We start from the raw sequence: 72089 nt of genomic DNA on the forward strand, positions 1-72089 counted from the left end.
GTTTCCGGGTGGAATCCTGTATAATTCAACCAGTCCGATGATGACTTCAAAACTCCTAAAGTGTTTCCACTTTTGTATGCATATGCATCAGACATTCAGCCAACGGTCCGTGGGCATGACGTCTGAGGCTGAGACTAATTTTTACCCTTCATAGGATGCACCATTATTAAATACAAATAAAAAAGATTAAAATGAAAACATTGGCTTGCTGGTATTGGCCAGAATTATAATATCAGTCATAGTATTCAATGACATTTTATATTACCATTAACATACCATGCTATATGAATCTGGTAATCAAACAGGGGAAAAAATAATAATCTGATTCCATTACTGAATCATGGTGTCGCCACAGTACTTTTATTTAAGGGGCTGGAGCAATATTTGAATATCTGCATATATTTTCTGAGACTTCAGGTCAATGTGGCATTTGATTGTGAAGCCTTTTGAGTTAGTGGTTTTCATTTGAGGACTGAAGTCATTTGACATTTCTGTCAGGAGGGTTTTTCTTTCTCACCCTCAGATCGTCTCATATGGCTCTCTGAGAACACTCAACCAGGCCACTAATGAACTGCTCCCTGGCCTCTCTCACTTTCTCTTTCTTCTTCTCCCGAGTTCTTCACTTTTCCTCCTCTTGCTTCTCCTCCTTACCATTTATAACACTCAATCCCCACCATGTCTATTGTTTGTCTCTATTTCTCATTTCCTTCTCTTACCTGCAGACTTTTATTTATTTATTTAGGTCAGCTGTATGATAGATTGTAGCTACAGTGAGTGCAGAGACTTTGTGTTTTCTAAATATGTGTACAGCTTTTTTTGAAGGGTTAATGCTACTTTATTTTACACAATGAACTGTTTGAGCTCATACAATCTCTCATAATCTTAAATTATGTCATTAGATGCAACATTTTAGGCATTCAAACTGTCAGTTTGCAATGTGTCAGCTGCATAAATGTTACTCTTCAAATGTTAAGAGTCTTTCTGATGCCTCTTATCCTACTAATTAGAAAGACATTAATTTATTTGTAATTCTCTGTCTTGGCAGCTCTGTTTTATATTTGACTGAAGAAAAGAAGTATCAGCTATTGAGATGAAAATAAAACAATTAGAGGCTCCAGAATCAGGTGGGCAAAAGTTTTGGTTTTCTTTCCTACACACTTTGGGAAAATTAAACTATTAAGCGCTGTTAGTTGAGAAGCAGTCAGATAACAGCTTTGCAAAACCAATCATCACCATTCAATATCATCATTTCCCAGGCGCATGAAGGCCCAATTAGGACAGTATATGCAAAAGGCCAGACACTGAAGACTGAAGCTGAATGTCAGAGCCTGTAAGTCAGGTGAAGTTCACTCCATCACAGATCTGTTCATCTGTGATGAACCTATTAAAGATTTAGCCAATTTTGCATTTACTTCAATTTTAATTAACCTGGACAAAAGAATATTATCTTGCTCACCAAAGCATTTTGAAACTCTGATGATAATTAAATTAAAATGTGACATAGTGTTCGCATCTATCGTTTCTTGTCTTGATTCAGATTTCATGTTGATTCATCCAGCATTGGGAAAAGGCTGTCACTTGACTCTTAAAGTTATAGTTTGCTAAAAAATGACAATTTTGTCATCATCGCTCTCATGTTGTTCAAAATATTTTATTTTGTGTTCTACAGAAGAAAGACGTTTGTGTGATATGATGTGATAGCAAACATGCTGGATCTCTGTGGTGAGGCGATTATGTACACTTAATGTTGCATTCCACAAAACAAAACAAAATTTATATTTATTTTTCAGCACGGTTTTGAGACAAGACAGTGACCGTTTCTGAAAATTACTTATTTTGAACAAGTAGTGACTTAGTAACCATTTAAAAAGTATGTTCTGTATATGACTTTATGTAGTAAGAATACAATTCGGATGCACTATGTTCGTCATGTTGTCATTGTCATGTGACCTATCAGCATCCAGCGATGTGTTGTTTCACTGCCATTCACAAATCCTCTCCTGTGGCCTCATGGGATAGTAAAGTGTCCATCTGATGTGCACTTAAGAATCTCACCAGAACTAGCAGGTAATCTAGGGATTTTTTGGGCATACTGTTTTATGAATACTGAATTTGGACACACTACTCTCTTCACCTACTGTTAGAGAAGTATGCAATTTCGGATGCAGCCAAATTTTGCTACAAATCCTTTCACCGCATAAAAGCTACATGTTGCTTTATTGGTTGCGAATAAAACTGCCTCTGATTTGTTAATGACACTTCAAAACAGGTTTGAAAAGATAAATGCATGACAAATAGCAAGACTCTTGTCCCACTGGAATGAACTGGGAACTATTCCTTGGTTACCACTGTACCATGTGAATGCCTATAGTTTGTGTCCTACCTAGAGGAGATCATGCTTGGTCAATTGCAACACACAGCCTCCTACTGGAGTCCCACAAGGGTGGATATTCATTCCTTTGTCATTTTTCATTTGATCTCAATTTTTTTAACTCAGTTATGAAATGACAAGTGTTGTCTGACCAGAATAATGTCAAGAATACATCCTCCCACTGTATGATACCTGAACAGATCAGCACCTGATCTAATCTAACTTTTTTCCCCACCAGGGTCATCATAGTAAACTAAAAATGGTCACACTTTATATTAAGTGGCCTTAAATCAAAAAAATAAGTACAATGTACTTATTGTGTTCATACTGTATTGCAAAACACTTCTGCTGCTATTGAGGTGGGATACGGGTAAGGTTAGGGACAGGTTTGGTGGTATGGGTAGGTTTAAGGGTGGGTTAAGGTGTAAGGGATGGGTTAACAGTGTAATTATAAATGTAGTTACAGAAATGAATTACAGATGTAATTACATAAAGTTATTATTAACAATATAAGTACAATGTAAGAATGTGTATGTACACAATAAGTGCATTGTATCAAATTATTAATTTAAATGTAAGTGCATAGTAGTTAAGGCCACTTAATATAAAGTGGGACCCTAAAAATAAATTAAGTAAATATACAAAAAGTGTAACTAATTCAAAATATTAATAAAAAACAAATAGTATCAATAATATAAATTAAGAGCATCTTGCACAAATCACAAATCTGATCATTTTCTGATGAATACAAACAATATGCTAAAATGTCTTTAAATTTCACTCTTCAAATAGTGACAGCATAGTCACCACAAACATAGACAAAGACAGCACTTCATGTTCCATTTCACCTCCTTTGTGTCTATCTCTATTTCTTTCTCTCTCTCTCACACACACACACATCTCAGGTTACTTGAGTTTAATGATGATTAATGTTTATGTAGTGTTTTCACTGCAAACAGATTGATATTTTGGATCTTGAAGAAACACAAGGTCAGACCATTTTTCCCCTTGACATTTTTGGGATTGACAGTCACAGCTGGAGGGGTGCTGGGTGGCATAACTGAGTGACTGATGGAAATAAAGAATGAAGGGAGAACGTCATGAAATGGTCACCAGGACTCTACCTGAGGGGAGAGAAAGAAACTGGATACAGCAAATGAAGACAGACTTCAGTACAGTGTTTATGAGAATGACTAATAGTTTAATAGTTTATTTTTCCCCAAGTACATTTCTTCTGTTTGTTTTCATTTTGTCTATGCTCTAAATCATCTATATACTGGTTTGTAAGCAGATATAGTTCTAGAAGATGAAGAAAAAGTTGGCAGTTGCAGGTTACAGTACATCATTACTTCAGTAGGTGGCGACAAGTGACTGTCTTTATAAAGTCGCTTTTCCACCGAAATTACCTGGAACAATTTGTCCCAGGAACTTTTTTTCCCCCCAGACCTGTTGCTGTCTGCATTTCCATCGCGGTCTAAAGTACCGAGAAGAATAGGCAAATAGTATGGTGATTTAGGTCTGCGGGGGTTTCTCAATACAAAGTACGCAAATTTCAGATTTGCGTCCTCGGTAGTTCGGACTTCGCAAGGTCGACTCGGGAGTGTGAACTCCTGCGGATGGGACGTCGCAAGTCCGGTAATTCTGCAAACAGCAGCGTACCTGATAACATCAGTCAGCTCACCTTGGCTACTGCAATTTTCCTTACTGTATTTACAATAAGATGAAATATGATGTCAAACACCACTGCCTCTTTTTGGTTTCATTTAAACACATTAATGGCCGCAGAAATGTAGTTCAAGGAACGTACATACATTACAACCCAGACAACAAGCAGTGTCGGCCCAGATCTGGCCTACATCTGGCCCGCATGGATTTCACACGGGCCAGATGTGGGATGGATCTGGGCCAAAACTATGTTGCTGTCTGGGAATGAAACGAAATATTATATCAAACAGTATTGCCTCTTTTAATTTTCATTTTAACATATGAATAGATTAATAGAATAAAAGATCAAAGATTACCTGTTAGATTTACCCAAAACGAATTACATCTTGTGAGTTTGAGCTCCGTCAATTCTTTATCGTAAATTTTCTATCTTAAAATCAATTTTATACACCATAATTTTTGTTTCTATAACGTGTGAATATATCCCCTATCGCATTCTACAACAAAAACAATCAGAGCGCATTGTTATCACTAGTTTTATTTTAATTTCCTGAGTCTGCTATTAGCTTATAGCCTGTTAGCATCGCCAGAGTGGTTGCCGCTAATCTCGCTTACACCGCTAATACTCCATTCACACACATTACCATTGTTTCACTGTTACTTGCTTTAATGGCGGATATGTGTCTACCTTTGAGTGCAGGCGAGGATGCGTTCGAGCTGCATTCGGTGCAGGCCGTGGAGAAGCAGATCCGTGACCTGGTGGAGAAGCAGGCCCAGCTGAGAGAGCGGCGAGCCGCGCTGGAAACATCCCAGGCTGATGCTCACAAGTCCGGGGTAAGTATACAGCGCGCTGCTAACACTCCCACCACCTCTACTCCGTGTGTTTCTCTGCGCAAGCCCCGTGCACCCAGGACGCGATCCTCCCAGATGTCCTTCACTCCGGCGCCAGGACACGACGGACCCTGGGTGCAGGAGCAGCGGAAGATGCGAGCCAAGCCCGGGGATGACGACCTCTCCCCCTCCAGCCTTCGAGATCTCCACCTGGAACCGCTTCGCTCCCCTCCGCGAGACAGAACGCGATGCTGTGATCGTCAGAGACTCCATTGTCCGGCACGTCCGTGCTACGTTAGCTGAAGGTAAAGTGCACACTCACTTTTTCCCTGGTGCTCGTGTTCTCGATGTTTCTGTGCAGATACCCGCGATCCTAAAGGGTGACGAAAGCATCGCGCTGTCGTGCTGCACGCGGGAGCTAATGACACCAATGTAGAACCTGGTCGAAAAGAACACACACATATAATCTTAACTCAGAACATTCCAAGGAATCTTACTCTCCATCGCAGCGTCGTAAAATTTTACAAATGACCAACACAACGCCCAAAGTATCTGACTAGCTTCCTGCCTGTTCTCCTTATCATCTCATGAGACCCATGAAGCTGGGAGAAGAACATCTGGCCACCCTTTGAAGTTGTTCCTGACAATGTTGTTCCTGACCGGTTTACCATAAATAAAGTCGAATAAACAGACAGTACAAAGCAAGTGGGATCTGGACATGCTCCAGCACAGACCCTCCCTGAATCCCCTGACTGCTTTCGACCGTAAGTCAATGATGGTATCAACAAGAAAAGACAGATATATGTTGACCAGACCTCAACAAACCTACACCACAGGCATCCTCATGACCTCATAACAACTCCCTTTTCTTCGCTGCATTCCAAGAGAATGTGCGCCACTTTTCTGTTACAACAAAAGAGGCACCCAAACTTTTATGGACTTTGCCAAAAGGACAATCAAGAAAAGACTGCTGCTATTAAAGCAATATACTCAAGAGACAATATATATATGAATGTGGTATTTTATGTTTTGTTTATCTTGCTGTGGTTATTAGAACTTAGGATATTTTAATCTATGACTTAACCCGTGTGGTAGGAAAAATTATAGGTATTCGATATGACAAATACCTCATGTTTGATGTCTTATATATATCTATATATATATGCTTGGTGTTTTATGTTATGCGTGGTGTGTTTTAGTTTGATCTTTGCCTTATAACTGCCTTTTTGAATAGATAGGCGTGTGTAGTATTGGGTTAAAGCTTATCTCAAATGCCGGAAGTTGAAAGGAATTATATGTCGATTTTCAGTCTCGTATGAATGATGAAGCGCGAAAGTCCGGGATTTCCCTCAAGCAACCATCCAGAGAGAAGAACAGCCTTCAACTCAAAGCAAGTAAACAAACAAACAATCTCTATTTGCTGAGCTGATTTGAATGAATCTTTAAAAGATAACAATAGTCGAGTCTTCTGTTTGTGATCGTCTTGATTCTCAGGAAAGAATAGCCTTAAACTTTCTTCAAACTGCTTTCATCTTGCCATAACGTGTGTATGTGTTTTGTTAGTATTGTATCATATAATAGTAAATAAACTCTCGTTTCATTTTTAATGGATGGTCTGGTGCCGTGATTTTCAAATCTGAAATTATTTGCCAAAGATTTTGTTACCTGTGCTCTTTGATTTACCCAACCAATTCTGTATTATTATCGTGGCCACGACAATAAGCCGAATTGCTAAAATATACTGTATTAATACTCGCTGGTCGAGTCGTTAATAAGGTATAAATTATACATTTTTGATTAATATCAATTAATCAGATCAAAATCGAATTTCTACGATTTGATTCCCTAAAGCTAAAATTACAAATAAAGGCTAAATTCCTTACACCAAGCTGCGGCAGATGGAGACATTGAATAGGAACTTCAGGAGCCTGATCGAGACGGTACGCAGCACATCGCCCGCGACGACAATCATGGTCAGACCCGCTTCCCACATATCGACGAGGGCATGAAAGGTTCAGTAGACTTTTTGCTTTAAACAAATGGTTATTGTCATGGTGTAAAGAACAGAAATTGCTCTTTGTTAATAATTGGAATATTTTCTGGGAGCGTCCTAGGCTTTTCCGTGTTGATGGCCTGCACCCCAGCAGAGTCGGAGCGGAACTCCTGTCGGACAACATCTCCAGGACGCTATGCTCCATATGACTAGCAAGCAAATTTTCAAATATCTGCTATGATGACTTTTGTTCTACCCACTTAAATGATAGAAGTACTTGCGTTGTCTAATCTATAAAGACTGTGTATGTTCCCCGAATACTGAGGTCAAAATATAAATTTAATGCAGGATCTAGAAAAAATCTGATAGTGATTAAACCAGAAAAATGCTAATTGAATGAACAAAAACAATTTGTAAAGCTTGGGCTCCTAAACATTAGGTCACTCGCACCCAAAGCAGTTATTGTAAATTAAATGATCACAGATAATAGTTTTGATGTACTCTGTTTGACTGAAACCTGGCCAAAACCAAATGATTATATTGGTCTAAATGAGTCTAACTCCACCAAGCAACAAGCTGAGCCCTGTCAGACTGGTCGTGGCGGCGGTGTTGCAAAAATATATAGTGATATTCCCAATGTTACCCAGAAAACAGGATACAAGTTTGACTCATTCGAAATACTTCTACTCAGTGTTACACTGTCAGATAAGCAAAATAAATATATTTTATCTCTTGCTCTGGCTACTGTGTATAGACCACCAGGGCTATATACAGATTTTCTAAAAGAATTTTCAGATTTCCTCTCAGACCTATTGGTTAATGTTGATAAAGTGCTAATTGTCTGAGATTTTAACATTCATGTTGATAATACAAATTATGTGTTAGGACTTTTTTACTGGATGTAAAAAAGGACGTTTACTGACCTAATAAACTCCTTTGGAATCAAGCAAAACGTCACCGGGCCCACTCATCATTTTAATCATACGCTAGATTTAATTATATCACATGGAATTGATCTTACTGATAAAGATATCGTACCTTAAAGTGATGATGTTACTGACCATTTCCTTGTATCGTGCATGCTGCATATTACTGATATTAACTATATGGCTCCGCATTATCGTCCAGGCAGAACTATTGTTCCAGCCACTAAAGACAGATTCACAAATAACCTGCCTGATTTATCTCAACTGCCCATAAATACACATGAACTAGACGAAATGACTAGCAACATGGGAACCGTCTTCTCTAACACATTAGAAGCTGTTGCCCCCATCAAATTGAAAAAGGTTAGAGAAAAACGTACTGTGCCATGGTACAACAGTTATACCCAGTCTCTCAAAAAATAAACTCATAATCTTGAGCGCAAATGGAGAAAAAACTAACTTGGAAGTTTTTAGAACTGCATGGAAAAACAGTATGTCCAGCTATAGACAGGCTTTAAAAGCTGCCAGGGCAGAGAATATCCGCAAACTCATAGAAAATAGCCAAAACAATCCACGGTTTTTTTTTAGCACAGTGGCTAGATTAACGAATAACCAGACGCCACCCGATCTAAATATTCCCTCACAGTTTAATAGTAATGACTTTATGAATTTCTTCACTGATAAAATAGATAACATCAGAAACACAATAACAAATGTAGATTCTAAGGCGTCTAGTACTTCAGGTTCATTCATCGCACCCAACGAAAAACTGCAGTGCTTTACAACTATAGGACAGGAAGAGCTAAATAAACTTATCAGTGCATCTAAACCAACAACATGTTTATTAGATCCTGTACCCACTAAATTACTGAAAGAGTTGTTGCCTGTAGCAGAAGAATCGTTATCTTTAGGTCACGTCCCAAAACCATTCAAGCTGGCGGTTATTAAGCCTCTTATTAAAGGGGTCATATAATGCCCATTTTCCATAAGTTGAACCACAAGATGGACACCACAAGTTGATATTATTCTTTAGGGTCTTAATGAAAAGTCTGTAACATAGTTTGGTTAAAATGTTTCATTGGTAGTGTAAAAAACACCTTTTATACCCTGTCAAAAACAGCTCTTGTCAGAGCAGGCCGTATTGTGTCATTCTCCTTTAAATGTTGCTGAGCTCTTCTGATCCCGCCCCTCTCTTCCAAGCTGCTCTCTGAGGGACTGTTTACTTTAGCCGCATTCATCGTGAAACTTGCTAATTAGCACATTATTAGGAAAGGCGATTTGCAAAGATTCATTTAAAAAACCTTGTACTCAATTCTTCTGTAGGTGAAGCTGGATCAGAATGATTCGTGCGAAAATAGACACATTTAGGTAGATCGAGGGTGCATTCCCTTCAGAACAAAACCTAATCCTCTTCAGTGGCTCAGATGACAGAATTAAATGACTACTGCTATGTTTATTATTACATCCAACAACAAAACACCTCAGTCGCTTAGGAGTCATTCTTGTCTACATCTGCTCCGGCGGTGAAACAACTGATGACAGCTCACTCAGGGCAGAACTGTAGTGATGGGTCGTTCTTGAACGATTCGTTCATTTTGAACAAATTTTTTATGTGACTCGGGAAGAACGAGTTGTCTCGGGGAATGGTTTGTTCAGTCACGCATGCTCAACATTCTATAGGTTCTGCACTGAATTAGTTCACCTGTTTCGAGTCTTCGTGTTTTTCAAGTCATTCGTTCATCACGTGACAGCCCCATACGCGTAACCTATGCAGTCTGAGCTGGAAAGAGAATCGATTCGTTCATCTCTTGAATCTTCGGGTTTGTGTAGCATATTTGCTCTAAGTGAGATGGACATAATTAATCATAACGGGTTGTTATCAATTATATATCCATCTTCAGGAATTAGCTGTAGCATTAATGGTACAATAAAATGATTATTTCTTCCGCAGTACGGACCATCTATTGACTCTAAGGAAAATTATTTCTCTGGCCACGACAAATAATTTCCTTACTGGAACATTGCTCCCCGAGCATGTAACAAGACCGGACGTTAAAGTGACCTCGTTCTGAGAGCAGCAGACACAGACAACCAAGTGTGAATACATATGGATGTTTATTAAACTACACTACAGGGGAACATGCAACATCGAACTAGACACAGACATACACACATTAAACATACATGCCAACGCAAGGAAGGCATGGAGAGAGAGAGAGAGAGAGAGAGATGGAGTGCTTGCGCGCAAGAGAGAGTGTAATGGCAAGATTTAGACATCAGCTAACTACAACCTGTTAAGAACCATCAGATAATCACATCACCTTAATTAAAAGGGGTCAAAGCCTAGAATCGCATCTAAATAGTTAACAAGCAGTTACTTGCATGGGTTTTGTGGGTGCTGAGTAAAGCATCCTGGTGCATGTATAATGCGTAGATTCCTGGTGAATTCCTTTAGGAGTGAAAGCTTCGTCATTCCAGCCATGGGTTGATTAGTCCGAAGTGAATCGACAAAGTTACTGAACTTAAAACTGACAGAAGCTTGGACTCCCCCTGGAAGGGGAGTCGCGAGGTTTCCAAGGTGATATTTGTGTTTACAGGGCCCCGAAAGTAAAGAGAAAGAGATGCCTTTTTGGTGTGGGAGAAGTTTTATCTGGTTTCCCCGTAACACCCATTTTGGTTAGTTTGACCGATAACAAGGCACATAGTTTCAGCGGGAAAGTGTTTCTTTGTCCCACTTGACACCTTATTTGCATGTGTTACGACTGATCTGGAGACTGGTGTAATTTTTCCAACAGTACAGTAAAAATAGTATGATGCATTTCACGATCACATAGTGTACATCATTGTGTGAGGAATAAAGAGCAGATCATTTTGATTTCAAGAAAGAGACATCTAAAAGGTATTAAACCAGAGATACATTCATACACCTGAATATGAGTGTTTAGATCTTACTAATACGAATAACGAGTGCTAACTAGGCTAATATAATAAGGAAACATACAAACAACACATGCATATACCAGATACATTTGTAACTGATTAATTATGGTCTAAATAAAGAAAATGCCTCTATGTGTGTGTTATGTATCTTGTAATCTAGTTGTATCTAGTTCTTAGGTTAGTGCCAGGGCTGCGAGGTGGGTATCCTGGAGGTGAAAGTTGGTCTCATTCTGGTTACAGCTGCCATGTCATGGGTGGGTGGGTCTTGGTTGAGGCCATAGCTCACCATGCAATACACTTGTGATTGTTGTTGCATGCCTGGGACGGGTGTTGGTGCTTGACTGGCTTCTTGTTCATTGTGGCAAACTCATCTTCCTCCTAGCCAAGGAGTTGGCGTGTGAAGCTGAGCTTGGCATAATTTGAGTCTGTGTAACTGAGGAGTTCTTTGATGCAGTTCTTGTGAACCGATGCGATTTAAATGGTGATCAGGATGGCTGTCACTTGTACTGTGATGATTGGGAGTCCAGCTTGAAGTGTTGCTGTGGGAGAGATTTGCTGTTATCCCACAAAACACCAACTCTGGACACACCGTGCCTCAACATTGCATCCTTAAAAGGTCATTGACCATGTGGCTTTGGGTGTGTTGGTCCTCTGTATGGATGCTTTGGCTGTTGAGGGCCATTACAGGTTGGCGGCACGTGTCTGTGATCACTTTCCATGTTCCATTGCGACTGGAGAATAGCTGGATGTCGATCTTTTGTCATCTGAGTAGTTAGTGCTCCGGTGGGAGCAGTGTTCTGCTGAAGTAACTGGGCAACCCCCCTTTAGTTCTGGCCATGTTGTTGGTGTAGACCAGGACTAAGGTTGTAGTTGGTGAATCCAGCTGTAAGATGAAACTCCTTGGGATGAGAGTAAATCAGGCATGGTGTAGAGTGCAGATGCCATTTGAGTTTGATGATGTAATGTGGTCTTGAGTGAGTCCACATAGTTGACATTAGCTCTGCATCGTTGCCTCTTGTGAAGAGCAGCTTTGGCACTGGCAGTTGTGGGCAGGTGCAGGACGTCTCTTAGAAAAGGGGGTGTGGTTCAGGGTGGGGACAGGTTCCCTCCATTCCCTTGAAGGTGTGTGCTTGAGGGTTTGGCCACGCTATCTGTGTGTCACACTGTCGCTGTCCGTCACCTTTCGCCGTAACCTATGCTCTCTCTCTCCCTCTTGCTTTTCCTCAATGGTTTCATCTACACTTCCTTCACCCTCCCAGTTTTCAGCATTGGACACAAACAGTGCTACTGACACTCTTTGCTCCACTCTAACATATTTCCTAGACAACTTTTGCCTCCTTTCATCCAGACCAGCACGCACTACCCCCTCTGCCCCCTGGCTGTCTGATGTTCTCCGTGAACATCGCGCTAAACTAAGGGCTGCAGAGAGGAAGTGGCACAAATCTAAAAACTCTACTGACCTTAGTGCTTATCAGTCACTCCTCTCTTCCTTCTCTGCAAATATCTCCATTGCTAAAACAACATACTACCACAACAAAATCAACAACTGTTCAGACTCTCGCACACTTTTCAAAACTTTCTCTTCTCTTATCTGTCCTCCTCCCCCTCCTCCTTCATCAACTCTTACAGCTGATGACTTTGCAATCTTCTTTACAAATAAAACAAGAACCATCAGTGACCAATTCCTCCCACCACAAACTGATAACTTCTTACCGACAAATACACACTCTCTCACCTCCTTCTCTCCTCTCTCGGAGGCGGAGGTCTCCAAACTCATCCTTTCCAATCATCCCACTACCTGTCCGCTAGATCCTATCCCCACTCACCTCCTTCAGGCCATTTTTTCTTCAGTCATACCTGCGCTTACTCACATTATCAACACCTCTCTTCACTCTGGTACATTTCCCACAGCATTTAAGCAGGCTCGGATAACCCCACTGCTTAAAAAACCCTCTATAAATCCAGCACTTTTAGAACACTACAGACCGGTATTCCTTCTTCCATTCATTGCAAAGACACTTGAGCGAGTTGTGTTCAACCAACTCTCTTTGTTTCTTGCACAGAACAATCTTCTGGACGACAACCAATCTGGCTTCAGAAGTGGCCACTCTACTGAGACTGCCCTACTCTCGGTTACAGAAGCCCTGAGACTGGCAAGAGCGGCTTCCAAATCCTCTGTACTCATCTTATTGGACCTGTCTGCTGCTTTTGACACAGTTAACCATCAGATCCTCCTGTCCACTCTCAGAAAGATGGGCATTTCAGGAACCGTGCTCCTGTGGTTCGAGTCTTACCTCTCAGATAGGTCCTTCAGGGTGTCTTGGAGGGGTGAGGTTTCAAAGTCACGACTTCTGGCTACTGGGGTTTCTGAAGGCTCAGTGCTTGGACCACTTCTTTTCTCCATCTACATGTCGTCATTAGGATCGGTCATTCAGAAGCATGGCTTTTCTTATCACTGCTATGCTGATGACACTCAACTCTACCTCTCATTCCTACCAGATGATCCGACGGTAGCTGCTCGCATTGCAGCTTGTCTGATTGACATCTCTAGCTGGATGAAAGACCATCACCTTCAGCTCAACCTTGCCAAGACAGAACTGCTCGTGGTTTTAGCCAACCCATCACTCCACCACAACTTCTCTATACAGCTGCGTTCGTCAACCATAACTCCTTCCAGGACAGCCAGGAACCTTGGAGTTGTGATAGATGATCAGTGAAGCGTCACAGACCATATTGCTACAACAGCCCGGTCCTGCAGATTTGCCTTATACAACATTAGGAAGATTAGACCCTTCCTGTCTGAGCAAGCTGCACAACTCCTTGTCCAAGCTCTTGTTCTGTCCAGACTGGACTATTGTAATGCGCTCTTGGCAGGCCTTGCCGCAAATATTATCAAGCCTCTACAACTGATCCAGAATGCAGCAGCCAGAGTGGTCTTTAATGAACCGAGGAAGGCTCACGTTACCCCTCTCTTCATCAGGTTGCACTGGCTACCAATAGCCGCTCGCATCAAATTCAAGGTACTGATGTTTGCCTACAAGACGACAACTAGCACTGCACCAATATATCTAAACTCACTAGTTCAAACTTATGCACCCTCCAGAAGCTTGGGTTCTGCAAGTGAACGATGCCTTGTGGTGCCATCACAAAGAGGTACCAAATCTCTCTCACGGACCTTTTCCTGGACTGTGCCCATCTGGTGGAATGACCTCCTGATCTCAATTCGTAAAGCTGAGTCTTTAGCCATTTTCAAAAATCATCTAAAGACACATCTTTTTCGCCAGCACCTGACCAACTAATACTAACACTTACTTATTATGTCTGTCTGTCTTAAAAAAAAAAAAAAAAACTAGCTACGTCTACTGTGCTGGACTAACTGAGACTTGTCATGGCACTTGTATACTGCTGCACTCTCGATGGTCTGATTGCTTCTATTGTTCTCATTTGTACGTCTCTTTGGATAAAAGTGTCTGCTAAATGATTAAATGTAAATGTAAATTATTAAATGTTACCCTTTTGCATATGCTGGTACTGCAGTCTCATATTTTTACCAGTGTAAACGTCTGGCCAGACGTTCTTGCACTTTACAGGGCTTCTCCAGGGGGTTGCAAGGTATCATAGGGAAGCTTGTGCACTTGCTTGCGAAGGCAGGTCTGGTGTGTGCTCGGTGAGTGCTTTGAAGCGTGTGAGGCTTCAGGCCATGTCCTCATGGCTGGCTGTGAGATTTTCCCGTGACCTCTGTGACCTGACAGTCTGTCTGGGTGACTTGTCTGGCTGGAGTGGCAGGGGTTCGCACACTAACATCGCTCGCTATCTTCTTCATGCTAAAGGAGGGTTTCTTCGCTCAGTTTAGGGCGGTTAAAATAGCATTAAGACACACTATAAAAGGTTTCGGCGTTTTATAGGGTCAAATTTATAAATTACAGTTAACTTAAGCCATCTTCTTCGCGCTAAAAGAGGGTTTCTTCGCTCAATTTAGGGCGGTTAAAATAGCATTAAGACACACTATAAAAGGTTTCGTCGTTTTATAGGGTCAAATTTATAAACTACAGTTAACTTAAGCCATTAACAGCGGCTGGTTTCTCAGCGAGAAACTTGAGAACTGTTAAGGCACGGAAAGTGGGCGTGTAGCCTACATTCATTCACAAAAAGACGTAGTTGGATAGTTTGAATAAACACACATAAGAAACACACCTCTGTTACTGAGTCTGCTCACAGAACTAGGTTTAAAACGTTGCTCTAAATTCTCCACCAACTGTAGCATATTTGCTCTAAGTGAGATGGACATAATTAATCATAACGGGTTGTTATCAATTATATATCCATCTTCAGGAATTAGCTGTAGCATTAATAGTACAATAAAATGATTAGTTCGTCCGCAGTATGGACCGTCTATTGACTCTAAGGAAAATGATTTCTCTGGCCACGACAAATAATTTCCTTACTGGAACATTGCTCCCCGAGCATGTAACAAGACCGGACGTTAAAGTGACCTCGTTCTGAGAGCAGCAGACACAGACAACCAAGTGTGAATACATATGGATGTTTATTAAACTACACTACAGGGGAACATGCAACATCAAACTAGACACAGACATACACACATTAAACATAGATGCCAACGCAAGGAAGGCATGGAGAGAGAGAGAGAGAGAGATGGAGTGCTTGCGCGCAAGAGAGAGTGTAATGGCAAGATTTAGACATCAGCTAACTACAACCTGTTAAGAACCATCAGATAATCACATCACCTTAATTAAAAGGCTAGAAGCGCATCTAAATACTTAACAAGCGGTTACTTGCATGGGTTTTGTGGGTGCTGAGTAAAGCATCCTGGTGCATGTATAATGCGTAGATTCCTGGTGAATTCCTTTAGGAGTGTAAGCTTCGTCATTCCAGCCATGGGTTGATTAGTCTGAAGTGAATTGACAAAGTTACTGAACTTAAAACTGCCAGAAGCTCGGACTCCCCCCGGAAGGGGAGTCGTGAGGTTTCCAAGGTGATATGTGTGTTTACAGGGCCCCGAAAGTAAAGAGAAAGAGATGCCTTTTCGGTGTGGGAGAAGTTTTATCTGGTTTCCCCGTAACACCCATTTTGGTTAGTTTGACCGATAACAAGGCACATAGTTTCAGCGGGAAAGTGTTTCTTTGTCCCACTTGACACCTCATTTGCATGTTTTACGACTGATCTGGAGACTGGTGTAATTTTTCCCACAGTACAGTAAAAATAGTATGATGCATTTCACGATCACATAGTGTACATCATTGTGTGAGGAATAAAGAGCAGGTCATTTTGATGTCAAGAAAGAGACATCTAAAAGGTATTAAACCAGAGATACATTCATACACCTGAATATGAGTGTTTAGATCTTACTAAAATGAATAACGAGTGGTAACTAGGCTAATATAATAAGGAAACATACAAACAACACATGCATATACCAGATACATTTGTAACTGATTAATTATGGTCTAAATAAAGAAAATGCCTCTATGTGCGTATTATGTATCTTGTAATCGTGGGGGTAGTCCACTGGTCAGCCAGGCCTGGTACCGAGGGTCATTTAGTTCTCTTGGAATGTGTTTGAAGTCCGATGGAGAGACAAGATAGTCGATCTGTTTAGCATCTTTTTGACAGTGGGGGGGACAACCCTTGGCAATTAGAACCCATATAACAGTAGAATGCGGGGCCAGGCTGTGAATTATATGCAAATGTCAAGAGGCTAAAAGGGTCTCTTAAGACATAAAGTCCCAACGACCATCAATGATCATAAGCAGATGTTATATTTGAGTCGTTCGTTCATCACGTGACAGCCTCATAAGCTAAACCTATGCAGTCAGAGCCGGAAAGAGAATTGATTAGTTCATCTCTTGAGACTTCGGGTTTGAGTCGTTCGTTCATCACGTGACAGCCTCATAAACTAAACCTATGATGCCATGCGAAAATAATCGGAACTTCCCATCACTACGGGACTGAGGTAAAACACCAGTGCAGTCTGTGCTAAACTGTCAATGTTACTGTCAATAAAACTATCGTGGGAGCGGCCTTCGTCAGACAGGCGGCTTGATTTGAGAAAGGGGGAAAGATTTTAGTAGATAAAAAAAAACAAAAAAAAAAACACTGGATACACATTTCAGTTCAAACAACTTGTAAAAGTGCATGTAGCATTATATGACCCCTTTAAGAAACCACAACTAGATCCTAGCGAACTGGCAAATTACAGACCCATTTCAAATCTTCCATTTATGTCTAAAATTTTAGAAAAAGTTGCCTGCTCAATTGTGCTCCTTCTTGCAAAAAAAATTATCTCTGTGAAGAATTTCAGTCAGGTTTCAGGCCCCATCATAGCACAGAAACTGCACTTGTTAAAATTACAAATGACTTGCTTCTTGCGTCAGACCAAGGCTGCATCTCATTGCTAGTTTTACTTGATCGTAGTGCTGCGTTTAACACTATATATCATGACATACTCATAGATCGATTACAAAATGGGTATTCACATATATACAGTGTATATATATATATATATATATTAGTGTTGTCAATCGATTAAAAAATTGTATCGCGTTAATCACAGTCATGGACTAGTCATGATTAATCACACATTTTAAGTACTAGGATTTACCTGTAAATGTGTTGAAATAAAGAAATGCATGACAAACTAGTTTAAGGAAACAGAACCTTTCACACTTCCGCCAGGTATGAGAAATAATTCTTAGTATTCTTTTATCATTATTATTTTGTTTTTATTCAGCTATTATCAGCCTTTATACTGGCAATAAAAAGTTTACCAAGCCACATTGCTTCAATCCCAGTATACATTTACCCAACTATTATCAAAAGTCTTTCTAAATAAATACAACAAAACATTTTCTTGCGACCTTACATGAAGTATTATGACAAAATGCATTATGAAGAAGAATTGGACCTGTTCTGCAGGTGCATTAGAGCTAATATTAGCATCATGCTTCATAAGACAATTTATGAGATGAATAGTGCACTTTTACTCATAACTCACTTCAAACCACCATCTAGTGTTTGTAATAACTTCCTTTTACGATCACATGTGGAATTTGGTCGTTTACTGTTGTTAAAATATGCTATTTATAGCCTTTTATATCGCTGCACAAATTGGCATAGATGTACACATTTAACTCAAGAAAAGCACATACAAATATCCTATCGTAATCGTGTGTTTATTATCTTATATAATCTATAGTGGCTGTTGTCATGTTTATTTCTGCTGTGTAAAAGCCTTAACATGTATGATCTGGCTGAAATACATTCCAATATATAATACACATTAGTACATTCCATAGTATAATACACATTAGTAAAAGGACCTATTTTAATATATATTTGTCTATATACACTTTGGGCGGCCGCAGTACATTATAAAAGTAGCCCAAAAAAATGCAACCCATGGCTCTGTAATTTCTTCCCGCGTCTGTATTTTCAAAATAGCCCACTTGTGCCGCTACCCTGGCAACACTGGTTCGCTGTACCCTTGTCACACAATGATAGATAACCTTCCGCGCTGCGATGACGGCAAGAGGTTTGGATCAAACCTTATCAAATGATTAATTTGTGTTAAAAAAACGCATGCGAATAATCTAAAAATGTTAACGCGTTAACATTTTTTTTACGCAAATTAATCATTTGATAAGGTTTGACCGCGTTAACGTTGACATCCATAATATATATTGTGGCGGGGGTGAAGAATCACACGCAACAAGAGGAGTTGAAAGTCAAGAAAAAAACCCCGGAGGGTGGATTTTATTAGTGTAATAGTGCGGGTGCTCAGTGCGGTGCTCCGTGCGGTGCCTGCGGTTAATCCTCTCGTGTCCTCGATGCTGTGGGTCGGTGTCGTGCTCTTCGTGCTTGGGTAGACCGGTCACACACTGCTATCTGTGAGGAGGAGAGAGAGCAAAGCATTAGTCACGGTAGCTTCTTCAGAGCTCTCCCCCTAAAGCGTGTATCGCGGCTTTTTAAAGTGAGGTGGCTGATGAGTCTCAGGTGTGGCCGGTCTGCTGGTAATGCGAGGTGCAGGTGTCCGTCGTGTGTTGCCAGGACGACGCTGATGAGAGCTCGGGACACGTGTCACAATATTAATATATATATATATATATTTGGGTATTCAAGGGCAGGCTTTAAGATGGTTTAGATCCTACCTGTCAGATTGCTACCACTTTGTTTATTTAAACGGGAAGTCATCTCAATTATCACCAGTAAAGAATGGAGTACCACAAGGATCTGTCCTAGGTCCTCTGCTATTTTCAATATACATGTTGCCCCTTGGTAATATTATTAGAAAATGCGGGATTAGTTTCCATTGTTATGCTGATGATACTCAACTATATATCTCAACAAGACCAGATGAAACTTCTAAATTATCTAAGCTAACAGAGTGTGTTAAAAATGTAAAAGATTGGATGACCAATAATGTTCTCCTATTAAATTCAGCTAAGACAGAGATATTACTTATTCGACCAAAAAAAACAGTACACAGAATCTCTTGGATTACAATTTGCAACTAGACAGATGTAATGTTACTTCCTCTGCAGTCAAAAATCTGGGTGTTATATGAGACAGCAACTTGTCTTTTGAAAATCATATTTCCAATGTTACAAAAACAGCATTCTTCCATCTTAGAAACATTGCCAAGCTACGAAACACGTTACCTGTTTCCGATGCAGAAAAGCTAATTCATGCATTTATGACCTCTAGACTGGACTATTGTAATGCACTGTTAGCTGGTTGTCTTGCATCTTCAATAAACAAGCTACAGGTAGTCCAAAAAGCAGCGGCTAGAGTCCTTACCAAGTCAAGAAAATATGATCATATTACCCCAATTTGACAGTCTGTGCACTGGCTACCTATTAAGTCCCGTATCAGTTACAAAATATTATTACTTGCCTATAAGGCCCTAAATGGTTTAGCTCCTGCATACCTAACTAGTCTTCTACCACGCTACAATCCAACCCGCTCCCTAAAGTCGCAAAACTGTGGACTTTTGGTAGTACCTAGGACAGCAAAGTCCACTAAAGGAGGTAGAGCTTTTTCACATTTGGCTCCCAAACTCTGGAATAGCCTTCCTGATAATGTTCGGGGTTCAAACACACTCTCTCTGTTTAAATCTAGATTAAAGACACATCTCTTTAGCCAAGCATTCACATAATGCATCATATAATCTTGTACTGCAGTTATATCTGATCGAACGCACATTATTATGTAGCTCGGGTTGAACAAATCATTTTTGCTTGGATGGAACAGCAGCTACGCTAATTATGTATCAATTTGTTTCTCTGTTAACTAGGAATTACAGAAGCTTCAGTCAGGATCCAACCCTTAAATGATCTGAGATGACCAAACACCTGAGAAGAGATGATGCCAACCCCTCAGAGGACCTCAGAGGATGACAACCCTCAGACAACATACAGAATTACCAAATTTTGCCATAAGTTAAATATATTAAGTTTCTGCAATATATAAGTATATTGTAGAAACTTAATTTCCTATAAAACTACTTTGCAACGATTTGTATCGTATAAAGCGCTATACAAATAAACTTGAATTGAATTATGTTTAACCACTAAAGAGACATCAGAGCCAGTCGCAAATGTCAGAAGGACTAGCCGAGGTGAGGCTGCTCTTGTCGGGATACATGAGCACTGAGCGTCCGCTGATCGCGTGGAGCTCACGTCTCCGAAATCGGCGAAGCACATTTTCAAATAGGCACTGTCTTTATAAATAAACTGCAGATTTGAGATTTAAAAAACTACATTCTCTCCTGAAATACCTTTAAAACTACATTTCATGACACAATAACAGTAATATTTTTTTTTAATTATGCTAATATGGTGGTTGAAATACAATACTGCATGAACTCAACCAATCAGCATGCTCAGCGCCCAAGTCCCACCCCCGAAAGTTCCGGATAGGGATGGGCGGATCGGTCCTAAAGTATCGATACTTTCGATAGTGATGTATCGAAAGGATCGATCCTCACATAAAAATATCCATTCTAAAGTGCATTTTTTCAACCACTAATTTTATTTATCAAGAAACTTTGTGCATAAAATAAGCTTCTAAGTGGAAAATAGACTATATTAGCGAATAATTGTGTTGGAAAGAGCTATTTCTCCTGCTCATCGGAACACACGCAAATGCTGAAAGACAGAACCAATCAATCACAGACAGCGTTCTCTGCTGACACATGGCTCAGTCACAGTGTTTGTTCAAATAGGGCTGCGTTTCCCAAAAGCATCAGAAGCATAAGTAGGTCTTAAGAAACCATTGTCACTACATATCGTCGTTATATATAAAATTAATTCTGAAAAATGCATCACGGTTTCCACACAAATATGAAGGAGTAATAATCAGAAATGCTTCTTAAGCAGCTTTAAAAGATATTAGAATTATTTCTGAAGAATCATGTGACACTGAAGACTGGAGTAATGATGCTGAAAATTCAGCTTTGATCACAGCTGCATTTTAAACTATTTTAAAATATATTAAAAATAGAAAATAATTATTTTTAATTGTATATCACAATGTTGCTGTTTTTACTGTATTTTTGTTCAAATAATTGCAGCCTTTGTGAGCATGAGACTTATTTAAAAAAATATTACAAAATCTTGTGTACATGTAATATTCATTTTAAATAGACTGGTTTGTGCAAGTAAATTTATTTAAACTGGTTGTTTAAAGTTCAAATAGATTGTGTTATGTTCTGTAATTGCTGTTAATAAATCTGACAGAAATAAAAATATGCTAAAGTTTCACCTTTAGGGGTACAACAGCCTGACAACCTTTTACAAAAATTAACCACAGTTTACCACAGTATTTGTAGTGAAACTGCAGTAACCACAAATTTACCATGGTAATAATAATAATAATACATTTTAGTACTTATGTAACTCCATGTTTATTTTTCGCAGGGCCTGTTCTAGACATTAGGTGGCCCTAGACAAAAATCATGTTGGACGCCCCACCCACCCCCAATAAAAAGCACTTGAAACAAATATGATTCCTAACCTTTTTATTTATACAGCATTTAACTTTAAATGTTGTATACTTATACAGTACAACAATTTGGAAAATTACTATTTTAATTGTTTTTGAAAGAAGTCTCTTATGCTCGTCAAACCTGGATTTAGCCTATTTGATCAAAAATACAGAAAAAAAATAATATTGTGAAATATTATTACAATTTAAAATAATGATTTTCTATTTTACTATACTTTAAAATATATTTATGTGATGCAAAATCAGCCATTACTCCAGTCTTCAGTGTCACATGAACCTACATAAATCATTCTAATATGCTGATTTATTATCAATGTTAGAAACAGTGCTTCATGTTTATTTTATAACATGATACTTTTTTTCAGGATTTTTTTTTAATTATTAAAAAGATGTTTAAAAATATAAATATTTTATAAGTCTTTACTATAATTTTTTATCGATTTAACACATTCTTGCTGAATATTACTGGTTTTTTTAGTTTTTTTTTTTTGATCAAATAAATGCAGGCTTGATGAGCATAAGAGACTTCTTTCAAAAACAATTAAAATAGTAATGGTCCAAACTTTTGACCGGTACTGTATATACATATTCATCAAACTTTATCAAAGGTAATCTATTTTTTGTTTGATGAAGATGTTTGTTTGTTGTTGTTGTTATTTTGCGGTTTTATTTAATTTAATCACAATTCCAGAATACCACCTCAGTAACTGCAATATTATGTCTAAAATGTAAGTTACTCAAAATTAACTCCTTAATTATTGAACTTGCATAAAACAGTATCACAACCAGTCCGATTGTTGGTTTGAATGTCAGCATGGCTGTGATTTAAACTTAGACATGGATAAACAGATAAAAGTCTTATTGCTTATATATTTGACACTGCATTACATTTTTAATTTAATCGATCGGAGTTAAATATTTTCAGGTTGATTTCGACTTGAACATGAGGATCTTATTATTTATTTTTATTTTTTTGAATGTATGAGTTGTTTACTTTAATTAGTCAATTCCCTTTTACCAGTTTTACTCTTTCAAGCTAATTTGCCATTCATTCATGCATTCTTTATTGTTTGTTTGTTTGTTTCTATCTATAGGAGTTCGGACGTGAATGTGAGAGTGTGTGTATAAAATAGGCTAGTTTAATTTGTCCATTAATTATTACATTTTCTTTTTCTTCCTCTCCCTTTTAAAAGCCTGAAAGTGTGACCAGACAGAGTGGCAGTAATCCGTATTGACTTCTCACATTATTGATATATTGTTTGAGATCAGTGTCCTCTATCCTTGCTCCATCATTACTAATAACTTTAAAATGAATGCCATTTCCATTAACATGAGGTTTCTCCTCTTTGTTTTTTTTCATCATTCACAGAACATATCAGTAATCCTGCTTCTTGACAGATGGTTGACCGTGCCACGGCTGCTCTCTCCGCCGTGATGCTTTTTCGTAGAGGTTGGTCTCTTGAGGATAATGACGGCCATAAGATCGCTTTGTCACTGACATCAGAAGATGTATGGCACACCTCTTAAGATACATGCTGTCACTTTGAAATCCCATCTAGAGGAATTCTATCCAATTCCACCAGTATTTTCACCATTGCATATATCATACGTATTTAGATTAAAAAGAACAATTTTATCTTACCTGATGACAGGGAACATCCTGACAAACTATTGTAAAGAACCTGTGCACAAAAAAGAAGAAAAAAAATCCATCTGTGATTTGAGTTAAATATATCTTTAATGAAACTGGAAATACATATTGCTTTGTGATTGTTGTAGATAGGTAAGCGATGGGTTACGGGAACTTGTCGGTTGTCTTTTACCAAAGCACAGATGGAAAACCTGCCTGGAAAAGTCTGGTCTTCAGCTATTAGAATAACACACCTGTTATCCAATCTAATTAAGTTGGCTTGAAAGAGCCAACTTACTGATCTGCTATTTAAGATTCTTTTTTCTTCGTCTTCTATTTATCTAAACTTTCAAACTTTTACAACTGCTTCAAACTTTCAGTCAATGATTTTTCAAGCCAACTTCAAAGTTTGTTTGCAAACTTTATGAAAAACAGTTTATTTAAACGAAAGCTTCTTTATTTATTTATTTTTATTTAATATTAGCATAAAGGTGGGCATTGGGCAATGGCTTTCTGAAGATTCAGATGCATGGGCTATATGATACATGGGTTCATTTGACATTTAGATTAACACTGTACTTGCACAGATCAGGATAGAATCTGCCATTTGGTAGCCTGAAAACTTTTCTAAGCCTGGCCTATAATATGTGTATATTACTACCATATTAATCTCTCGGCATGCTTTATTTCAATAACTTTGCATTTTCATAACAATCTTTATTTAATTCAATCATGTACTTGTATAACATTTTAATTTTGCTTTTCATTTGAATGTAGGAGGTAGAATGAAGCATTTAGCTGAACTTGAGCTTCTTAACTTTTATATAAAGTTACTATTTCATATATGATTCAATTTAAAGTGAATATATATTCATATCTACGTATCTATATGGTTGAGTCCTATTGATCTCAGTACCTGTAAGATGATTTACTTCCCTTTTACCTTAATACCTCAACCAGGTCAAACAACAACCTAATGCTAGCATTCAAGTAAAAAATGAAAAACAAAAATAAAAAATCATCGTAATTTATAGTACCACAGTGTGGCTGTATTTAATCTTGTCAGTTAGCTGCAGTGCTGGTAAATGAGCTCGTGTTAAAGCACACTAAACCATCTAGCATCTCTTTAACATGAGGATTATGGGAGAGACACAGTGCCTCTGACACAGAGACACACATACTTAAAGCATCTTAGTCTTAATCTCCCAGATTCATTTAATCCACTCAATAATCCACCGCAGCATCCAGCCGCCACTATCTTAGCATCACTAGCGATAATCTGCTGATCTTCATAGGCTGGCCTGTCACAATGTAGGGTTTTGTAGGAATATGGCCTTTGATCTGGTCGAGGATCAGGGTTGTGGCTCTAAATAAGATATCGGATTGCAGATTTATATCATGTTTTAATGGCCGTATCCATGATTCACTGATTTAGATAAATAGATAGATGGATGGATGCCCTTTATTGATCCCCAAGGGCATTGCTCGAAGTGGGACGGTACTCACCGGTACATTGTACCACCAATTCTGCACTATGCTCGAGAATTATTCTTGCTGATATGCTCTTCCTTTCCTGCTCAACCGGACGATCTGCGCTGTCAACTTCACTACACAACAACCGTTAGTGTTGCTAGTCAAAGCTTTAAGTAGCCTGTAAGCTTTGAATCTGGTGCATATTATAGCAACATATGAGACCACATTCAACAGCTGGGACTCAAAATCTAATCTTTAACATACAAAAATGGTAATATATATTTATATAAAAATGTTATATATATATATATATATATATATATATACTAGAATATTCCAGTTACTAAATGTTCTGCAGAACGCAAATTAATTGTTGTAAATATATAATCTGATTCTGATTGTTATTTGTTAAATCATATTACCTTTAGTATTATCCAAAGCAAGTTCCAGTAAGAAAATGCTGACATACAGTATGGTGAAAATTAATTTTCACGGATGTACTTTTCACAGGTTTGTATTTTTTCCACTTTGAGCACTGCCAAATGCGAAATTTTGATAGATATACATAGATAGATGTAATACTTGTGTGTATGGGAGTTATAGAGTAAGATGAACTTTAAAAAACAGAATTGAAGTTGTCATTGATAATAAAATGCATCTGCAAAGGCATCCCAATAGATTTCCACTGTACATAGTGCAGAGCTCCATAAAATCCATCTTCTGTTTTATTCGATAGCTACTGATATTCTGATATTGTCCACCTGAGCCTTTCCAGTAACCCTTTGTTTTTGCTTTAAACATAGATCTTTTTTGTCCCCTTATCGTGTTTATTTAGCTCAACACTTATACAGTAAGTCAGGCAGCCTCCCTTCTCATGATGATCTGTAATTTTCATATTTCTGCACGTTTTTCATGTTTGTCAGCAATGTTATCACAATCATTCCTTTCTTTCAATATGTATTTGTTTCTGCACTCGTGTGAGCTTCCCCATAAGCGTCGTTGCACGTCAACCCCCCAGCACTGCGTGCACAACACAAGCGCCGTCTCACATATGAGACTGATAAGACTGTAAGATAAATTGATTGCTTGCTGCATCAGAAGTTGCCGTTTAACTCTCTGAAATAGGCGGAGATTGTACGTGAGACTGTAGATATTTCCTTTTCGTGTCTGAGAACAAGCGGCGTTTAATTCTGTCACTTTTATGCTAAGATAACACATAATCAACATCAAAGACAAGCTTTTCCCCCCTTATCTAAAGCTCACAGGCAACTAATTACTTACAGTATTGTGTTAGACACCCACATCAGCTATTGCAAGTTACAGCTCTGAGTTTTACACCAATATCACAATGTCACAGATGGAAAAAAGGGACATGTAGTTCATTATAATGCAGCATTGTGTTTTGTAGCATTTGTAGTACCGCCCTTGGAGGAAGTTATATAGAACAAAGACTTTGCAGTGTATGAACCTTATAGCAGGAAAATGGTTTTTACTATGTGATTAGTAGCAGCATTTCTTCTGGGAGTAAAAAAGAGAGAAGAGACAGATGGAAATAGTGAATAATTACTCTCAATGCAGCAGGAAAATGCATTTTACGTGTTTACCTCTCACAGCACAGCAGGTTAACCTCCCTTAACAATACTCATTCTGAAGCGCCGAGACTTAATGAGCAGAGTAAATTGTAATTCACTTAAGAAGAGTCATTCTTTCAGATAATTTAGTAAATGTGTTGTTGAGAACTTTAACTGTGATTTATTCATTCGTTTGATGTCAAGCGGTGGTCACGTCAATCTCCATAATTTCGCTCACCCACACGGTCGTACACCAACACAAACAAACGGATAAAACCACGCAAACACACACACACACATACACACACACCGAGGGTGTGTAGATGCTCTCTGAAATGCAAATACTCAGATGGCACGCAAGGCAGATGGCACAGATTAATGGACCTAGACTCACAGTTTCTTGCCTTGTCCCCTCCCCGAATGCTTATATATGAAGTGATAGCCACGAAAGCATCCGCTGAAACGCTGAATTGCTTACATCTGGGTTTGCAGATCAACATGGCGATAAGACCTGAGATAAGCATTTTGAAGTATTAAACACTCCATGTGGATTAGATCCTCACCCTTACTCAATATGACAAACAGCCACACCAGTTGTAAGCCTGCATTTTGAGCCCTAAACCTTAGTACAGTAGATTAACAACCATTATAAAGATTTACTTAATTAAGAAGCGCTGAAATGCTCCCCACCACTTGACGTTTGACATTCAGCAGATGGCTGTTTCCATTAGGAAAAAGCATTTCATAGACATAAACATTTTGATTTGGTATTTGATATTTTGTTTCTATTTTAGTGCTTTCCATGTAACATTTAATATGTAAACTATTTTATCTATGAACAGTTTACGCATTGGAAATCATACAAAGTTAAATGAAAAGCATGACCAAACTATAAATTAGTCCAATGTCTCCAATGTAGTGATTTATTAATCCAACACATTGCGCCTAAAGAATCAGTATGTTACATGCATTCTGTGATTAATTTGGCAATTAAGTGGTTTTTAATACCTTGCAGCTGTTTTGATTATATGTTTGCATATCCATTAAGCATTTTTCCTTACAAGAATTAAGCATTTAATCAAACGTCTTGACATAACTTGATGCTTCACATTTGTCTGTTCTCTTTGATAACTGCCTGTAACATATAAGCACTTCCTCCACATTTGTATGAGAGTTTCTTCTGAGAAAGAGGAATGTAAATGTAAGTGTAATAAATCTTAGCCTAGGGTCCCCTGATAAAATGCAATTATCAAAGCTTAGACTTTATAAGACATGTTCTGTTTGGGCACATCCACAACTCCATTACTAACGGATTCTGCGTTGTTGATGTATAACGTGCGAATCAAAGACTGAAAGTCCTTCTCAGAACATGACGTTTTTTATTTCAAGTTGGTGTAGGGTTTGATACATAAATATAATTTTAATTTAGCTCAAAGGGAATCATTTATGATTTTATAGGTAATTTGAACAGAATCACTGTTTTGCGGCTGATCACTGAGTCGGCAGCGATTCACTGAACGAGCCGTATAACATCAACTCTGCACTGGATATTAAAATCCAAAATATAGTGAAAACACTATTAATAAGCACAGTAACAAGATCGGCAGATTAAGACATTAACTTGTAAGCACAAAACACAAGATACTTCTCTTTTGAATATAAATAAGACTTTATTTATATAAACCTAAGACAAACTAATCTAACATGAACACACGCATTCACACATTCACACGTTGCAGAAAGAGAGAAAGGATGAGTTTAGAGAATGAGAATGTGAAATCCCAAGTTTATAGCAATATGTGCTATTGCATAGACCTGAACAAACCACCAATCACTTAATTAACCCTCGCACTGAGTTTCGCAATGAGGCTAAATTTTATATTAAATGCACCAGTTCAGTTAGAATCTGGAGTTGTTTTACTTGCGTTGCCTTGTGTTACAGGAATTCCCTTCTGTCGTCGTCGTTGCAGGAAAGGGGTTTTCCCGAGTTGGTGATTGGCTGGAAGTTCAGTAGTCTTTGAAGTGATGTCTTGGGAAGCCAATGGTTGGGTGTTGGCTGAGGGTGGTCGTGGAGTCCGTTGCTGGTTGAAGTTTGAAGCGGGTGCAGTCGGAGCTGGACTTTGCGGCAAACTTAACTTTTGAACACGAGACTCAACGGAAAGAAAAGAAACTAAAGTAAAAGAATAAATTGAGTAACGAGACTAGGTGGTTTTTCTCTCATCGTGGTGTTAAGTAGCAACTGGCCTGTAGGCCAGAGCACGCTCAAAGAGCGCTAAAACAGCGTCAAAATGCGGTGACGAGAAGAAGAAGAGGAGAAGGGAAGAAGGGGAGATTTGATGGTGTCCTGAGGTTTTAAACTCGGCTTTTTGGACACATCCCATCTGGTGTCTTGACCAATTAGATAGGCTATTATCTTAGCTAGGGTTGTTCCTTCCATCATAAATCAGCATGTTATCAGTCACATGGTCTGAATTTTACACACTCTTGCAAAGTATAATTTTGGATGTGATTTCTATAACCAGAATATGATACATTTGACAAAGAATCAGTTGGAAGAAACGTTTCAAGCTAGAAATGTCAAACTCATACATACCAAACACAACTAACCTTAAAGTCATTCAATAGTTATTAGAAAGACATACATAATATGTGCTTAAAACATGATAGTCTAATGTGTGGTTACATACATAATATAGTGTTATGCCTAGAAAAGTTCCTTTTAGGATGATTTTATATGCATATGAAAAGAAAGTCTCTGTGTAGATCTGTGGGGACCAAAAGACATGTTCTTTGGACAGAAGGATTTCGCCTGGTTCTTTGTCTTCTATGCGTGGGGGAAAAGTCAATCTAAAGAAGCTTGTGATTTCTCTCGTGGAACACATGTGATGGCCATCTCTTTGACCATTAATCTTGATTATTTACCCCAAATTTGACGATCTCCTTCCTGCGTTGAACACTTATCAATAAGTGTTCTTTTGTCTTAATGTTGCAAACTGTTCTGGAAGAGGCTTGTTGGTTAGGCTTGCTCCAGAGGTCGGAGATAGGCATCTTTACGACGTTGTCATGTTCTCCTGGAATTTCGGCTCCTCATGTTTCGATGTCCTGATCGAATCTTAGTTTTGTCTGACTCGTTCTGATGCTACATTGGGTTGATAATATTCAATTCTTCATTAGTGCTTACAAATATCTCATACTTATGGTCATATATTTGAAGGAACCTCTAAGCACCCAAAAATGAAAGTTCTGTCATTAATTATTCACCCTCATGTCATTCCAAACCCATAAGACCTTTGTTCATTTTCGGGAACACAAATTAACATATTTTTGATGAAATCCGAGAGCTGTCTGACACCGCGTAGACAGCAACAGTACTACTACTAAGGCACAGAAATGTAGTAAGGGTATTAATGAAATAGTTAATGTTATGTCAGTAGTTCAACTGTAACTTTATGAAGATACGAGAATACTTTTTGTGTGCAAAGAAAACAAAAATAATTGTTAAATAAAGGTTTTTTGTTGTTTTTTTTTGCACACAAAGAGTATACTCGAAGCTTCATAAAATTAAGGTTGAACCACTGATCTCACATGGACTATTTTAACAATGTCCTCACTACATTTTTGTTCTGAAGACGAACAAAGGTCTTACGAATTTGGAATGGCATGACGGTGAATAATTAATAACAGAATTTTTATTTTTGTGTGAACTATCCCTTTAACTTTGGTGTGAACCTTATTTCACTCTACTTGTATAACCCAATCATACAGCTTATTGATTAGTTGTTACATTAGTTGTATAGACAATCAGAGTTATATTTTTCGTATTGTTGATAAAAAGTAACCTAAAAATTGGAGGGAAGTGAGTGATCTATAGGGATTTGGGGCTGAATTCAAAAAAATGAGAATAAATGACAGATTTTGACAGTGTCTGGTTGAATATTAAACTCGTATACTGGGGTTACTTTGTCTACAGCAAATTCACCACTGTTCAGTCTTAGCAATAAAATCTGTTAACCATCTATATTAACTATTTTCAAAATAACGAGCGTCTCTTGAATTTTTTGTGAGATTGTTATAATGCTAAGTAACTGAAACAACTGAACAAATTAATTAAACGTCTTACCTTTTGAGATTTAAAACAATTGTGAGGCTTTACCTTATTGATTAGCTTATTATAATGATTTTTAGGAGATTTTATAAAAAATAAAAAAAATTAAAAATTCTTGAGAAAAGAAAATGAATTGCATAATAGTTGTTAATAATAATTTTATTCTAAATATTGTTTTTTGTGAATGTAAGCCCAGCATATCCTCAAAATTATCAAGACCTCAAGACTTTTAGCAATCAGGCACTCAGAATACCTTAGCAACCACATACAGTAGCAACACCCTAGTATCATGGTGGTGAGTTTTGCTCTAGTCTACAAACAATGGAAAAAAAATAAATAAAAGCGGTTTTACCAATATGGTTTTAACCTTCCTTCATGGTTTTAACATCCTTGTGTCCTTACACATTCAGGAGAACACTTGTACACAAAGGTATCATCCTCCACAAAGGCTAATCAATTCAAATAAAACAACAGATTAGTCAATCTTTCAGTGGAGGTTCTTTTGGATTTCCCATGACACACACGCTTCCCTCGTTCTCTTTCCACAGTTATACACACTTTCTCAAGAGCCCAGTGCTAATTTGAATTGATGGCTTGGCTAGCTCGGTGAAATTAGCTCCGTATCGCATTTAGGTGAATAAAATAACATGTTTTCCCTCTCTGCAGAGGCTAAGCCATGCCAGAGAATGGGCTACTGGGTTTTTGGCACCCTGTTCCATAAAAAATTGCCAAAACAACCCTAAGACAACATGGATATTACAACAAGGTCAGAAAAGAGGAGCTTTCGCAGCAGGTGATCAATCAGGAGCTAAAAACTAACCGTGAAAAGGCAGGCTCCTGTAGTGACAAACCATTATCACGGTTCACGCTTGTGAATAAGCAAATTCAGTATGTTCAGATTATGTTGTGGAGGCAGGGAGTATCTTTTGTGGTGCCTTTAATATTTTATTCTACATACTTCACACTGTGAGGTGATTTTTGTGCTAATTAACAAATATATTATTCTGAAGTTATTCTGTGCTTTGACTGCAGGTGTGAATAAACTCAGAAATCTCCCATAGTTTGCCTTTGTCTTTAAATGCAATGGGTTTTAGTGTAGTTAATCAAATTCTCCCCTTTATATTAAATACAGTTTCTTTGATCTCTTTTTTATGGAAATATGGAAATAATTTTCCGCCTCGTCTCTTTGAAATTACATTTCAGCCTGTCAAGCTATCGTATGGTTTCATACGGACTACTTGATCATATATTTATGGCGCGTTTTTGTCCTTTTTGGAGCTTGACAGCCTCCGGTCACATTTGTTGATTTCATTGAATGGAAAACAGCAGTGTGAAGATTTCTTTTTCCACAGACAGTGAAAAATCATACTGGCCTCACACAACATGAGGGTCGATGATGACAGAATTTTCATTTTTAGGTGAACTGTGACGTCAGTGAACAGTGAGTCTTTGGGGGCAAATATGTAATAGCTTTGCAGACTGTTGAGGTGGGCTTTCGGCTTTTTGGCTCAAGGCTGTTCAAATGACAATTTTGGAAGGTACTCTGCAACTTTCAAACACTGCCACAGATTCCCATTTGGATTGAAATCATGGATTTGGTTGGGTCAATGCGTAGATGTGTGTTTGTAGAAATGTTGACGCGTCTGCCATCTTGGAACATGTCAAAAATCAATGAGTTTTCCAAGATTCCACAACGTTGCACAGCCTCTGGCTGTAAAAACCGCCAAGACTTAAATTTCAGAAGAGATGGGAAAACGTTTCACATGTTCTTCTTGTTGTGGTGTTAGTTTAGCAAAATCATCTGCTGAAGGCTATTGCAGATACAGATATCCATACATGCATATAACTACGGTTGCAGAAAGTCAACTTGCTCTTACAGACCAGGTTTGGCCATTCCAATATGGCAGACAGTTGCTAATAAGGCATCTATCTCTGGGTCATAAGACTTTCTACTTTTTATTCTCGAGCAGCTCCAATGGCCCACTGACAAGCTATATTTTTGCACAATCTTTCTACTGTTTTTACAAGATTCCCAGACACTGCTGATGAAAGCATAATGGAACCACAACACATTTTGATGTGTGTGCGCAGAGGTATTTTCACCATTTTTGTTTAAAAAAAAAAGTAATTTTATATATAAAGAAATGGTATTTCATGTCAAAAACCTGCCAACCCCTGATATACAGACTTTTGCACAGTTCTTTTTGAGGAATTGCTTCTTTTGTGCCATCCAGCCGTAAACACCATGGCTGATTGTTGCACTTTTATACTCTGTTCTCAGCTACTGAATTCTGCAGCCCCTAGTATTGGTTGGTCTCACGGTGACTTCTTGCACAAGTCTCCTTGATCGCATAGGGAGTTTTTTGGGGTAACCTTTTCTTAGCACTGTCTGGATGTCTCCCACTGGGACTTTCAAAGACTTAGTCATTTGTTTTGTACCCTTGTATTCATTGTTTTGGTTTACCTCTAACTTCTCTGGTATGCTTCAGTCTTTATTTTCACAGTTGTCCTTAAGATGTGTGTGTGCAATTTTTATATTTATATATATTTTTTTTTATTGGAATATGTGCAAGAGGATATTATGTTGTGCACTTAATAAAAAACATAAATAACAATTATTAATTAATTTCAGAAACATTTGATGTTTGTATTTTGTGTAATGAGCGAAGAGATCAATCTGTGATGTCTGGATTTTCTGTTGGTTCATTTAGGTCTGCTGTTTGAACTTTGGTATGCCACGAAAGCTGAAAATACTTCACATGTGCTTTCATTTCCACTTTCTGATGTTCACAAGCATATGAAAGGAGCACAAAACCTAATCTGGCACCTTAACTATAGGTCTTTTGCCTAGAAAATTTGGATTTTCTTTTTTTTTTTAATGAATCCCAGTGAAATCCAATTTTATAATATTGTCTCCTTTTTAGAGCAGTGGTTTTTCTTCTGCGTATTTTAAAAATATTTTAGTTCTTTAAAAAATTATAATCATAAGACACTGCACATGTATCATTTATTTAGAATTTATTAATTGCATTAATTTATCTGCCTGTATTTTTTAATTATTATTTTTATAACAATTTGTTGAGATGTTAATTTAAACATTGGTCATTTTGTGTTCTGCAGTGCTATTGAAAAAAAGTAAAATATATCCTTTGAGCATTTTATCAGTAATAGAAATATTTTCAATTAATTACTAATACGACATGTAACGTATTGCGTTTTATCTGTTCTTCGGAGTTAAGATGGTAAGAACTAAGTTTACACAAGGCCTAAAATGAAGTAAATGATGGAAATTAAGATTATAGCAATATTTATAAAGCTAATTCAAACAGAAATGGAGAATACTCAAAGCGTATTTCAGATGTGGATTAATTAGCTCTGATCTAAAGCCATTCATCACTGGAGACCCCTTGCACAGCGGGAATCAAAGATTTCGTCTCTGTCAGAATGATTCAGTACCCTATGATTTTCTTCTGGAAAACTGAATACGGACATCAGAAGAATCACGTCAGGCTTCTAAAATGAGCTAGTAATGGGCCTATTGCGTTTGAAAAGCACCCAGAGAGAAAGCGAATAGGAGAGGGACATCTTAAATTAGATCTAATAGAAAATGCAATAAAAAATAAAAAGTGCAAATCGAATAAAAAAAAAAAATCCTGCTGTGTAACCATAGCAACATTCTGTTTGTCAAAATGCGGGTAGTTGACAGCATGCTGTTGTAGTGTGTGTGTGTGTGTGTGTGTGTGTGCGTATATGTGTGTATATGTGTTTTATTAGACTGTGGTGAGCATCCATCTACAGAAGGACACTGTCCGTGTCCTTGTGCATTTGGAAAAGTGTCAAGGTTAGAGACGTAGAAAAAAAAAAAAAAAAAGTGTGTGGGAGAGAAAGACATGTGTTTGAACTCCCTGATGTGAAGTTTCCTAATGCGTCCCATGGGTGTCATTACACACACAAAGGCGAGACACTCTTTAAACACACTTCTCATACGCTCGGATACAGTCTTAATTATGAGTCTATCAAACCTGCTCCCTGCAGACAACGCGCACACACACACACACACACACACACACGGAAGTTTTACACATAATTGCATAGAACTGGCTGCTACAAGAAGTTTGTGCAATTTTTCGTGTATTTTGCATGAGGACTGGTTGCACATGTATTTTACACATTTATAACACATTTCACGCATGTTTGCCCTCATGAATAATACAAGACCCAAAATCACTCTGTTTATGCTTACTCTGGGATGCAGCTTTGAGAAAAGATTCCATTTCTAGAAGATGCATAAGGGATGAGTGGTAACGGGATGATATGGCCTAGGGTTGGGTGATATACCGGTAGACACGATTAACCGATTTTGGACTATCGCCCCTATCGTGACATGCTCACGTGAGTTTGCTGTGCTACGTGGTCACAAAAACGTAGTTTGCAAGCGTTTTTCAGTGATTTTAAGGCATTGTAATGCAATCAGCAGTGAAAGAGAACTCATTTTGCTATATGCGCGTGCTGTCTGAGCACTGTCAGTATTGAACAGAGTTATTTTGCCACTTTATAGACCTTGAATGGTTAAATATATAAACTTGTATGCGTCAAAATGCCTGTCTTTGCAATTACCCTCGTAAACACAGTAGATCTTAAATGAAAGCAAACAGCTGAGAATGAAAACACATGTGTAACAGTATATTGGATCCGAGCAGCTCTTAAAGTGACAGCTAGTCGAATGTTCCTGATGTCTGTCATTCATTCAAACAACAAAAGAGAGAAAATCTCTCACTGCTCTTGACTAAATCACTTTTGTAACTTTGATGAGAAGAAATATATATATTAATCAGTGAAGAATATACAGTGTTTGTATACATTCAATTGTATACATCATACATTTAAATACTTTATACAATGTAGAATTTCTTATTTATTTGTTCTTCTGTAGTTTTTATTTTTTTATTTTTGTCCTGTTGCTTGTAATTAGTTTCTTTTTCTTATTTAATCGCTGACTATTTACTTGTCTTCAGTGAGCTTGAGTTTTTTTTTGTTTTTGTTTTTTTTTAGTTTGTGTGTTTGTTTGTTTGTTTGTTTTAATTTAGGCTAAAGTATTATTTCTTTGTGATATTGACACTGGTGACAAGAATTATGAAATTTATATGGTATCAACAATTTTGAAGTCACGAAGACCTTGTTTAAGCAAAAGTAACTATATTGTGATGTATATTGTTACCTTGAAATTAAATTACTCATATTGTGATATAAGATTTTGGTCATATCACCTACCCCTAATATGACGTCATCTTGAAATATGACCGATTAACTATCTCTCATTTTGAGAGTTAAATAGCTCAAAGACTTACTGTGTGTTAAGTAAATATGAAGGCTAAACCCTTTTTTAAATTAACAGTCCATTTGATATTATGCCTCATACATTTTCATTAAGGTTTTTTTTTTTTAATTATTATTATTATTGTTCAGGCTGATTAATTTGCCAATGTTTTGGCCATTTTGAGAATATCACCAGTGGCCAACAACTATCACCACAATAGTCATACATGTAGATATACACACTAGTTCTAGATATTCAAAAATAACAGTAGTTGTAGGTATTAGTGTCAGTTTTAAAATCTGCTGACACCATTTTCAATGGATGAAATTACAGTTTATGAACAAATGCTTGGCGGTGGTCTGTCACCCTCATAAAAAGTGGTTTTAGACTAGTTCTCTGTTTAAATTGAACCAAAATATTTGTGGAAACTGTCGCTGGATATGATGTACTTTATATAAACTTTCACATTGTACATGTTTTTTGCCCCCCAGTATGGATCTTGTGCTGCATAACCCAACAGAGGCTGCCACATGTGATTCAGCAAACACACTGAAATGATTCTGAACATCCTGGTGCCATTCCAATCAGAGAGTGCTACGTCTGCTATCCATGCTCTGCATGCGAGTGTGTTTATGTGCAGTAATGTTTTAAGTGCTTCCTCTGTGAAATGAGAGGAACAGATGGATTTGGCAGATCCCATGGTATTGCTATCAACTCTAAGTCTTCATCGACACAAACAAAACTGCACCCCAAACCCTTGTTTAGCATGGCTGAATAATAATGATTTTCCCTCTTTTATTTAGTTTTGATAATTGCTTCAGATAGCAGAAATGCTGACAGATGCATTGACAGGTTTAAAAGCCCATCCGGATGACACGTTTTCAGCATCTAAAATGTAGCAAATTCATTTTATTACATTATGTTAATTATATTATAATTTTGATATCTTAATATTGTTATATAAATTTAACTTCATATTAATTCTAATTATGTTATAATATTTATTTTAACTCATATAACATATTAATCTTGCTTACATTTGATCTAATATTGTATTTTTAATATAGTTGTAAAAATACAACTATGTAACGGAAGTGGCAGGAAACAGATGGTGACTATACGTAAAATACTTTATTTTACAGAAGAGTCGATAGAGAACCAGGAAGGAGGATGAATGGGTGAGTATAACTGTCCTTGGAAATCTTCTTAGAATCTCGAAGCAGAGAATTAACAGACTGGCTTGTCTTTACAGGGATTCAAGAGGAACGGAGACACATCGACGAGGCACACTCCTCAGGAAGCTGGAGACGAGGGAGAACCAGGAGATTCAGAGAACTAAGGAGGAACACAATAAGTAAGTCACACAGGTAAGTATCTTTGAGATCTGTACAGCGACAGAGAGTCCACTTCGTGAGTACGAGACCAGACAAATGTGCTGACTCCGGTGTGTGCCTTTGTACTGGCTGATGATGAGGTGATTGGATGAGTGACAGGTGCATGTGATCAGAAGCCACTATCACTATTGATAGTGATAGTTGTGTTTGGGTGGGTGTGGAGTCTGGCCGTTCTGTGACAAACTACATATAAACATAATGATAATTTATTATATTTAATAGTTTTACTAATTAATAATGATCTTATATTAACTTGTATTTCCTACATTGCGTCATTAAATTTCAAATAAAATATTGCTTTAGTTGTTCATTCTGAATCTTTTAGCTGTTGATAATTCAGGTTAATTGACTTCACATTTAAGTTGTTAATGTGCATGTAAACTCATTAACGTTGTGCTAATGAAGTATTAATTAAAACCAGCACAGTGCTTTCTTACATGATATTTCTGCCTTTGGCCATAGTACTGTATTAGCTGTGTGGATGCATTGAATGAGTAGAATTTAACTAAAATTTTCATTTTTATTCTTCATCGGGATTGTTTCCTTATGCATCACGACTGTCATGTGAGTAGGAGTGATGATCTGGGATCAGATTTTCCCCAGTCTAGATAAATGTCAGTTATAAAAACATTTCCTAGACCATAACTCGTGCCCTGACACAATGCAAGAATAGTGACCCACGTCTCACACTCCGCTGTGTCAATCTGACAGTGCTCCTCTATGGTGCATTAACATCGCTGTACGAACTCTTCACCTGTCATTCAAAAGGCAAATGATTGACAGCTAAGTGCTGCGGTATGTACATTCATTAGACACTTGGCTATCTAATGCTAACTTCATACTGAGTGCAATCTCTGCACAATTTAAAACAAATCCGAACTCTAACTTGCTCACCTTCTTTTAGACTGTTACAAAAAAAAAAAAACACACACAAAAATGCAGCAGATAAGCGACTTCATGTGTGGCGGTGGCAGTTCACTGAGAGCTTCTCCACTCGTCCAGTCACATTTGGATACCAGGATCTTAGCTAATGCCACTGTTTCTGCAGAAATGGAGCTCGCTGTTGCAGCGGGTTAAAGAATATGTGATACGAACAAGATGTCTACAGTAACTACTGACCTTCTGTCAGTAAATGGCGATCTTATTTGGGAGAGATTTTTAACATTTCGGTAACACTTGAAGTCTGTATAGTGAACAAAAAGTTGTACTGTAACTGTAATTATTGGAGTGTTTTGTGTAGTTAGGTGGTTGCTTATGAGCCCAAGTCAAAGAGCCCACCCTCAAATCTCAAATATTCTTTTTTTTTTTCTTTTTTTTTCATAGTTTATTATAATAGCCTCATAATAACTTCAATGTAAGTCTATTGGATTCTTTATATTCCGCAAATATTATTCATAGTAAACAAACAGCATTGGACAAATGATGAGGTTTAATACTTAGTTTCTCAATAATTAGTTGCTTAATACTTAGTTTCTCAAAGGTATGAGCATTTTCTTCTTTAATATATGATATAGGTTTGCATTTTAATATAGGTTTATTATACTTAATATGGTCGCAAACTAACTAGTCTATACTAGACTAAATTTCCAACCTTGATACTTGTATCCTTGTAACCCATTGCAGCTCTGATTTTTTTTTTTTCTTTTTTTTTTTCTTGTTATGTCAATTTAAATTGCATGTTTGTTTAGTGTTTATTGTTAGGAAGTAACACAAGCGTTCTAGGTTACTGTTCAAAAGTTTAGGGTCAGTGAGATTTTATTTTATTTATTCATTTATTTTACTTTTATTTAGCAGGAATGCATTACAATTATTATGTTACATTATGTAATATTACAGAAGTTTTCAAATATTTAAATAAATGTAAATGTTTTGTTCTATTAACCAAAAAAAAAATCAAAATCAAGGTTTCCACAAAAATTAAGCAACTCAACTCTTTTCAACATTGATGATAATCCGAAATGTTTTTCGAGCACCAAATCAGTTTGAATTCATATTTGATTCATATTTTAATCATTTCTGAAGGATCATGCGACACTGAAGACTAAAGTAATGACTGTTGAAAATTCAGATTTGCCAATCACAAATAAATTACATTTTAAATAGAAAACAGTGCTTTACATTTTTATTCATTTTTCACAGTATTACTGTAATAATTACTGTTTATGTTCAAATAAATGCAGCCTCTGTGAGTTTAAAAGAATTTCCAAAAACATTTAAAAACCTTACTGACCCCAGACTTTTGAACGATATTTTACACAAGCCAATAATTGAAACAGAAATTGCATTTGAGTCTCAGGTGAGAGACGTGTTTAAATAGACCTAAAGTATGCTGTATGTAGAATAAATTGTAGACTACAATGTGTCTGATATTCTGATGAGGCCTTGTTTTGGGCAAGTAGACTTTTATTTTTATCTTGTTTATTGCACTGATATATATTGACTAGCTATGGGTTGCTCTCTCTCTCTGTGTGTGTGTGGCTGTGTTCTGCTTACTCGGCTACTTTTAAAGACCCATTTCAGTTTAACTCACCCAGAGAGCGGCCTCAAGGACAACACACCCTGATCTCCATCAGGGAGTCTGTCACTGTGTATGTGTGAGCCTGTGTGTGCGTTTCAGTCAGGAAGTAGAGTTGTGCGTATCTGCGAGTTGATGAGTTATACATGCACACTGAATGACTCAACCTGCATTGTGTGTCTGTGTGTGTGTGTTTATGGTCTGTATTTAGCAGAGAGTGTGCATCTGATTCAGTTCCAGGGAGAGCGAGGTGATAAATTCTTGTTCGAGTTAATCCAAATGTCAGAGGAGTGAATTGTTTAAACAGCACGGCTTGAAAAACATGGGAGAGAAAAATGTTAATGCTAAAGAGCGTAGGGAAAGATTGGATTAATGGAGCTAGTGAGGGATGGAGGAGGGAAAGATGGAAAAGAAATGGAGGGAGAGAAAGGGCATGCGTCTCTGTTCTGGATGCCTGTGTGCCAGCTCGCTGCATTAGCGCGCTTCTTCAGAGACTGACAGAATTTGCACATGATAACGCACCCTGCCAAAAGCAAGTGCACAAGCCCAGAGACAGACCGAGAGAGAAAGAGAGAAGGGGATGGTGACAATGGGGAAAGTTTCCCTGAAGTAGGCAGATGCAAAGCTGCCAGTTGAACTCTACTAGGTTTTAAAGGGATAGTCCACCCATAACTAAAAATTGGCTTTTTTTTTTTTTTTGGACAGGCCATAAAGATAAAGGATATTTAGAAGAATGTTCACAGTGTGCTTTTCCATACAAATAACCTAAAAAAGTGACCAGGGGCTGTCAGGCTACAAAAATATTGCAAGCGGGAGGAACAGACCAAGTCACATATGCGCATATTCAAATTTGGCACTTCATGGTTGGTTACAAGCAGTGCTGGGTTGATTACTTACAAATAGTTTGTCCATTACTGAATACAAATTGCATGAAGAAAAAAGTCGTTAGTAATGTAATCTATAAAATTATACATTTTAAGTAATGTAATCTGACTACTTTTTGATAACTTTTTGAGTACTTTCAATCTAAGCCATTATAACTTGATTTGAATAGAACAATCTTGTACCATACTGATATAAAACGTGAGAAAACGAGAATATCCGCATACACAAATTAACAAGTTCAAACAAGACAGACATTTAAGAGATAATGTACAGTCAAGTATCTCTCGTTACACAGATTTTCACTATATAAATAATGACAGGAACATGAAATATTGATTTTGAGAAGAAACCATTTTAAAACGTTACCTGTTTATTATCCATTAGAGAGCAAAACAATCATTATAACAGAAAACACAAACACTTTAACAATATTACCGTAGGCCTGCTATTAATACTGAAGTTCGCCTGTTTCATTTTGCACTTAATATAGTCAATAACTTCAGCACAAGATGGCGCCAGCTGAGTTTCAGTGAAACAAGATTTATTTTGATAAACATGAAACAATATAACATTAAAATAACATGAAAATAGTTTTACTGTTGTAAAAACATGAATTTGTGAGTATTAGTGGAATTTAAAGTGTCAGAATATTACAAAACTTACAGTATGTCTTTGTTGTCACTGACTCTTGAGAAGCTGCGGAAAATGAGCCAGCCGACTGCTCTTGTATCACTCTCGCGGTACTTTGATGGCATACATCACAGTGACATTGCACTGGTGCGTCTCAGCTCGGAGAGAAAAATTAAAAAATTAAAGGCAGATGCTTGATCCAGGTGCACACCTTGTCATCATTCACTTTCATTGTATGGAAAAGTGCAGCATCAATATTCTGTTAAACTTCTTTTGTGTTCCAAGAAAGAAGGGAAGCACAGGTTTGACATGGAGATGTGTTTTCATTTTTGCATGAGCTATATGCTTTAACACATTAAAGCCTCCTTTTGAACAAATTTGCGCAAAAAAAAAAAAACAGCATGATATTTCATAAAAGGCTTACAAGCGCAACATAATGCCTTTCTTCATGCCATAAGGCCTTACAAATCGCTTAAGAAACGTTTTAAAAACTACTACATCTCAAAACCTCTTTTTACAAGAGCTCTTAGATGTTCTACTTAAAGAGGCCTTTTTTTAATGGTATCTGACCGCTTTCAGCCTGGATTCTTCGAGGAGCTCAGGCTGGGCGAGGGAAGGAGTGGCACCCCCAACTTCAAAGCCACCCAGATTTCACATGTGATGCAAGACCTTGCAATGCTTTCGCCCGAAGGGCATGGTCTTGCTGTGTAGCAGGTGTTTAGATAAGACTTGCCAAAAATACAGAAATATAAAAATACCCCTCCAAACTATCATAGATATTATTATTCTAGAAAGAGCTGATTTCGACAGTTTAATATTGTGATGTGTTTGCATCATTGTTACCATGGTTTGAACATTGAATATGACAGCAGAGTTATGCTGAGAGAGTAACTTTAACTTGATGCATGAGTTAATCCATCATATTGTGTTTTATTGAGTCGTATTTACCAAGCTGCTTCTTGTTTGCCATTGACGTTTATGTTTTTATACATCAAAATCTTCTGAGCTTTTGAATTTGCAATATTATGCCTGCTGTCTTTAAATTCTAACTTGAAATTACTGTCAGTCCTCAAATATTGAAGAAATTCAAAAACAAATACAAAAAATAAATTAAAATAAAATAAAGAAATCTAGTTGTCACTTTTTATAATCATCATCTAAGTTTTTATTCATTTAATGGTGTGTGTTTGAGACAGTATAAAATAAAATGTAAAAAAAAAAAAAAAAAAAATATGTTTTTATGTCAATAGAAAAACCACCAAAACACAGAACATTTATTCAGACACATTCTGTTTTGTATGGGTGGAAGTGTAGAACTTGTTAGCATGCAACAGTTTGATGTAATTTATGTTTTCAAAGCTCTGGTAAATGGAAGAAAATGTGATAAAGCCTTTATGTGAATCAAAGCTTATTTATACCCTCAAAGGAAGAAACAGGCATATTTTTCTCTGCACATTTTCCTTTTCTTTCATTCTTTCTTTTTTCTCTTACATAAACACTCTTCAAAGGCAGGACGAGGCCCAGAAGCAATAATGGCAGACAAATAAAATAATACTTTAGGCATATGCCGCTTAATGGCTTAATCAGCATTTGAGAAGTCCTGTTTAAAAAAAGTGAGTAAAGAAAATGGTACTGTTTTATTCATATTTTTCTAATAGTTGCAGAGAAGAGAGCATTAAAGGATCACATTCCATTTTCTGCATGTTTGTATATAAGTATCTTATAAGAATCACAATCTGCTGTGTCACATCCAATCATCCAGCATTTTGGTGACCCTTTAAAAATGTATAGCTGAAAACATACATTGAATAGGGCTTGATTTCCCATAAACATTGCAAATTGCACTCTTAAAATCACGAATGTTTAACAATGCTGATAATTTGTTACTAAGTAGAACTTCAGTGCATCATTACAGGAATTGTCAACCCCAAAAAGAGCTCAACTGAGACTGAAATTCTTGTGCTTTTTTGATTGGAAACTTAATAGATGCCCACGAGATTACAATTACTTAGATCAGTGCTGTCATGAACTACCACATCCTTTATAATCTGTGTATCTCTGCACTTGTAACAGAGTGCAATATGTGAGTGTTGTGCTAGAGACTAGACAACTGGAGCTGTTTTGAAGTTGCCAGACTAGAAAGAAGAGGATGAGAAGGAGGAGGAAGAAAGTGTAGGAAAAACTCATTTGGCACAAAAGATCACTCAAATATCCTTTGTTAACACTTTATTTATATCCTTTCATGCTTTATTTTTAGTCTTTGTTAATGTAGTAGTCATAATTGCAGAGAGTGTGTCGTCTTATGAAGTCTATTGAAATAGGCCAACGTTTTACTTTTTTAAATTCTTCACCTTCCTCCTCTTCTTCTTCTTGGAAATATTGTAATAGCTTTGCAGTGCATTGTCATTTATGAAATATGCCTTTGTTTCTGCTAAACTATGAAAGATCTGTTTTAGTTTCATATCATGAAAATACGAGTGCTCCCTGTCAGGATTATGGACTGTCTATGTTGTGTTTTCCCTCCCAATGTGCTCCGTGACCCAGTTTCTCCCCGGTCTGATTAGTTTGATTATTAGTTGATTCCCGCACCTGTCAATCCCTCGTTAAGTTTAGTATATAATGTGTAGTCTGCCTCATGTTTCCTTGTCGGGTCTTAAACGCCATTCTGTGTGCTCAGTGTCTCCTACTCTCCCTGTGTTCCCAGTGATCGGATTATTAAAGTCTGTTTTGTTGAAGTTATTCCTATGTCTCCTTGTCTCCTCACTTCCAGCATCTGAGAAACGTGACAGAAGACCCGACCGATAAATAGTTACCCCCGTGTCTACCCTCCGTTTTTGTTTCTCGTTTCTGCACAGTTTTTTTTTTGTTTCCGTAGTGTTTCCCATATGGATGCCCTTCTTCGCCCTGAGTACCTCCTCCTCCTGTTGTAGCAGGGGGACAGATCTCTCGAGGACCATACGAGACTGTTCCTGCTCTTAGCTAACACCACCAGCTACCCGGACAACGTGCTCTGTGTTCTACGAGGCCAGTTTAAACATTGCATGCAGAGCGCTGTTGTCTGAAGATGGTCCTCGAGAGGACTTCGCCGCCTTCGTAGAGTGGACTCTGGTGAGAAACGGATCGCCATTCACCATCTGCCCCTTGGAAGATCTCGCCAGATCCACTCCAGACCCAGAGCCCAGCCCACCATCTCCTCGATGTTCGGAGTTCAAGCCTGAGCCCACCGATGACGGAGAGCCATGTCCCGCCACGATTGATGAGCCAGCACAGTGCAGAGCGACTGAGCGGAGGATCGCTCTGCACTGAGCTGATTGTGCATCTTGGACTGCTGGACTTCGATGGGGACCTTATAGACTGGGAAACAGATCTGAAGGCCGACTTGCCCCCTCTCTTCTCTTCTTCATTCCCGCCCTCGTCCAGCCCTCTTTCGTCTCCTGTCCCCGTGTCCAGCCCAGAGTGGGCTCTGATCCCGGAGGGCAGCCCTGAGAGCCTGGAGGCTCACGAATAACCCATCCACTCCATTGCTGTCGTCTGGCAGTCTCTCTGATCGCCCTCAGCCCCCTATCTATACGGTGCGAGCTCTATATACGGCATATACGGTATGCCATCCTCCATCTTCGCTGTGGCTGGAGAATCCCTCACCTCCGCCTCCAGCCTCCGAAGCCTGGACTACGCCTTGGCCCGTAGACCCAGCAGCTCCACCTTGGCTCCTAGCTCCCTCGCCTCCACCATCACAAGTCGATCCACCAGCTCCACCGGGCTCCCTCTTCCCTCCGGCTCCGCCTTGGTCAGGCGTCGACCCGCCATCGCCATCGCCATCGCCTCCGTCCGTCTGGTCTGCCCTGGTCCCTCCAGTCGTCTCCCTGGCTCCTCCTGTTTCCTCCTTGGCTCCTCCCTCCATCGTCTCCACCCAGGACTCTGTTCGTTGTCCTCCTCCCAGGTATCCGTCCTCCTCTCGAGCCTCCTCCCAAGTTCCCACCCATGCTTCCCTCTGTTGTCTACAGCGCGAGGACACGCCTTCCGGGAGGGGGGCGAAGTGTCAGGATTATGGACTGTCTATGTTGTGTTTTCCCTCCCCATGTGCTCCGTGACCCAGTTTCTTCCCAGTCTGATTATTAGTTGATTCCCTACACACGTTTATCCCTCATTAAGTTTAGTATATAATGTGTAGTCTGCCTCATGTTTCCTTGTCGGGTCTTAAACGTCATTCTGTGTGCTCAGTGTCTCCTACACTCCCTGTGTTCCCAGTGATTGGATTATTAAAGTCTGTTTTGTTGAAGTTATTCCTACGTCTCTTCGCTTCCAGCGCCTGAGAAACGTGACACTCCCAGGCTCTCATTAATTTCTGGATATTCTGTTACATTTTTTTTTACAATGCAAAGACATGTTTATATTTTATGCATAAATAGAAATGAGAAAAAATATATATATATTATAAAGACTGTTCTGTGAATAAATTATCACTGTTTTGAATTACACACTACTTTGTCATTTTAGTTTATTTGTAAGTTGGCAGTTTATTTTATTTATCTTATTAAAGGGGTCATCGGATGCAAAATTCAAATTCAAGTTGTTTGAACATAAATGTGTGTTGGAAGTGTGTGTACACATCCATCCTAAAATGATAAAAATCCACCCAGTGTTTTTTTAAAATCGCTATTTTAAAATCCTGTCCTGAGATTCCTGTCAGAATGACGTAGTTCTGCGCAGGCCGCTCCCACGATAGTTGATTGACACGCCGTCTTACCTTAGACCCGCCCTGAGTGAGCAGAGAGCTGTCCGCTTTTGAGTCAACTCCGGTGCAGGGGAAGACAAGATGTCTTCGATTAAGCAATTGAGGTGTTCTGTTTTTGGATGTAATGAATGAATATAGCAGTCGTCATTTACTCCCAACATCTGAGCCACTGAAGACGCAGAGGATTAACGTTACTTTCGCTTTGAAGTGAATGTGCCGATCCCCAATCTGCCTAAATGCTTCTATTTTCACGCAAATCATTCGTGATCCAGCCTCACCTACAGAGGAAGTGAGTATAAGGGTTTTTTTTATGAATCTTTGCAAATTGCCTTTCCTAATAACGTCCTAGTTAGCCAGTTTTGCGGCTAAAGTAAACAGTACTGCTCGTCACCCCACGGAAGAGAGGGGCAGGGTCAGCAGAGCTCATTAGCATTTAAAGCAATATGACCTATAATAGCTTGCTAAAAACAGCTGATTTTGACAGGTTTAAAAATGTGTTTTTTTAATTTTAACCAAAGTATGTTATAGACTTTAATTAAGACCCTAGAGAATCATATCAACTTGTGCAAAATGAGCATCTAATGACCCCTTTAAAGCAGTTAGATTTCAGTTCAATTCATATTTATTTTCATAACACATAATGAATGCATTTTTTTTCCAAAGCAGTTTCACAGGTGATATATCCATATAACCTACAGAAATGTTAAAAATTGCATTATATATTTTTATCTGACACCCCAAGTTAACATGTTAACTTTAACTGCCCTAAAAACACTTTAGAAATATTTTTCATGGTCCGTATACTAACCCTGACTTCTTGAGCCCTTAGTCTCTGGATGTCAGTTTGAGAGTTAGTCTGTCAGTAGGGATCTTATAAAAACAAATACAGCAGTTGCCGTATGGTGACTTATCTTTCTATCTTTAGCGACACAACTGTCCTCTTTAAATGCATCACTCATTGGCTGTGATGGACAGCTGATTAATGCTGCTATTCTTTAATTATTCATAACTCACTCACCCACTTATTCAATCACTGACTCACCAAATGAGTCAGAGGTCAGTCAGGCATTTTAATAGACTCTTCTCTCCTATCAGCTAATTATGTTTATAGCCTGCCTAAAGATCGCTTATTAATGCCTGTTAGACCCAGAAAGATGATGCAAGATGGCACCGATGATTACATTTACCGGGACGAGTAATTACCAAAACTTTTGCTGACCTTTGACCCCAGCTCATATGTGCTCTAATCAGTCGGCCGTTCAGAAGGTTAATATGTCAAAGTCTACTAATGAACCAGTTCACTCCTGACCTTATTTAAACAGGCAACGTTGGTGTGATGAAGTGTGAGCAGAATGTTTATCGGCTTTTGTTTTGATGTTTCTAAAGCTTACCAGCAATCACTGTGCTGACCGACAAACTGGATTTTTACATTTTATGAAGAACAGGGCACATGAAAAAGCTGTTGCCACAATGCCAAGATGCTGTGGTATGAAATGACTATACTATATTTGAGTTCCATAATAATTTTACACCAGTATTTTGTATTTTGAGGGATAAAAACATGATGAAAAGTATTATGCTATATTTCTGGTATTTCCCATTAATTTCTTATGGCTGTCATTTTTGACCATTAACAATATGTGTTTTTTTTTGTTTGTTTGTTTTTTTTTTTTTTTTTTTTTACTTTTTAAGCTTTTCTAATCATGTCCATGATTTATTTGTGTGTTCACATAGCAACTGAGACAAAAGTCCCCAAGTTTTGTACCACTCAGTTGAGGTATTAAAAAAAAAATCCTTCTTTTTTTTTTTTTTTTTTATAAAAACGAAAAAAGTGGATTTGGTCCCACTTTATATTAGGTGGCCTTAACTACTATGTACTTACATTTAAATTAATCATTTGATACAATGCACTTATTGTGTGCATACATCAAAACTGCCTACTGTATATGTAATTACATCTGTAATTAATTTCTGTAATTAAGTTGGCTTGAGAAAGCCAACTTACTGAAATGCTATTTAAACTTCTTATTAGTGGTGCTTGCCAAAGGCAAGGCATCACTATTGTTATCTTGCATACTTATTATTCTGCTTCTTCTTCTTCTTCTTCTTCTGGACAAAACTTCGGTCCGCTAATCCTCCTGCACCGTTTGTCACAGACCCATGAATGAGGTGTGAAATCGACCGGCTCATTGAGGAGAGGTGTGCTATATCTTTTTTAAGACATGTTAGCATATTGTTAGCATCATGCTAATCATGTTAACATCTTGTTAAAACATGTAAGCATCATGCTAGAAAAATGCTAATCATGCTAACTTCATGCTAACAACATACTAATCATGTTACTGTGTTGTTAGCATCATGCTAATCAGATTAATAGCTTGTTTAAAACATGCTAGCAAAATGCTAATTTCATGTTAACAATGTTACTTGCGTTAAAATGTTGTTGGCACAATGCTAACAAAATTAGCATGTTGTTAACAAGATGCTAACGCAATTAGGGTTACTATTAATGCCTAGTGCCGAGTTTTGCCACGGCAAGCACCACTCACATTTTCTTCAGGAAATGTACATTCTAGTTAGTTACATTCCAGAATCCTTTGAGACTCAGTCAACCTTCCCTTCTATGTACTACTTCTAACCCATTCAAACTCATCTATCTAATATTTCTAATTAATCTATCTATCCTAGTGAAATGCTAATCATGTTAGAAACATGTTAATGACATACTAGTAACTTGCTAATAATGCTAAAGACATGCTAGTAACATGCTAATCATGCTAACAACATGCTAGGGACATGCTAGTAACTTGCTAATCATGCTAGCAACATGCTAGTAAAATGTTAATAATGTTAGAAACATGCTAACGACATACTAGTAACTTGCTAATAATGCTAACGACATGCTAGTAACATGCTAATCAAGCTAACAACATGCTAGTTACATGCTAGTAACTTTCTAATCATGATAGCGACATGCTAGGCACTTTGATAATTATGCTAGCAGCAATTCTAGTGGCATACTAATCATGCTAGCAACATGCTAGTAACATGCTAATCATGCTAGCAACATGCTAGTCACTTGCTTATAATGCTAACAACATGCTAGTGGCATGCTAATCATGCTAGCAACATGCTAGTCACTTGCTTATAATGCTAGCAACATGCTAGTAACATGCTAATCATGCTAGCAACATGCTAGTCACTTGCTTATAATGCTAACAACATGCTAGTGGCATGCTAATCATGCTAGCAACATGCTAGTAACACCCTAACAACCCACTAACAACCACCCCGGGTACCACAGCTATCGCATAGCAGCCACCACAGGTACCCTAGCAACCACCCCGGGTACCATAGCAACTGCATAGCAACACCCTAGCAACTGACCTGGCTACCCTAGCAACCGCATAGCAACACCCCAGCACCCACCCCGGGTACCTTAGCAACTACAGAGCAACACCCTAGCAACCACCCTGGGTACCCTAGCAACCGCATAGCAACACCTTAACAACCACCCCGGGTATCCTAGCAACCACATAGCAACACCCTAGAAACCACCCCGGGTACCTTAGCAACTGCCTAGCAACACCCTATCAACCGCATAGCAACACCCTGACAACCACCCCTGGTACCTTATCAACCACAAAACAACAACCTAGCAACTGACCTGGGACCTATCTATTTATCTATAATCTGACTCTATCTATCTATCTATCTCTGACAGACTGTATTGCCTTAAGCTTGTAAAACTACTTTAAATTTCAAACTATTTCAAACTTTCTGGTCCGGCTTTCTCAAGCCAACTTAAAGTTTGTATCGACAAAACTTTTTTATCTAGTTACATTTAGAATTACATTGTTGACCCATCCCTTACACACTCTCAGAAATAAAGTTCAAGTTCAAGTTGAGCTTTATTGTCATTCTGCTACATGTGTGGACATATAGTGGAACGAAATGTCGTGTCTCGCAGGACCACGGTGCTACATACTAGTTAAACATAAGATAAACATACAACAATGCAAATATAGGAAAAACAATAGAGCTATTCAACAGTTTAACCATCTGACTATACATATACTATAAATACTATAACTACTATATCTAGTTGACTACACATACACAAACTGAGACTGTACAAGAACTTTACATAAATACTGTACATTAAATTGTGCTAAAGAGATATTTGTACATGAAATTGTGCAGAAAATATATTTTGTACATTAAATTGTTCAGAAGAGAGATTTTGTGGGAAGCAGCGCATAGTGCAAAAGATTTAGAAGTGCAATGCTCAAGTAAACATTATTTTGTAGTGCAATATTCAAGTAAGCATATTGTCTTATTGAGTCTTTGTAGCAGGGAGTGTTTATAGAAAGTGTCTAGTGTGCATATAGTGGGACAAGTGCGTTACTACAGGTGGTTTGTATAGCCCACTCACCTGTGTGTAAGCACACTCAGAATTACACTAAGGAAAATTGTCAATAGTTATTTATGAGTTGGGGGGGCTGAGGTGTTCATGGTTTCAGAGGGGGGACAGGGAGATTGGAGTTAAGAGCTCTCACAGCCTGGGGAAAGAAGCTGTTGAGCAATCTGACAGAATGAGCTTTGATACTCCGGTACCTTTTTCCTGATGGCAGGAGCTGGAAGAGGTTGTGGGAGGGGTCCTTCACGATGCTGGAGGCCTTGCTGGAGCATCGTGCAAGGAAAATGTCCAGGATGGAGGGAAGAGGGGCACCGATGATCTTTGCAGCAGTGTTCACTGTCCGTTGTAGGGTCTTGCGGTCAGCAGCACTGCAGTTTCCATACCAGGCAGTGATGCAGCTGGTCAGCACACTCTCAGTGGTGCCCCTGTAAAAGGTGTTGAGGATGGGTGGAGGGAGACTTGCCCTTTTAAGCCAACGGAGAAAGTAAAGGCGCTGTTGTCCCTTCTTGTTGAGTGACGTGACGTTGGTGGTCCAGGTGAGATCCTTTGTGATGTGCACCCCCAGGAATTTAGTGCTACCGACTCTCTCCACGGTTGAGCCGTCAATGGTCAGTGGGGGGTGGTCAACGGAGTTTCTCCTGAAGTCCATCACAACCTCTTTTGTCTTAAAGGTACAAAAGCTGTCACTGGGGTGGTACCTTTTCAAAAGGTACAGTTTTGTACCTATTAGGTTCAAATATGTACACAGTAGGGCTTTTCACACTTTAAATTGTTAACCCTGGGTCATCCTAAACCCCAGATAAGCGGAATCCTGGGTTATCTGTAATCACGTTTCACACTGCTCATACTATGCCTGGGGTTAACTGTTAACCCTGGGTATTCATTAACAGACGTTTCACACCTTACATTCCTAAACCTCGGTTAACGTTCTTATTTGCATATTTGCGGTGTCACTGTCTCTGATTGGACAAACAGCATTTATCCTTTGCTGAAACTTCTGCGTCTTCATGAAGAGCGCAGGTCATGGTTGCTTGGCAACGGCAGACGCCATGGGAGCACAAGCTACAGAGCGCTTTGGAAAGAAGGAGAAAGCAGCGCTTAGCTTTTTAAACGCGTTTTTAGGCGCGACATGTGAACGGCCTCATGATGCACAAAGGCAAGAAAACAAGTGCAAAAGAAAGAAAACGAGCAAAGTATGTGAATATTTATTTTAAGTGTGGAGAGACTAACGTTATTGTTTACTTGTACAGTTGCGTAAGAATAATACCGTCTCCTACTCACTCCAGTTCACAAGCTTTCCGTCTTTTGATATTTCTTCTCACCGGCTGCAGTTTACACGATGCGCGTTTCCTGTTACTGACGTGACATGAGCCTCGCTGCTCAATTTCTGATTGGCTGTCTGTTGCCAAGCGTCCAGCAGCAACAAGCAAACACCGCGCCGTTTCACACTGAACAAACGTAGCACCGCAATGCGGGGTTTACACCACAAATGCGGTGCTAACCCTGCTCCGGAGCAGGGTTTCATAACCCCAGGTAAAATGCGGTGCTAACACCGCTTTCAAATTACAGGTGTGAAACGTGTCTTTACCCGGGGTTAAAAGCAGTGTTTAGTACGACGATAACCCGGGGTTAAGCACAGCGTGAAAAGCCCTAAGTACTAATATGCACCTTTAAGGTACCAAAATGGACCCTTTAGGTACAAACATGTACCTTTTGAAAAGGTACCGCCCCAGTAACAGCTTTTGTACCTTTATTTCTGAGAGTGCATCTTAACCCACCCTTAAACCGACCCATACCACCAAACCTGTCCCTAACCTTACCCGTATCCCACCTCAATAGCAGCAGTTGTGTTTTGCAATACAATATGAATATGTACATTGTACTTATTTTTGATGTAAGTACATAGTGGTTAAGGCCACCTAATATAAAGTGTGACCGTGGATTTTTATGTATAAAGAGAGACCATTTTTACTATGTGAAAGAACAAATTATATATATTAAAACGACAATATGCTGTTTCCAATGGTAAATAATTTTGATTAAACTTTATTTTGTGTCCTTGTTACAGTGTAATTATACATTTACGTACAGAGTAATATTTATTAAAGGTGCAATAGGAGATCTCGGAAAATCCTAACTTTAGTCTGAAAGTGAACTAGGGGGGAGGGGAGGGGGCTACATCATGTGTCATTCACCGGTGAGAAAACTTAACAGCACAGTTAGTAAAAGTACTACAATACCAGGAAGGAAGATTGGGTTGTTGATGTTTGCCTGCCATTCTTGCTCTGTCCGCACAGCGTGCATGAACGTGCTGATGACTTATCCTGTCTGCGCGAACAGGGTGCGCAGAGGTATGCAAATACATACGTTGACAGGCAGGTAGGAAAGACAATTAAAACGCTCAGATTGAGCGTTTTGATTGGAAGAACATTTCTTGGTCCTACACCTTCCACAGAATATATAAATACAGATAAATACATTTAGACCACTCAACTTAATGATTGCTATCAGGATGTGAAGAGACTTTCAACTAGAATAACAAAAAATGTTTCTGAAGACTTTCATATGCAACTTTTAACTACCACATTCCTATTCACGATCATTCTGATAGCACTTGAAGGCAGCATCAGTGAAAACAGGCAGAGACAATGATAGCTTTAGCAATTAGCCTTACAGAGTGTCAAGAAGCTCTTTCAGAAAGGCAATTTGGAAAGCAAATGCGTGCTACTTACTTTGTCTAATGTTCGCGCACAAAGCATTGGTATTGATTCTTAAACATTTAAGGGACGTTACTGATTTTTCCCTGGGATATTTCCGTCGAAAATTTAATTTAACCACAGTGTCCTCCGCTCAGATGAGGGGAGATTATGGCGACTCCTATGTTCATTGGTGCATCCCAAAACACAACACTTGTAAAGCCTCTTTGGTGCTGATATTGTATATATCTCCAGTAATGGAGGACCGCAGCTTCTCACTCAGGGCTGTGTTTATGCTAATAGGGTAGAGAACGTCACAAATGGGCGGGACTTTTTCCCCTCTGTGACGTGAACAGAGGGAGAATCTGAAACAGCTCTTTTGGAGAGACGATTCATGATTTATTAGTTTTATAAAAAAATGAGTGGGTGGATTTTTAACATTACAGGCTGGTTGTTTTCACACACTGCAGCCATACAACTGTTCAAAATTGTTGTATAATAGGTCCCCTTTAAAATAGTGTTACCATAATTTTACATTGTCATTGTACCAAAGTAAGTACACATTACTTTGTAATTTTTGTTACTTTGTAGGTTGACGGTTTATTTTTTCCCACCAACTAGTACAGTGGCATGATCCTATTTCAATAGCAGTTTGATTAGAGTTAAATATGCTAACAGTAAAATATACAACACATAATGTTTTTTGTTAGCTGTGAAGCACGATGCCATCTCCAAGCAAACAAAGGCCTGGCTGTCATGTGACAGCACACCGCTGGCTTTAAGTTTGCGCATTCGCCTAACAAGGCTTTCTTTTTTTAACATTACATTTCACGTTTGAGGCTGTTTCCTGGCTCTGAGCTCAGAATGCACAGTGGACGTCTGTGGTAACAAGAGTCTGAGCTACAGGGAGGAATCTAAGACGGGATCATCCAGAAGGGCCTGGTGTTTTTGCCAGCTGACCTCTCTCGCTGGCGCTAGCCTGTGTAATGCTAATTCTCTTTCAAGTGTTTTACATTAGCATCTGTCCGCAGTGCGTCCTGAGCCAATCAGCTTTGATCTGAACATTCTGTCTTTTCAAAGGGCTAAAAAAGAGCCCTAGCCTCAGAATCTGCATCCTTCGCAAATGCCGGTGGACTACCAATGATAACGCCCACAGACTACAATAACCGTGGCCTGCTAACAAGGAAAAAAGGCTTAGCATGTAGCATCAGAGTTGTCAGAAGTGCACACTCGCTTGTTCTTTTGGCAAACTGTAGGCGTTGCAGTGTCTGCTCGACGAGAGCTTGTCCACAAAGTGCAGTCGTCTTTTGAGAGCGTTGCACCGAGGAACACTTCACACAACTCTTAATACATAAAAGAGAGCACATTACCCTTGACTTTCAGACTCTTTATCATTTAATTCAATATGTTTAGTGCTGTTAAATCTATTGACGAGCGCTAAGCCTCTTTTTACGCATCAGTAGTCGTGCCTTCACAGACGTGTGAAGGATTAGCGAATTTTATTTACCCTAATGTTTCCAGATTGATTATAAACAAAATGAGGTCAAAATGTTTAGCCCTTCCACCTGAATTCCTGCACCGTGGCTGGCATTATGTTAATCAGCTGTTAGCAGACTTTACACAAAAGAATGTCTTAAGCCAAAATGCAATTACATTTCTTTAAAATCCTTCTTCTTCCTTTCATTATTCTTTCAACAAAATAAAGTTTACTTTGTGTATGTAAATGCTCCAGTTCAAAAGTGCATGATATACCAATCCACTGCCCAAAACGCTAACACCTTTTGAAATGAACAACCATTAAAAATGTTCAGTGAATGTGAAATAAGAAAAAAAAAAAAAAGAAAGAAAAAAATAGGTTCAATTAAACTAAATTAATTGAAAAAAAAAAAAAAAATGTTATTACAAGGGCAATGGAAAGACCTGGACTCATTAAGGGACTTATTATTATTTTTTTAATCATTTAATAATAATAATAATAATAATAATAAAAGTAGGTGAGACCAACATTTTTATTGATTTCATGGTTTAATTTAATTTAATAATTATTTAATTCATTATTATTACATTTTAAATTAAATTAAATTGCTTAGATAGTAGGGGAGACCACGGCTCATTTTTATTGATTTATTGATACTACTACTACTACTACTACTACTACTACTACTACTACTAGGCTTGAATAAAAAAAATGTAAAAAGCCTTGATCTCCCCATGATTTCACTTTTAGTGAAATTATTTTATTTCCCCACAAAAAAAGAGAGAACTTAATTTTACTTATCTAAAATAAATAAATAAAATATGCAATAAAATATTAACTGAAAAACTGAAAACGCGTAAGACCTTTCTTGTGTGACAGCTAGCCCTGGTCTCCTGTATATATAAAAATACATGCAAAAGAAAAAAAAAAAGGCAACTCTGAGGCAGATAAATATTTAAAAATACACAAAGCACTATATTATTACAGCCTGATTTATTTATTGAAAGTAGTTCTTCCTGGCAGTCTGTACGCTGAACAGGTATCCAGTTATATAAGTGCAGTGCTTTACTATTCTCTGGTATTATGTATTGATTTATTTGCTTATTTGAGCATTTGAGTTTGGGAAATAATCTTCTTAGAGTGGAAGAGTTAAAGGGCCACAGGGACCAGATCCAAATCCCCTGCTATTACTGCTTGCAGCAGACATACACACACATGCACTCTCCTTCTCTTTCAGCCGCACCAGGGGTGAAAGCTATCCACAGCTTTAATTATGTCCCTTCTCTCTCTCTTTCTCTCTCTCTTTCTCTCTCCTCTCCTTCTGAAGAATTTTCTTTCTATCCCTAGGTTCAACCCGTTCACTACCCTGTAGCTCTTCCTCTCTGTACCTGGTTCCCTTCCTTAGACTTACTTTCTTGTTCTCATATCTTTTTTTTTTCTTCTTCTTCTTTTCCGTTGGTACTCTACACTTCCTCTCATTTCTTTTCCTTCTCTGCACTCTCTCTCTCTCTCTCTCTCTCTCTCTCTCTGTCGCTCCCTCCCCATCCCTCTTTCGGCGGTAATAGGCTTCTTCAGTGTTTCAAGTATGGGGTTGTTTTCCGTTAAACTACTGAATGTTAGTCAACTCAGAGCTATTAATAGAGGCTGTAAGTATCCCGTGTAGTTGTTGTGATAGCTGAACTGTCTCTCTCTTTCTATCAGGTCATTTTTCTCCCATAGGTTTGTTTGTCTCTGTGAGTTTGCTGACCTGTCCTGCTGGTGTGAGCTGTGAGACGGAGACTTACGATCCACAGGGGCTGCAGTGGCACAATTCAATTGAAGAATTCAATTTACATGTTTTTTTTCTGTCAGAGTGATGAATTGTGTGCAGTAGAACACAGGCTTGGTTTCACGGACGAACATACATACATACACGCACACACACTTATACTGTATGCCACAAAGTCTCTCCCTCTTTTTCTTTCTTTCTTTTTCGTTTGTTCTTTTGAAAAAAGAAATAATAATTGTCTTATGATTTACTTTCTTATCATTTTCCTTTCCTTTTAGGCAGATGACTTAATTTCCTCTTTCTTTTCTTTTCTTTTCTTTTAGAGAGAAGACATTCCCAAATTCCATTCCTTTCCTTTCCTTTCAGAAAGAAGACTTTCCCAAATTCCTTTCATTTCCTTTCCTTTTCTTTTAGAGAGAAGACTTTCCCAAATTCCTTTCATTTCATTTCCTTTCCTTTCCTTTCATTTCCTTTCCTTTCCTTTCCTTTCCTTTCCTTTCCTTTTATTTTAGAGAGAACACTTTCCCAAATTCCTTTCCTTTCCTTTTCTTTTAGAGAGAAGACTTCCCCAAATTCCTTTCATTTCCTTTCCTTTCCTTTCATTTCCTTTCCTTTTATTTTAGAGAGAAGACTTTCCCAAATTCCTTTCCTTTCCTTTCCTTTCCTTTCCTTTTAGAGAGAAGACTTTCCCAAATTCATTTCCTTTCCTTTCCTTTCCTCCCCTCTACAACTTTCATAGCTTCTACAAACTCTCTCAAACTTTGCATGACTTGTATATCTACACTGCTATTACACCATCTCTCTCAACGTGTCCCTCCTGTTTGCTGCTATGTATTAATCAGCCTGTAGAGGAAGCATGTCGTCCTGTGGTGACTGGGCAGGGAAGGCAGAGAACATCTTGCCGCTTTCTCATTTGCACACGGTGCTCTCCCAGTTGTCAAACCGAGTTCAAACATCTTATTTAGAATTGCACCTGCTTACTCAGCAGGTTACTGCACAAAATCAAGTGAAAGGAATGGATGAACTTAAAGTCGTCTCGTGTTAGCAGCAGGGCTGGGCTGACGGGTCAGTAAACAGTGACATTATTGACGTGTGTGTGTGTGTGCTGGGGACAGCCTTAATGAGAGCCACTGCACAGTGTGCTCTTAGTCTGAGGGACATAAACAGCATTAAGCTACATTAAAGAAGATTAAGCCAAGCAATCAAACTCGCGTTTCCATGGCAACATGTTGTCATTACTCTGGGATGGACAACCCGGCCAAGCGACTTAACCACAGAGATCAACTTAATGCGTTCTCTCTCTTTCTCTCTCTGTCTCTCTCACTTGATTGCATACTTACTCACTCGCTCTCTTTTCCTATCTCTCACTCTATTTTTAAGCAACTGTAATTCCCGATGATCACCCCATCCTGATCCAGATAATCCTCTGGAATACCTTTTATTTAGAACTGTTTAGCTTATTTACACAAAAGGCCAAAAAGACTACACTCTCTCCCTTTTTAAACTCCCTTTTCTCCTTAAGCAGAGCAGTGATAGAAGTTGCAAGATTTAGCAGATGTTTTTTTTAATAGCTTCTGTTTTTTCTTGCACACTATCATCACTCTGATACCACTCCATTATAATGAAATAATTCACCTGCTGTTAAACACTGTTAATAGACAACTAGCAGTGAGAATGATAGAAATTTGGAAAATTTGTGGAATATTGTCAGAATGACAATGAAAAATGCAAATTGTAGCTCAAAAAGTAGTTCGAAAACAAAGGCCATAGCTTGGTTTCCCAGAAAACAAGCAAAAACAAATTATATGCATCATTCAAAAGTTTTGGGGTCAGCAAGTGTTTTCTTTTTTTTTGTTTGTTTGTTTGTTTGTTTTTTTTCTGAAAGAAATGTATGCTTTTATTCAGCAAGGAAGCATTCAATTGATCAAAAATAGCAGATATTTTACATTGTTACAAAGGTTTTATGTTTTGAATAGATGCTGTTCATTGAACTTTCTGTTTGTCGAAGAATCCTGTGAATGTGTATATCACAGTTTCCAAAAAAAATATTTGGCAGTATGATTGTTTTTTGAGCATCATATCATAAGAATTATTTCTGAAGGATTGTGTGAGACTGAAGGTGCTTTGCTATCGCAAATATAAATAACTTTTTAGAAGATATTAAATTTAAAAACAACTCATTTAATTTGTATTAATTTTCCACAATATTACTGTTAACAAATAAATGCAACATGCTGAATGCATAAAGCTGTTATAAATGATGGAAAAATGCAAATGTGGAAACCCACAAAATGTATTGTGTAATTTTGAAAGATTGGGAGTGTTTTGGATTTTGGATTTGGATTTTATTTCACCTGTGTGTGGAATGGAAAATCCGGAATAGAGTTGGAGTGGAGTGACAGAATGCTTGTAGTGGTGGAAATCGCTCTCTCTCCGCTCCACTCACCTACTCTCCTGTCTTCCAGGCATGTCAGTCAGTCACGGTGCATTGTGGGACAGTGCACACAGTTCTCATTTAAAACAGCGTTTGACAGATATGAATAATCACACTCTAGAAATACTTTCCGCTGACCCCGGCGTGTGCTGAATGTAAATGGACACTGTATTTTTGTTTACCCTCCTCCTCTCTTGCCATAGTTTATCTATTAATTGAGTTCACAACGTTGCAGCGAGTGACAGAGATGGAAGGAGAAAGGATATTGATATTCACCCTCATCTCTCTGTCTCACTCCCTGCCTCTTCCAGAGGGAACTTTTAGCTCCAGAGGATATTAACATATGGGAAACAGGGCCTCCATCTGTCTGTTCTCTCCCCATACATTATTGCCTTTATATATTTCAGTCACCACACCATGTGTGTCCACATTTAGTGTGTTATTCATAGGGAGATCACAGCAGACATGAATCTGTGTCTGTGTGTGTGTGTGTGTGTGTGTGTGTAATGGAATGTGTATGTCTGTGTATACTTTCACGGGGACAGTGAATAAGGTCAGTGATCTACAATCTGGGGACAGTACAGGCACCGTTAACCGTTTGTGACCCTCCTGAGAGACATTTTACCTGCAGCCATCTGCAAGGGAGACCCACCGTGCAAATTAATTACCCTGAGAGAGGGCATTTGTGTGTGTGCGTGTGTGTTTGTGTGTGAGTGTGTGTGTGTTGGTCCTGAAAGTTAAATAGAGGTGCTGATAATCTTGTAAAGGTGTTGTGAGAATAATTTAATGTGGGTTGATTGGAATTTTACATCAAGTTATGCAGTATCATTTTTAATCATATAAAAATAATAATTTATTTAAAAGTATATCAATATAAATTATATAATAATATTAATATTATTTTAATTAAATTAATTTAATAATCGTTTATTAATATTAAATAGGCCCAACAACTCAAACTTTCTGAGAAATTGCAAGTAAATTTCACAAACAATTACAACAAAATAGCAAGTAATACACTGAAATAAATGTGAAATTGAAAAATGTAAAGTTTGAAGTAAAAAAACGAAATTGTATTTTCTTGGAAAATGTCCTCCAATAATTTTTGTTTTATTTACAACTTCAAAATTATATTAGCAAGTGACAGAGTTGGTGCCAAATCATGAAGTTTGAATGGATGCACAAGCCTCAACATTGACAAGAAAGAATTTGAGCATTATTTAACATGACATTAACAGAATGATGTGTTTTTATTTATTTATTTTCAAATTATTATGTGCACTTAGCAATGTACTGTATATCTCCTTTCTGTAACCATATCAGAATGAATCTGTGAACCCATTTTGAGAACTAGTGAGTTAGAGCTTGTTTTTGTGTGACTAAGAAAAGGATTTTCAAGAAAAGAGGAGTTGAAGAGAAAAGTGTGGAAAGGAGGAATTGTGTGTGTGGGTGTGTGTAAAGAGCTGAGGTAATGGAATAGTAGCAAGATTAGACATCACACTGATCTATAGGCGTGCGTGTTTCTAAAAACGTTTGACAGCTTTTAACAAGAATCGGAAATGAACTGAGAAACTAGGTTTTACATTACAAGAAGGTGTAAGTTTTTGTCCGAAGAATGCAATCCAAAAAAGAAACTCGATGTTTTTCTCATGCCGTTGTAAGCATTCATGGAGGTTTAAAACAACAGGAGGTTAAATAAAAATCATTTTATTTGTGTGGTGAATTTTCTCTTAGTTTTTTTTTTTTCTTTAGGGCTGCATGATTAATCAAAATAGAATCACGATATGACTTAGTATGATTATTACACTGCAAACACTGCAGTTTACTTAAATATAATGGCTGCTTAGCAGCTTTTCAGTATGTCAGAGTGTCTCTGTTTGCAGTAAATGCTGCTCCACACAAACTCATCTCATCTCTGCATCTGGTCTGAGTTTGTGTCGCTTATAACGTGCATTTGGGAACACAACATGGAGCAACCATCTTCCCAAACTTCTATACTGTAGTTATACTGTATTTTTTATTAACTTGATATTTACTGTGTAATATTGCAAGAGTAATATTTATTATTTTAATAATAATAATAAATTATTATTATTATATGATATCAATATCATATATATCAATATGATTTACAGATATGTCATATTATAGTAACTAAAACTAAAACATTTTCACTAAAATTAAAATGATTAACAAAATATAAAAATAAAAACTAATTCAAAATATTAATACAATTTATACTGTTATATTAAAATAACTACGCCACAAACAAGAACAGCAATCCTGGAGCTTTTATCGCATCGTAGACCACATTTTTATTAGAAAAAATAACTATTCGAATTTCTCCACAAATTGTGCAGCCCTAATATTCTTGTTCATATGCGTTTCTGCAAACACGTATATAAGTTGTGCATACATACAGATCCTAAAGCCTTAAATAGGCTGTAATTTTCTCCTCTTCTGCACTAATCACCCTGCTGCTGTTGTTCAGAGGAACAGGCTTTTAAGTTTTATCTCTTTAATTGTCTTGTTCTCCCTTTAGAAATGCCAAACATAATTACATGTAAAAACACTTTCTGGTCTCCACAACCAGAGTACGTTCATTTGCAAAGCCACCGCCGTTTTCGACAAGTGTCAAATCCATCAAACATGCTAATGCGGCAGCTATCACTCACAGAACACACACGACACTGCAATAACTACCTGAGTCTCATACACACACACTTTCACTTCATTAGGAACCGACAACAGTATTGTGTTTTAGTACAGCTCACTTTATTGTCTTCCCCACTGCTGTGTAAATATTTGATGTGGTTTCTCTTTCTCTATGTGAACGTGTGTGTTTGTGTAAGTGTTGGTTAGTTGTGCCAGTACTTTTGTTTGAATTATTTGTGTACCTATGTCCATCTGAATAATTTACACATGCTGAGAGTAGCATTGTTTTGCTTGGCAGCCGACTTGCACCAAAGAGTACAGCAGTGTTCTCGCACTTCCAGTCCCATACGCACACACCGTGCAACACTATATACCGAACTCGCAAATGTGATTTTTGCGATTAGCATGCACAAAGCCAATTTCTGTGCAGCGGTACGCTCAAAACGTGCCTTTCAGAAAGTGGTAATTGGTAAGCAGTAAGCACTGTTTAATATTCAAATGGAGATTTGAGACTCTCTCACTCTGTTTCCCACGCTGCTTTGCTCTTAATAGTCTCCGCTCATAATTGGGGTCCATCTGACCCCCTCCTCTCCACCTCACTCATTCACACACACATACTCCGGCAGGGACCACATATAATGGCTGCCATTGTGTCTGAGACTCCAATTAGTGCAGATCGTATAGGGGTTAACGTGCTCTCAGAGATGGGAGCTGTCTGGAGCGCGCCGTGAGGCGTTTGTGTACATGCGCATCCTCACTAGGACCTTTGTTGTCTGTGTTTGTACAATGTAGTCTTGAAGTTTCAGTGTTTAAGTGCTCTAAAATACCCAGACTGTCCTCACACCAATTAACACTCATTTACAAAGTGAGAAGTGTTTTTGTCTGTCCTCTTTGGAACCAATTTGTCTGTTTTGTGTGCATGCAAGTCTGTGATGGGATTAACAAGTAAGATGGATAAGACATGTTTTCTCAAGTTTATAAAGGCGAGGCTGAACTTCTTCAACTTTTAACAAGTAATAGAAAAAAGCAAATTTTTCAAGTCCAAGGAACTCATTTGGGGTCTGGTGTTGACTGGGCTTTATTTCATCACCTCACAGATGCAGAAAAAAATGAATAAAAAGAAAATTGTAGACAGACAGTGTCTCATAATGGAAAGGCCGTCATCAGCATGTAGTGCACGACAGAAAAAATAGCTGTGTAGAGGGCAGGGCAGAATGAGTCACATGATGGCGTTTGATTGGCTGAGGGAGCGATTAAAGCACTGTTGTGTATTTTTGTCTTAAGACAAGCATTGCTATTTTTATTTCTTTATTTAGAAATCTCTCAGGATTCTATCTGTATCCAGAATGTAGAGATATTTGGGGTATATACTTTGGATAGTGAACAGAGGTCCCATGTGGGGCCCCAGGCTTGTCTAGGCACCAGAATATTGTGGAGATATTGAGGTGGGCTCTTTTTATATTTGGGAAAGAGTACAGAGGCAACTGTTTTGGGGCCCCAAATGACCCCGGGGGCCTCAACTGTATTTAGGTCTTAGAATACCATAGAGATATCAGGGCAATGCTATTCTAGTATTATTTATTTACCATTATAGTTTTTTAATATAATTTATTTATTTATTTTGTGTATTAATAATTTTAGTATAAGTAATTTTGTTATGTGTGTTTGTCATTTGTATAACATTTTTAATATTATTTTTATTTCAGTTTTAGTTGTTATAATTTTAGTACTTCAACTTATTTTATTAACGTTTTGAATTAGCTTTCATTTTTGTATTTTAAGTTTTCATTTACATTTTAGTGTTTTTGTTGTCTGCTTTTTTTATGTGCTTTTGTAATTTTGGTGCATTGTTTAAAAAATATTTTATTATTATTTGGAATTATCTTTAATATTTTCATTTTAAATTACATTTTAGTAATTGTATGTGCTTTTGTAATTCCCATTAGTTTAAAGTTGTTTTATTATTATTATTATTTCTTTATTTATTTATTTTTTAGTACTTCAGTGTAAACCCATTTCAAGTTAGTTGCCAAACAGCATTTCTCATTTTCAGTGAAGTTTAATCTTTTCAACTAATATTTATATTTTAATGGTTTTAGTTTTATTTAACAATGATAACACTGTACCAGGGTGGTCTCTTTTAACTTTTGACTTTATAAATAAATGTGGTTAGGGCCACTGATAGCCCTAGTCATGTCTCAACACCTTAAAACCTTCCATGACTCCAGCCGTTAAAATGTTCTGCATGTACAAATCGAGTTTTTTTAGTTTTTTTTATTACGCTGCCTCTTAATAGCTTATTTCTGCATCCAATCATCACCATAACTCAATACCCTCACCCATAATTTCTTAAATAACAGTGTGTACCTTCAGTCAAATGAATGTCTCTGTTTAAAGCACCTGCCTGGAAGTCTTGATATTTGAAGCATGTAAAGAGCCTCTCCCTTTCCCACAAGCAGCAGAGGAGCAGGTTTTCAAATCTCTCCTGGAGAACAGACTGAGTCATTTCTCTGTAGACTGATGTGCAGTTGGTACTCAGTGAGACCAAATGAAGTTTTCCTCCATCAGTGGTGCCTGAAGTGCTTTCAATCACAACACTAAACTGAAACAAATAGCCTGCCCATCTCTCTCAGTCTACATTTCACCCTCTCTTTTTCTATCTCTCGCTCCTTCTGCCTCCCTTTGAATGAGTCAATCAGGGGGCTTTAGTCGCAGTTCTCGATTAGCAGGAGCCACTTGAATGCGGCGTGCGTTTTCATATAAAAAGTGGGCATTGGCATTCATTTTCATCTCGTTAAATTTCACATGGCCGTCGTCATTAGGGAGCGTCCGCCAATTATGCATCTTTGACAAGGGTAATTCTCATCATCGAGTATCTGAGGTCTTTATAAAGGAGATGGAGAGAAAAGCGAGGGTGCGTTGTAGAGGAGTAATGATGCCTCATTGAGGCTTTTGATCCTGAAACCATGTTCACATGCAATCTCTCACTCCAGAACCTATCCTGCAAACCAAAAAAGATTTCCCATTCTGGCTGCAATTTTGTGCCTTTTAAACTCATAAAGATGCCCCACTGTATTGTTATTAATGCTGCTTGCAAGGGATTTGGTTTGGTTGCAAAAACCAAAACTAATTAATGTATGAAGCACTGCTCAGCAGTGTTGGGCTTGTTACTCAAAAAAAAGTTATTTATTGTAATTTATTGCAATATCTATTATTAAATGTAATTTATTACTTGTTACTGTATAGTTACTCGTTTCAAAAGTAATATTACTTTACGTACTTTCTGGCAACAGTAGTTAGTTACACTACTAGTTGCATTACTTTTCCTTCACACCCCACAGAAGTTGTAATTGTGGATCTTCCCCATAAAATTCTTCTAAAATCGTACTAACACTATATTTCTGCCTAACCAACAATAATATATTTCTGCCTCATCATTTGACTAGAATCCACACTGGATCACAGTCAGAAGTTATTACAAACACTCAATGGTGACTGATAGTGACTTTTAAGTAAAAGCTAATTGTAGCTATAATTTCTCTGTTACCCATATATTGTTATATTTTGTGATATATTTTATCAAAATAAATCACATAAGTTTGTAAGAAAATGTTTCATTCTCTATTTTTGTATTATTATTTAATATAATTTATACCTGGATCAGAGGGATATGGGTGGGCAAACCATGTAATGCCAGAGTACATTAATGCCACAACTTGCACAATGGACAAAATCAATGTAATGGCAATATTTCCATCTGCTGAATGTCAGCTTTTCCATATTCCAAGCTTGCCTGCTGCTCTGGTGACTTCATGTGCCTGTGTGAGTCGTGAAAATTATGCAAATAATTCTAGGGATTATTTGATTGTTGAACTTCAAATCAGTAAGGGTTGAGGCATCAAAAGTAACTAAGTAACGAGTTTTTTTTTTATGGATGTTAACTGTAATATTATTACAGAAATCTTATTAGTAATTAGTTACACTACTAGTTACTGCAAAAAGTAATATTATTATTGTAACTAGTTACTGTTACTCACACAGAAGTAACTTTCAAAACCAACACGGCGAATTCTTGTGACCAACTTGAAAATGAGCAAACCAAAATTCCACATTGTGCAAATTCCTGTTGAAATGAATTTCAATCACATCTTGACAGATTGTTCTTTGTTTTAAGACCAATCTTGAAGCTGGCATTGTAATTAGGCACTGAGAAAGGTCATATTGGCCACAAACACCTTGTACGCTCAGAAGTAATTATATTTAAATACATATCAATGTTTTGGAATCTCTGGTGTTTGGTGTCCACTATTTTTGACCAAAGTAATATTATTACAGTTCAGCATTTTCTAAACAACCGTCAACAGGGCCATTGTGCTTTTGGTTAGGAAGGCTGCTTTGCAGGCTCACTTTTGAAGCGTTGCCATGTCCACTTATTATAAGCGATGCTTATTAAACATCTTTGGTTGTTTGGGCTTGGCTTAAAAAGCGATCCAGTTTATGGAGTTAATAAAGTAGGCAGATGCAGGTTGTGATATTTTGGTATGTGGCTTATATCCAAGATAAAGCATTTGGATTTTAGTTTATTATTGGCTTGTTCTCATTTGCTGTTTTTTTATCCCTAGCAAGATCTGGTGACACATACCTCTTTCCCTATTATTTCTTGCACTGTGCATACAGAAGATAATTCTGATGTACATTTAAATACAGAATTAACAACTAGTTGTTCAGTTTGGTTCTGAACACATTGTGTTGAATATTTGTAAAATGCGGTTGTCACTTCCTGAATTTTTCAGGATTTAATTTGGTTGTAGATGTAAATGTAAATGTAAACTGTGTGTGTAAAGAATAAGATTAAGCACTAAAAGATGAAGTGACAACCAAATTTAGCTGAAGTGTGTACATGGCGGTTGTGACCGAAATTTTTGCTGTTCCTCAGTAACACTGTGGTTTTTAACACTATGGGGGGACCCCAAACTACAGAACTGAATGATGCCTGAATGGGCTTGTGATTTTCATCTGGCATATGATAAAATGGACAAAATACATTTTTGGAGGTAACCGAGTCAAGATTAAGTGATTTCTTTTTTGACATCCAGATGAGAGAAGTCTATTCTTGATGTGTGTGTGTATGTGTGTACATGTGTGTAGAAGAAAGAATAAGGAAAGGATAGCAAAAGAAAGCAGAGAATTGCTGGCCACAGAGCAAGTGATTGACAGACAAGAGGCTAGTTGGATCTTATCTATACACTATTCATGAGCAAGTCTGTCTGTCTCTCCACTCTCTTCACTCCTTTTTTCTATCCTTTTGGGTTGTAATAATTCCCCCATAACTCTATAACCAAGCCTGTATCAGTGAGTTTCTATCTCATTTAAGACGAGAACTATGAAAGTTTATTTTGAGAGGAGCATCACGTAGCCATTACTCATAGACAAACCTGTTGGCTGGAGTCAGGACACAGTTAGACAGAATGACTGTGCAAAACTCCATCTGGAAATCCTGAGGTGTTACTTCTGTGAGTATTTCTCTCCTGGAGAGTGCTTATGGAAAGAGAGAGAGAGAGAGAGAGAGAGAGAGCGAGCTATGAATCATTCTAAGTGATACAGCCTTGAGGCTTTGAGAAAAGCAATAATGTACCTATCCTACCAAAATGCCTGACCTAATAGGTTTGGTGTTGAATTCACTTTGAAGTGCAGGTCACTTGATAGAGCTTGCAATCTGAGAAATATGCTGTGTTCCAAGAAATAGGCTCCGCACAAAATATCCCCCATCTCTGTCAGAGTACAGCTGAATATAACTAAGGATGTGAATTTGCACCAGATTAGAAATGAATTGAAATCTGCTTCAGGGAGTTCAATTATCTTAATTCTTCTATCCAAACTGTACATTAGTAGTACAAAGTATACAAGTGTAATTGTGAATATTGTTTCAGATTGAGATTATGATCATTCAATCAGATTCAGATTCATATTTAGATTCAAATTCAGCCACATTATCTATTTTCAGGTTTGAGGTATACAGTATATAATGAATGGCAATTATGTGTAGATTCTAATAAAGATTTTAATTTAGGTTCAAATTGATCATCTAATTTCATTGTATCGTAATCACTTAAACATACCATTTACTGTTAAATTATTTGTTAAACAACTTGTTAAATTATTTTTCAGATTGTAAATTTAGATTTATATTATTTTTTGCACAGCTCCAACTTTGCACAAACCATAATAGAGTGCACTATTTATAACAGTTACATGTGATTTTTAACAGAATCAGTTTTTGTTGTTGTTGTATTAGATTTAGGTTCAGATTTCACATTTCACTCCATATTTCAAACTTTAGTGAATTTGAGAATGGAATATGTGTGTAAATGCGGTATATCAGCGTACAGTGTGTGTGTGTTTGCATGTGTGTGTGTGCGCCATCTTTTATCTCTCCAGTGCCACCAAGTGTCTGCTGCCATCTGCCCTCACCTGCTGTTGCTTTTCAGACAATGTCTACATAAACCTACCATACACAATAATAAACACTCCACCTGAATACACATGCACATAAACGCACACACTTAATGCTTGTTCCTATGCTCAGAATGCTGCCCTTGTATCTGTTTCTGCATATCACACACTTTATCTCCTCTCTGTCTGTCTCTCTCTCTCTCTCTCTCCCTCTCCCTCTCACACACACACACACACACACACACACACACATCGGTGCAGCAGGCCCAGTCAATGCTCTTGTGCACCTGTCTCTTCATATGTTTATTTCACCTCCTTAAACACACACACATAGAGGGCTGGACAGAATGTCTTTTGGCCTGTTTAGAGGCAGCATATTGTCTCCTGCTTCACCTTTTCCCCTGCAGTGTGTTCTACTAGCACATCCTGTACCTCTCATTTCACACCACACCTTCTGTCCATCCAGCCTTCAGTGTGAAAAAAAAAAAAAAAAAAAAAACAATCCAGTATATAATTCTGTGGAAGAAATATTTGCTGATATGCAGATATTTCCAAATGTTTTGACATTATGATTTAACTTTGTTAGGTATATACCGTAATAAAAAATACAGTACTCACAGTCTGTGTGACCTGATACATATGGTTCGGCATTATCCATTCATTCCCTTTTGGCAGTCATAATTTGATTGGTTTCTAGCATAATAACCAGCTGGCCTACTAATGTTAGTGTTGGCTATGGTGTTGAAACCAGCTGTTTACAAACTATTGTTATTATATGTCATTGAAATATTATTACTTGAGCTTTTCCAATTTTGACAAGATCAAGAAAGCATGAAAATTTAAGATTTCTTCTGCAACATATACAGTATATACGAAGATTTAAGACATTTTTTTTTAATATTACAAAATGTCTGTTAAATAATTTTTGTTCTTTTGAACTTTCTGTTCATCACAATATCATTAAAACTGTATCATGTTTTCCAAAAATAAATGAGTAAAATATAAGAAATGTTTCTAGAGCTCTTAGTTAGCATATTAGTATGATTCCTGAAGGATCATGTGACACTGAAGACAGTAAATTCAACTTTGCCATCAGACATAGGTTCATTTAAAAGTATATTCAAATAGAAATCAGTTATTGTAATAATAATACTTCAAAATATTACTGTTTTACAGTATTTTTATCAAATAAATGCAGCCTTTAAGAGGCTCTTTCAAAAACATTTCAACAGCATAAGGGTCATTGAATATATCAAAATAATTAGTGTTTTGGGATTCTGAAAATAATTTGTAAATGAATAAAACTCATTACATCCTTCAGCTAGTTGTCAAATGACAGGATAATTTTGCTTCTGTATCAAACGAGTTAGCTAGTAGTGTAGAAAAAGCAAGTGCATTAGTGAGTGGAGCTGGCAGCTGACATGATTTGGAGAGAGTCCAAAAGTGCAACCAAAGGACACGGTTCAATATGGTTATTTGCAATCAATGAAAACCAATCAAATTATTATTGCCAAAAGAATGGACGCCAGAACATGTATCAGGTCTGCCAGAGTCTGATTGCATGGGTCACACAGAGGGTCAATATCATATTTATTTATTTACTTTTTTAATAAGCCAATGATATATGGCCAATGTATAGTGATAATACATTAATTGAATGAGACAGTGTTGTGGTCTGATCTCAAACCTTTGCAGAAAGTGTAAATTGTTCTTACCTATGCAGTGCTAGAATGATGCTCAAATGTTGTTTGTTAGCATTCTGCCATGCAGTTTTTAGGAGTGTTATAGGTGGTTGTTTGCTGGTCCAAGTAACACTTTATTTTAAGGTGTCCTCACATGTTACATGTACTCACTATTATAATAACAATTAGTTATGCATAATTACATGCAAGTAATTTAGTACATTACACCCTATGCTAAATCCTAATCCTAACCCTAACCCTAACCATATAGTAAGTACACATAGTTAATTAATATTACTCAATACTTAGATGTGTAATTACACTGTAACAAGAACATTATAAATAAAGTGTAACCAAGGACCCAAATCAAAAGATATTATTCTGGATCATAGTGATTTGGACTCAGGGGTGCTTCCAGGATTCAAGGGTGTGGAAAATGTGTTTCACAAAAATAACACTAAAAAGTTCAAAAACTCAATGTATGCTCATGTTAAAAAAAAAAAAAAAAAAAATCAGCTCTGCGATGAACTTTTCATTTTCTTCATGTTCAGCATCCATGTAACTACGCACTGTAACTATAAGAATGCTTGTAAGTCTCTTCAGACCAAATGGTCAGTGAGAGCAACTGAACTTTTGCGCAGAAAGAAGGTGCCTTTACATTTTAAACATTTTAACACACACACACGCGCACACACACACAGTCAAGAAGCAACTAAAAGGACATCCATCTAGCATATATTCACAGAGGAAAACAACTGAAAAACAGAATGGGAATGGCTGCTTATTCACATGACACACAGCGGTAGCTAAATTTTCTCAAAGTTACCTCTCAGAAAGTAGCCTTTTGTTTCAATTGCTTGAAGGTGAATATCCACTTCGCCCAGCGTTATCTGTTCTTTCTTCTTGATAATGTCTCTTTTGCTGACTGAAAAACTGCTTCAGATGATTCAGAGCGAGAGAGAGGTCCAAACAAATGTGAATCAATTCAAACCATTTTGTAAACCCACTTGGCCAGTTCACTGAAAAGAATAACCTACTGAAAGGAATGATTAATTGGTGGTTGAGTGGACAAAAATATGAAACACACATAATAACTGACCTTAGAAAACATTTTTCGGGCCGGTCATAGCATTCAAAGCTGAAAGCGCCACTGGATTGACTTCTCAGTTCATTGAATCAGTGAGTTGTTGACTTGAGAACCTCTTGGTAGCTATGTGGTTTTTAAGGTGTTTCAAGATGGTGGTTGCTTGCTGGTTCAAGTTAAAAGGGCCCACATAAAAAAAAAACTATCAACCTGAATCTGACATCACTACAATACCAAGGCAAGGCTCTCAAAGCTTCAGTCTTATTCTCTTTAATTTTCCTGTGCCTTCTAGTTTGTGCATGCATGTTCAGTATAGTAAATGGACCATTTCTGGCTTCAGTTTGGTTCAGTTTTAAAGCTCAAACAGGGCTAAGCCAGGCTGAAACGGGCCAAAGTGAGCCAGCAGTGCACGGTCAGGCCTTTCATCCTCCCCCTGACTGATCCGATCCAGCTGAAGGATTGCAAAAAAATGCTTAATTTGGAAACTCATTGCAGTCATTTAAATGTTAATGGGCTTTTCTTATTTTAAAATCACCTCACTAACTGTATTATTGTGCAAATGAGCTTTTTCTCTCTCTCTCTTTCTCTCTCCCTCTATCACTCTTGCCTCTTATCAATCCACTCTTAAGTGCTGAAACGTTTACTTGTCGGCCCATAATTGGATTTTTATTTTTTATTTTTTCTGACTGAAGAACAGCAGGTGTGAAGGTTCTCCTCTAGTAGAGTTTTTGGTGGAATGTTATTCTCTGTGGCAGGCCACGTTGTTTGTTTTGTATTGTTGTGCTGTCTGATGGCGCCCCGGGAGAGATTCAGTGCGCAGACGAGCGCATACATCACCTGAAGCAGCCAGCTTAATCAATATCTAACCAATCAATTTAAATATCAGGAGGTCTGGACTTTGTATAAGTTCCTGCTACGGGAATCAACAAATCCTTTGTGGAAATTAGAGAAGAGTAACCAAAGAAACATTGCTTTTTTGGTGTCATGCTGGTAACACATTTTTGTAGCTAGTTGACATATTATGCAATGCATATTTATTTATTTATTTATTTATTTTTACTTTTGTGATTTTGTAGATTTTGAGGTGGAGATCAGGTCAAATCATAATCTGAACTTGAACTCACATCACATTTATTCCTGAATTTTCAGCAGCCATTACTTCATTACTTAGTGTCACATGATCCTTCAGAAATAATTTTAATATGCTGATTTGGAGCTTAATTATTATCAGTTATTGTTCATGCTCAGTTATTAATAATCTTTATTTTTATTTCCAGTCTTGAAGATTTGTTGTCTGCTAAATATTTATAATCTTTAAATTCTAACATATTTTTAGAGACCAGGTAGAATTATAGATAGAAATATAGAGGAACTTCAAGGAAAGGCTTTGTCAAAATATAACATATAAAAAAGT

Source organism: Onychostoma macrolepis, chromosome 01 (assembly GCF_012432095.1).
Source record: "Onychostoma macrolepis isolate SWU-2019 chromosome 01, ASM1243209v1, whole genome shotgun sequence".
Taxonomy (NCBI): Eukaryota; Metazoa; Chordata; class Actinopteri; order Cypriniformes; family Cyprinidae; genus Onychostoma; species Onychostoma macrolepis.